This window comes from Hyla sarda, chromosome 1 (genome assembly GCF_029499605.1).
Source record: "Hyla sarda isolate aHylSar1 chromosome 1, aHylSar1.hap1, whole genome shotgun sequence".
Taxonomy (NCBI): domain Eukaryota; kingdom Metazoa; phylum Chordata; class Amphibia; order Anura; family Hylidae; genus Hyla; species Hyla sarda.
Window position 1 is genome coordinate 5158186 of NC_079189.1, and position 72089 is coordinate 5230274.

General features: G+C 47.3%; 1 protein-coding gene across 1 annotated transcript; it reads left to right on the plus strand.

Moving 5' to 3' along the window:
• The first annotated feature begins 21848 nt into the window (after positions 1 to 21848).
• On the plus strand, positions 21849 to 49766 carry LOC130309871 (peptidase inhibitor 16-like). The gene is made up of 7 exons (XM_056552354.1): positions 21849 to 21950; positions 32480 to 32701; positions 40836 to 40945; positions 43256 to 43347; positions 46734 to 47819; positions 49103 to 49407; positions 49631 to 49766. The coding sequence occupies exons 1-6, from the start codon at positions 21864 to 21866 to the stop codon at positions 49372 to 49374; spliced, it is 1869 nt and encodes a 622-aa protein (XP_056408329.1). The 5' UTR covers positions 21849 to 21863; the 3' UTR covers positions 49375 to 49407; positions 49631 to 49766.
• Positions 49767 to 72089: the final 22323 nt, after the last annotated feature.

Below are 72089 nucleotides of genomic sequence, written 5' to 3' on the forward strand. Positions count from 1 at the left end.
ATGCCGACCGGAGCGCTGCAGCCAGAGGAACGCCGTGAGCGCTCCGGGAAGGCAGCGGGACCCGGAGCGCTCGGCGTGACAACCACCTGATTAATAACCACTAGAGGAGCATCTAAACCTACCCATGAGGACACCACCTGATTAATAACCACTAGAGAAGCATCTAAACCTACCTATGAGGACGCCATCTGATTAATAACCACTAGAGGAACATCTAAACCTACCCATGAGGACGCCACCTGATTAATAACCACTAGAGGAGCATCTAAACCTTCCCATGAGGACACCACCTGATTAAACACTACTAGAGAAGCATCTAAACCTACCAATGAGGACACCACCTGATTAATAACCACTAGAGGAGCATCTAAACCTACCCATGAGGACACCACCTGATTAATAACCACTAGAGAAGTATCTAAACCTACCCATGAGGACACCACCTGATTAATAACCACTAGAGAAGTATCTAAACCTACCCATGAGGACACCACCTGATTAATAACCACTAGAGGAGCATCTAAACCTACCCATGAGGACACCACCTGATTAATAACCACTAGAGAGGCATCTTTACCTACCCATGAGGACACCACCTGATTAATAACCACTAGAGAAGCATCTAAACCTACCCATGAGGACACCACCTGATTAATAACCACTATAGAAGCATCTAAACCTACCCATGAGGACACCACCTGATTAATAACCACTAGAGGAGCATCTAAACCTACCCATGAGGACACCACCTGATTAATGACCACTAGAGAAGCATCTTAACCTACCCATGAGGACACCACCTGATTAATAACCACTAGAGAAGCATCTAAACCTACCCATGAGGACACAACCTGATTAATAACCACTAGAGGAGCATCTAAACCTACCCATGAGGACACCACCTGATTAACAACTACTAGAGAAGCATCTACACCTACCCATGAGGACACCACCTGATTAATAACCACTAGATGAACATCTAAACCTACCCATGAGGACACAATCTGATTAATAACTACTAGAGAAGCACCTAAACCTACCCATGAGGACACCACCTGATTAATAACCCCTAGAGAAGCATCTAAACCTAACCATGAGGACACCACCTGATTAATAACCCCTAGAGAAGTATCTAAACCTACCCATGAGGACACCACCTGATTCATAATCACTAGAGAAGCATCTAAACCTACCCATGAGGACACCACCTGATTAATAACCACTAGAGAAGTATCTAAACCTACCCATGAGGACACCACCTGATTAATAACCACTAGAGAAGTATCTAAACCTACCCATGAGGACACCACTGTCAGGGTCCGGACTAGCGGCTGGTGAAGACACTGGAGGTGGATCCCCTGTACCAGAGAGGCGATGACGCGGGCCGTACTGGGGAATTGGTTCTAAGCAGTTACCGGTGTTCACCAGAGCCCGCCGCAAAGCAAGATGGACTTGCTGCGGCAGTAACTAGCAGGTCGTGTTCCCCAGTAGCGACTCGACCTCTATGGCAGCTGAGACTGGCGCGGTACACAAGGACTAGACAGAGGCGAGGTCAGACGTAGCAGAAGGTCAGGGCAGGCAGCGAGGTTCGTAGTCAGGGGCAACAGCAGAAGGTCTAGGTACACAGGCTTGGGACACACTATAACGCTTACTCAGGGCACAAGGCAACAAGATCCGGCAAGGAGAGGAAGGGGAAGTGGGTTTTTATAGGTTAGGGAGTGATTGGGCCAGGCACCAATTAGTGGTGCACTGGCCCTTTAAATCTAAGCAAGTCGGAGTGCGCGCGCCCTAGCGAGGGGGGCCGCGCGCGCCGGGAGGAAGCAGACAGGGGCGAGAGGTGAGTGAGACGGGGCGCAACCCGAGGGCGAACACGAGCCGTGCCCCGGATCGCGTCCCCTCCGGGGACCAGAGAGCAGCACTCGCGGTCAGCAATGCCGACCGGAGCGCTGCAGCCAGAGGAACGCCGTGAGCGCTCCGGGAAGGCAGCGGGACCCGGAGCGCTCGGCGTGACAACCACCTGATTAATAACCACTAGAGGAGCATCTAAACCTACCCATGAGGACACCACCTGATTAATAACCACTAGAGAAGCATCTAAACCTACCTATGAGGACTCCATCTGATTAATAATCACTAGAGGAACATCTAAACCTACCCATGAGGACGCCACCTGATTAATAACCACTAGAGGAGCATCTAAACCTACCCATGAGGACACCACCTGATTAAACACTACTAGAGAAGCATCTAAACCTACCCATGAGGACACCACCTGATTAATAACCACTAGAGGAGCATCTAAACCTACCCATGAGGACACCACCTGATTAATAACCCCTAGAGAAGTATCTAAACCTAACCATGAGGACACCACCTGATTAATAACCACTAGAGAAGTATCTAAACCTACCCATGAGGACACCACCTGATTAATAACCACTAGAGGAGCATCTAAACCTACCCATGAGGAAACCACCTGATTAATAACCACTAGAGTAGCATCTTGACCTACCCATGAGGACACCACCTGATTAATAACCACTAGAGAAGCATCTAAACCTACCCATGAGGACACCACCTGATTAATAACCACTATAGAAGCATCTAAACCTACCCATGAGGACACCACCTGATTAATAACCACTAGAGGAGCATCTAAACCTACCCATGAGGACACCACCTGATTAACAACTACTAGAGAAGCATCTACACCTACCCATGAGGACAACCACCTGATTAACAACTACTAGAGAAGCATCTAAACCTACCTATCATGCCACCACCTGATGAATAACCACTAGAGAAGTATCTAAACCTACCCATGAGGACACCACCTGATGAATAACCACTATGGAAGCATCTAAACCTACCCATGAGGACACCACCTGATTAATAACCACTAGATGAGCATCTGAACCTACCCATGAGGACACAATCTGATTAATAACTACTAGAGAAGCACCTAAACCTACCCATGAGGACACCACCTGATTAATAACCCCTAGAGAAGCATCTAAACCTAACCATGAGGACACCACCTGATTAATAACCCCTAGAGAAGTATCTAAACCTACCCATGAGGACACCACCTGATTCATAATCACTAGAGAAGCATCTAAACCTACCCATGAGGACACCACCTGATTAATAACCATTAGAGAAGTATCTAAACCTACCCATGAGGACACCACCTGATTAATAACCACTAGAGAAGTATCTAAACCTACCCATGAGGACACCACCTGATTAATAACCACTAGAGAAGTACCTAAACCTACCCATGAGGACACCACTGTCAGGGTCCGGACTAGCGGCTGGTGAAGACACTGGAGGTGGATCCCCTGTACCAGAGAGGCGATGACGCGGGCCGTACTGGGGAATTGGTTCTAAGCAGTTACTGGTGTTCACCAGAGCCCGCCGCAAAGCAAGATGGACTTGCTGCGGCAGTAACTAGCAGGTCGTGTTCCCCAGTAGCGACTCGACCTCTATGGCAGCTGAGACTGGCACGGTACACAAGGACTAGACAGAGGCGAGGTCAGACGTAGCAGAAGGTCAGGGCAGGCAGCGAGGTTCGTAGTCAGGGGCAACAGCAGAAGGTCTAGGTACACAGGCTTGGGACACACTATAACGCTTTCTCAGGGCACAAGGCAACAAGATCCGGCAAGGAGAGGAAGGGGAAGTGGGTTTTTATAGGTTAGGGAGTGATTGGGCCAGGCACCAATTAGTGGTGCACTGGCCCTTTAAATCTAAGCAAGTCGGCGTGCGCGCGCCCTAGCGAGCGGGGCCGCGCGCGCCGGGAGGAAGCAGACAGGGGCGAGAGGTGAGTGAGACGGGGCGCAACCCGAGGGCGGACACGAGCCGTGCCCCGGATCGCGTCCCCTCCGGGGACCAGAGAGCAGCACTCGCGGTCAGCAATGCCGACCGGAGCGCTGCAGCCAGAGGAACGCCGTGAGCGCTCCTGGAAGGCAGCGGGACCCGGAGCGCTCGGCGTGACAACCACCTGATTAATAACCACTAGAGGAGCATCTAAACCTACCCATGAGGACACCACCTGATTAATAACCACTAGAGAAGCATCTAAACCTACCTATGAGGACTCCATCTGATTAATAACCACTAGAGGAACATCTAAACCTACCCATGAGGACACCACCTGATTAAACACTACTAGAGAAGCATCTAAACCTACCCATGAGGACACCACCTGATTAATAACCACTAGAGGAGCATCTAAACCTACCCATGAGGACACCACCTGATTAATAACCCCTAGAGAAGTATCTAAACCTACCCATGAGGACACCACCTGATTAATAACCACTAGAGAAGTATCTAAACCTACCCATGAGGACACCACCTGATTAATAACCACTAGAGGAGCATCTAAACCTACCCATGAGGACACCACCTGATTAATAACCACTAGAGAAGCATCTTGACCTACCCATGAGGACACCACCTGATTAATAACCACTAGAGAAGCATCTAAACCTACCCATGAGGACACCACCTGATTAATAACCACTATAGAAGCATCTAAACCTACCCATGAGGACACCACCTGATTAATAACCACTAGAGGAGCATCTAAACCTACCCATGAGGACACCACCTGATTAATGACCACTAGAGAAGCATCTTAACCTACCCATGAGGACACCACCTGATTAATAACCACTAGAGAAGCATATAAACCTACCCATGAGGACACAACCTGATTAATAACCACTAGAGGAGCATCTAAACCTACCCATGAGGACACCACCTGATTAACAACTACTAGAGAAGCATCTACACCTACCCATGAGGACACCACCTGATTAACAACTACTAGAGAAGCATCTAAACCTACCTATCATGCCACCACCTGATGAATAACCACTAGAGAAGTATCTAAACCTACCCATGAGGACACCACCTGATGAATAACCACTATGGAAGCATCTAAACTTACCCATGAGGACACCACCTGATTAATAACCACTAGATGAGCATCTAAACCTACCCATGAGGACACAATCTGATTAATAACTACTAGAGAAGCACCTAAACCTACCCATGAGGACACCACCTGATTAATAACCCCTAGAGAAGCATCTAAACCTAACCATGAGGACACCACCTGATTAATAACCCCTAGAGAAGTATCTAAACCTACCCATGAGGACACCACCTGATTCATAATCACTAGAGAAGCATCTAAACCTACCCATGAGGACACCACCTGATTAATAACCCCTAGAGAAGCATCTAAACCTAACCATGAGAACACCACCTGATTAATAACCCCTAGAGAAGTATCTAAACCTACCCATGAGGACACCACCTGATTCATAATCACTAGAGAAGCATCTAAACCTACCCATGAGGACACCTCCTGATTAATAACCATTAGAGAAGCATCTAAACCTACCCATGAGGACATCACCTGATTAATAACCACTAGAGGAGCATCTAAACCTACCCATGAGGACACCACCTGGTTAATAACCACCAGAGCATCTAAACCTACCCATGAGGCATCACCTGATTAATAACCACTAGAGAAGCACCTAAAGCTACCCATGAGGACACCACCTGATTATTAAACACTAGAGAAACATCTAAACCTACCCATGAGGACACCACCTTATTAATAACCACTAGAGAAGCATCTAAACCTACCCATGAGGACACCACCTTATTAATAACCACTAGAGAAGCATCTAAACCTACCCATGAGGACACCACCTTATTAATAACCACTAGAGAAGTATCTAAACCTACCCATGAGGACACCACCTGATTAATAACCACTAGAGAAGCATCTAAACCTACACATGAGGACACCACCTGAGTAATAACCACTAGAGAAGCCTCTAAACCTACCCATGAGGACACCAACTGATTAATAACCACTAGAGGAGCATCAAAACCTACCCATGAGGACACCACCCGATGAATGAAATAATAAGAGTATCTAACCTTACCCATGAGGCCATTACCTAGTAGATGACCCTGAAAGATCCATCAAACCCACCCCATGAGGCCACCACCTGATCAATGACCCAAGAGAAGCATCTTAACCATTCTATGAGGCTTCCAGTTGATGGCCCATTTCTGAGAGAAATGTAACCATGTCCATGTGGCTTCCCCCTACAGAATGAACCTAAAGGAGGTATCTAACCCTACCCATAAGGCTAGTACCACATTAATGAACATACGGAAGCATCTAACCCTACCAATGAAGCCACAACCTGAAGAATAACTGCAAGAAAAACATATAATGCAACCTATGAGGCTACCACCTAAGGGACGCATCTAACCCTGCCCATGAGGATACACCTGAAGAATAAATCAAAGAGAGACATCAAACCCTGCCCATGAGGATACCACCTGAAGAATAAATCAAAGAGAGACATCAAACCCTGTCCATGAGGATACACCTGAAGAATAAATCAAAGAGAGACATCAAACCCTGTCCATGAGGATACCACCTGAAGAATAAATCAAAGAGAGACATCATACCCTGCCCATGAGGATACCACCTGAAGAATGAATCAAAGAGAGACATCTAACCCTGCCCATATGAGGAAACCACCTGAAGAATGAATCAAAGAGAGACATCTAACCCTGCCCATGAGGATACACCTGAAGAATGAATCAAAGAGAGACATCTAACCCTGCCCATGAGGATACACCTGAAGAATAAATCAAAGAGAGACATCATACCCTGCCCATGAGGATACCACCTGAAGAATGAATCAAAGAGAGACATCTAACCCTGCCCATATGAGGAAACCACCTGAACAATAAATCAAAGAGAGACATCATACCCTGCCCATGAGGATACCACCTGAAGAATAAATCAAAGAGAGACATCATACCCTGCCCATGAGGATACCACCTGAAGAATAAATCAAAGAGAGACATCATACCCTGCCCATGAGGATACCACCTGAAGAATGAATCAAAGAGAGACATCTAACCCTGCCCATATGAGGAAACCACCTGAACAATAAATCAAAGAGAGACATCATACCCTGCCCATGAGGATACCACCTGAAGAATAAATCAAAGAGAGACATCATACCCTGCCCATATGAGGAAACCACCTGAAGAATAAATCAAAGAGAGACATCATACCCTGCCCATGAGGATACCACCTGAAGAATGAATCTAAGGGAGGCATCTAACCCTGCCCATGAGGATACAACCTGAAGAATGAATCAAAGAGAGACATCTAACCCTGCCCATATGAGGAAACCACCTGAAGAATAAATCTAAGGGAGGCATCTAACCCTGCCCATGAGGATACCACCTTAAGAATGAATTTAAGAGAGGCATCTAACCCTGCCCATGAGGATACCACCTGAAGAATTAATCTAAGGAAGGCATCTAACCCTGCCCATGAGGATACCACCTGAAGAATGAATCAAAGAGAGACATCTAACCCTGCCCATATGAGGAAACCACCTGAAGAATAAATCAAAGAGAGACATCATACCCTGCCCATGAGGATACCACCTGAAGAATGAATCTAAGGGAGGCATCTAACCCTACCCATGAGGATACCACCTGAAGAATGAATCTAAGGGAGGCATCCAACCTTGCCCTTGAGGATACCATCTGAAGCATGAATCTAAGAGAGGCATCTAACCCTGCCCATGAGGATACCACCTGAAGAATGAATCTAAGGGAGGCATCTAACCTTGCCCATATGAGGATACCACCTGAAGAATAAATCAAAGAGAGACATCATACCCTGCCCATGAGGATACCACCTGAAGAATGAATCTAAGGGAGGCATCCAACCCTGCCCTTGAGGATACCATCTGAAGCATGAATCTAAGAGAGGCATCTAACCCTGCCCATGAGGATACCACCTGAAGAATGAATCTAAGGGAGGCATCTAACCTTGCCCATGAGGATACCACCTGAAGAATGAATTTAAGAGAGGCATCTAACCCTGCCCATGAGGATACCACCTGAAGAATTAATCTAAGGAAGGCATCTAACCCTGCCCATGAGAATACCACCTGAGGAATGAATCAAAGAGAGACATCTAACCCTGCCCATATGAGGAAATCACCTGAAGAATAAATCAAAGAGAGACATCATACCCTGCCCATGAGGATACCACCTTAAGAATAAATCTAAGGGAGGCATCTAACCCTGCCCATGAGGATACCACCTGAAGAATGAATCTAAGGGAGGCATCCAACCCTGCCCTTGAGCATACCATCTGAAGCATGAATCTAAGAGAGGCATCTAACCCTGCCCATGAGGATACCACCTGAAGAATGAATCTAAGGGAGGCATCTAACCCTGCCCATATGAGGATACCACCTGAAGAATAAATCAAAGAGAGACATCATACCCTGCCCATGAGGATACCACCTGAAGAATCAATCTAAGGGAGGCATCTAACCCTGCCCATGAGGATACCACCTGAAGAATGAATCTAAGGGAGGCATCCAACCCTGCCCTTGAGGATACCATCTGAAGCATGAATCTAAGAGAGGCATCTAACCCTGCCCATGAGGATACCACCTGAAGAATGAATCTAAGGGAGGCATCTAACCTTCCCCATGAGGATACCACCTGAAGAATGAATTTAAGAGAGGCATCTAACCCTGCCTATGAGGATACCACCTGAAGAATTAATCTAAGGAAGGCATCTAACCCTGCCCATGAGAATACCACCTGAAGAATTAATCTAAGAGAGGCATCTAACCCTGCCCACGAGGATACCACATGAAGGGAGGCATCTAACCCTGCCCATGAGGATACCACCTGAAGAATGAATCTAAGGGAGGCATCTAACCCTGCCCATGAGGATACCACCTGAAGAATGAATCTAAGGGAGGCATCTAACCCTGGCCATATGAGGATACCACCTGAAGAATGAATCTAAGGAAGGCATTTAACCCTGCCCATGAGGATACCACCTGAAGAATGATACTGAAGAATGAATCTAAGGGAGGCATCTAACCCTGCCCATGAGGATACCACCTGAAGAATGAATCTAGGGGAGGCATCTAACCCTGCCCATATGAGGATACCCCCTGAAGAATGAATCTAAGGGAGGCATCTAACCCTGCCCATATGAGGATACCACCTGAAGAGTGAATCTAAGGGAGGCATCTAACCCTGCCCATGAGGATACCACCTGAAGAATTAATCTAAGGAAGGCATATAACCCTGCCCATGAGAATACCACCTGAAGAATTAATTTAAGAGAGGCATCTAACCCTGCCCACGAGGATACCACATGAAGAATGAATCTAAGGGAGGCATCTAACCCTGCCCACGAGGACACCACATGAAGAATGAATCTAAGGGAGGCATCTAACCCTGCCCATGAGGATACCACCTGAAGAATGAATCTAAGGGAGGCATCTAACCCTGCACATGAGGATACCACCTGAAGAATGAATCTGAGGGAGGCATCTAACCCTGCCCATATGAGGAAACCACCTGAAGAATAAATCAAAGAGAGACATCATACCCTGCCCATGAAGATACCACCTGAAGAATGAATCTAAGGAAGGCATCTAACCCTGCCCATATGAGGAAACCACCTGAAGAATGAATCTAAGGGAGGCATCATACCCTGCCCATATGAGGAAACCACCTGAAAAATGAATCTAAGGAAGGCATCTAACCCTGCCCATGAGGATACCACCTTAAGAAGGAATCTAAGGGAGGCATCTAACCCTGCCCATGAGGATACCACTTGAAGAATGTACCCAAGAGAAGCATATAGCTTAAATCACAAGTTCACCACCTGATGAATGTACCTATAGGTAGGTCTCGACCTTTCTAGGTTGTTATTAGTTCTGGGCCGGTCCTGGGCTTTTCTAGGTTCTAGGCTGTTCTTAGATGTTCTGGTGTGTTCAGGGCTCTTCTGAGTTGTAGGATTTAGGTTTTTTTCTGAGCTGTTCTGGGTCTGTTATAGGCTGTTCTGAGTTATTCTCTGCCCCAAGTTGTAGTGTGTTTGGGGGGTTATTGGGCCTGTATTGGGCTTTTCTGATGCTACCACCTTTTTTTCACTACCTTGCTCATACTTCTCCTTTGTTCCCCCCATATGGGACATTACTGTCACATGAGTGGAATTTGCATATAGCAGTCAGAATTTCTACTGATATCTGAAAAGAAGAAATCCTCGAACACATGATGGGTCCAGAGGGAGACCCTCCCAGCCACTTATCACTTGATGATGGGAACTGGCCGGCGGCTGGGTCTTGGCTTCTCGTTTTCTCTAACCCCAGAAGGATCATTCCTATATTCACTGTGAGGGTGTGGACACAATCTATAGTAATGAGTGAGATCACTGCTATGCCAGGGCCTGACACACATGTTTATGGGTCTAATGTACAGCAGATCCGAGCTCACAATTGGTGTAGATGTGAGTAAGCAGAGAGGTCATCGTCCATGGAGGACGTATTATCCGTACGGCCGGGTGTGACCACAACTCTATCACTGTAGAGATCAAAGATGTAACCTATTCATGATGTGTGAGTCAGGGTGATAAACTACAGCCATCAAACTCATGTGACCTGACTAAGTGGAGGGCGCACCAGTGAGTGTGATGAGCGCCATCTACAGGGGGTGTAGACAACTGCTGCTCACATCAAACCCTTTCTATTTCATCTCTATGGGGTTAGAAAAACACACGAAATAGGATCATAAGTTCATAGCAGTCTTATACCAATGCATTACCGATCAAGACAACACACTTGTCACAACAGTCAGTGTCCTTGTCATCTAGGGAATGGGACACCCATACAGTGACACTTTACATAGTCCTCCAAACAACCATACGTGGAAAGAAGCTACCACACTCCTCTGTCCGTTTCCAACCTCTCTGTCTTCCCTCTAGACCTCTCTGTCCCCTCCAGACCCCTCTGTTCTCTAAAACCCTTCTATTCTCTAAAACCCTCTGTCCTCCTCCAAACTCCTGTGCCCCCTCCAGACAGACCCCTCTGTCTCCTCCAAACCCCTCTGTCCCCTCTGTTCTCCTCCTTCAGACTCCTCTGTCCCCTTCAGAATTCTCTGTTCTCCTCCTTCAGACTCCTCTGTCCTCCCCCAGACTCCTCTGTCCTCTTGTAGACCCTCTGTCCTTCCTCAGACCTCTCTGTCCACCTCCAAACCCTTCTGTTCTCTAGAGCCCTGTCCTTCTCCAGACTCCTGTGCCCCATCCAGACAGACCCCTCTGTCCCCTCCAGACTCCTATGTTCTCCTTCTTCAGACCCCTCTGTCTTCCTCCAGACCTCAGTGTTCTCCTCCAGACCCCTCTGTCCTCCTCCACACCCCTCTGTCCCTCCCTCCAGACTCATCTCTCCTTCAGACCCCTCTTCTCCCTCAGACCCCTCTGTCCTCCTCCAGACCCCTCTGTTCTCCTCCAGACCCCTCTGTCCTCCTCCACATCCCTCTGTTCCCTCCAGACGCCTCTGTCCTCCTCCAGACTCCTCTGAACCCTCTGTTCTTCTCCAGACCTCTCTGTCCTCCTCCAGACTCCTCTGTCCCTCCAGACTCCTCTGTCCTCCTCCAGACCCCTCTTTCATCCTCCAGACCCCTCTGTCCTTCTTCAGACCCCCCTGTCCCTCCTTCCAGACTCCTCTGTCCTCCTCCAGACCCCTCTGTCCTCATCCAAACTATTCTGTCCTCCTTTAGACCCCTATGTTCTCCTCCTTCAGGCTCCTCTGTCCCACTCCAGACACCGCTGTCTTTCTCCAGACTCCTCTGTCCTCCTCTAGACCCCTCCATCCCTTTCTCCAGACTCTGCTGTCCTCCTCCAGACTCTGTCCTCCCCCTGACCCCTCTGTCCATTACTCCAGAATCTGCTGTCCTCCTCCAGACTTCTCTGTCCTTTAGACTCCTCTGTCCTCCTCCAGACTCTTTTGTCCATCTCTAGACTTCTCTGTCCTCCCCCAGACCCCTCTGTCCTCCTCGAGACCCATCTGTTCCCCTCCAGACCCATATGTTCTCCTCCAGACCCCTCTCTCCTCCACACCTCTCTGTCCCCTCCAGACCCCTCTGTCCTCCTCCAGACTCCTCTGTCCTCCTCCAGACTCCTCTGTCCTTCTTCAGACACCTTTGTCCTCTTCCAGACCCCTCTGTCCTCCTCCAGACCCCTCTGTCCTTTTTCAGACCCCTCTGTCCCTCCCTCCAGACTCCTCTGTCCTCCTCCAGACCCCTCTGTCCTCCTCCAGACCCCTCTATCCTTTTTTAGACCCCTCTGTCCTCATCCCAGACCCATCTGTGTTTCTCCAGATCCCTCTGCCTCCTCCAGACTACTCTGTCCTCATCCAGACACCTCTGTCCTTCTTCAGACCCCTCTGTCCTCCTCCAGACTACTCTGTCCTCCTCTAGATCCCTCTGTCCTTCTCTAGACCTTCGTCCTTCTTCAGAATCTCTGTTCCCTCCTCCTGACTCTTCTGACCTATCTATAGACTTATCTGTCCTCCTCCAGACCCCTCTGTTTTCATCCAGACCCCTCTGTCCCTCCCTCCAGACACTTCTGTCCTTCTTTAGACCCCTCTGTCCTCATCCAGACCCCTCTGTCCTTCTTCAGACTCCTCTGTCACCTCCTTCAGACTCCTCTGTCCTCCTCCAGACCCCTCTGTCCTCCTCCGGACTCCTCTGTCCTTCTCCAGACCCATCTGTCCTCCTTCAGACTCCTCTGTTCTACTCTAGACCCCTCTGTCCCCTCCTCCAGACTACTTTGTCCTTCTTCAGACCCCTCTGTCCCCTCCTTCAGACCCCTCTGTCCTCCTCCAGACTCCTCTGTCCTTCTTTGGACCCCTCTGTCGACTCCTTCAGACCCCCCTGTCCTCCTCCAGACCCCTCTGTCCTTCTTCAGACTCCTCTGTCCCCTCCTCCATACTCCTCTGGCATCTCAAGACTTCTTACCTCTCTTAAGATTCCTCTGACTACCCCTAGGCTGCTATTTCCCCTCTAGACTCCTCTGTTCTCCTCTAGACTCATCTGCACCCTTAGGTTATTTTCACATGGCGAAAATTCATTAATTTAAATGGAATTCCACAGTCCCAATTTATTGATTTAAACGGGATTCCCCAGTCCCATGCAGACAGCAGAATTTCCACAATGGAATTCTCACTTTCAGCATTCCTGCATAAATATCTTATATTTTGTAGAATATTGTTGGAGCTAGCTTTGCTGAACAGAATTTCTGCGGAAATGCTGAAATGCTGCCTTGTAGACCTACCCTTAGACTCCTCCCTTCTCCTCTAGACTCCCCTCAGCCCTTCTACAGGCTCCTCTTCCCCTCCACCTGGACTATCTGCAAACAATGTGTGGTAGCGGGGTGTGATGAGGGCAAATGTTGTTACCCTAGGGGCAGATGGCATTAACCCCTTGCATTCATGACGCCAGGGCGTGGTTTAGCCTAAAACCACCCGAAGGTATACCCCAGGATCCTGGGCTAGTCACGGGGGCAATAAAGACTCTGACGCCAAGTTACGGACAACGGTAGCTTTACTGAGGGTAGACAGATGGTAAAGTCTATACAGTTCAGCTAGGGCCCAAGGAGGTGACCAATGACTCAGAGACCTTAAGGGCTTGCTGGGACTTGTAGTAGGACTGGACAATTGAGTGCAGATCACACTGACTTGACAGATGACAGGGACTGACTTGAATTGACTCATAAAGCTGTGACTTTATCTTACTTGAATTGATGGTGGCTGCAGGACTGGACTTTCAGGTCTCCAACACTCTGGACACACACACTAGGCGACTGCACTGGACCTCAGTAGGAAGCAAGAGAGAGAAGCTCCACCCAGGGATTATATGGGGGAGACTAGCAGGGAGCCCATAGGTCACTCTTGGGATCATCTGGTCACTGGTACATCCTGGGTGTCACGATTCGGCTTCCAGGTAGTGGATCCTCTGTGTCAGCGAGGGATTGGCGTGGACCGTGCTAGTGGACCGGTTCTAAGAGGCTACTGGTATTCACCAGAGCCCGCCGCAAAGCGGGATGGTCTTGCTGCGGCAGTAGCAACCAGGTCGTATCCACTAGCAACGGCTCTACCTCGCTGACTGCTGAGAAGGCGTGGGACAGAAGGACTAGGCAGAGGCAAGGTCAGACGTAGCAGAAGGTCGGGGGCAGGCGGCAAGGTTCGTAGTCAGGATGGGTAGCAGAAGTTCAGGTACACAGGCTTTGGACACACTAAACGCTTTCACTGGCACAAGGCAACAAGATCCGGCAAGGGAGTGCAAGGAAGGAGACTAGATAAAGGCAGGGAGCAGGTGGGAGCCAATTAAGCTAATTGGGCCAGGCACCAATCATTGGTGCACTGGCCCTTTAAGTCTCAGAGAGCTGGCGCGCGCGCGCCCTAGAGAGCGGAGCCGCGCGCGCCAGCACATGACAGCAGGGGACCGGGACGGGTAAGTGACCTGGGATGCGACTCGCGAGCGGGCGCGTCCCGCTGTGCGAATCGCATCCCCAACGGCCAAAACAGTGCAGCGCTCCCGGTCAGCGGCACTGACCGGGGCGCTGCAGGGAGAAAGACGCCGTGAGCGCTCCGGGGAGGAGCGGGGACCCGGAGCGCTAGGCGTAACAGTACCCCCCCCCTTAGGTCTCCCCTTCTCTTTGTCCGGTAACTGCCTCCCCTGGGATGAGGACACCGGGAAAGAATGGAGGGTTTCCTCAACGGCAGGCAGTACAGCAGGAGTGGGGATGGGGAGGGAGGGCAGAGGGCGAGGCCTGGCACGGGGCAGTGTGACACCAGGACGGGGGCCATGGGGAGGCACAGAGGCTTGCCTGATGGGACTGGGAGGGGGGGAGAGGCACTTCCTGTGGCAGGCAGAGTCCCAGTTCCTGATCTCCCCGGTGGTCCAATCAATGGTGGGGGAATGAAGCCGGAGCCAAGGCAGACCGAGGAGGACCTCAGAGGTACAGTTGGGGAGAATGAAGAACTCAATCCTTTCGTGGTGGGGTCCGATAGACATCAGGAGGGGTTCTGTGCGGAAACGCACGGTGCAGTCCAATCTGGCTCCGTTGACCGCGGAAATGTAGAGCGGTTTGACGAGACGGGTCACCGGGATGCTGAATTTATTAACAAAGGACTCCAACATAAAATTCCCGGAGGCACCAGAGTCCAAGCAGGCCACGGCTGAGAGGGAGGAGTTGGTAGTAGGAGAAATCCGCACGGGCACCGTGAGACGTGGAGAAGAAGACTTAGAACCAAAAGATGCAACACCCACGTGAGCTGGGTGCGTGCGTGCGTTTCCCAGGCGTGGAGGACGGATAGGGCAATCCACCAAGAAATGTTCAGTACTGGCACAGTACAGACAGAGATTTTCTTCTCTACGGCGATTCCTCTCTTCCTGGGTCAGGCGAGACCGATCCACTTGCATGGCCTCCTCGGCGGGAGGCCCAGGCGAAAACTGCAAAGGATGCTGTGGGAGAGGTGCCCAGAGATCTAAGTCTTTTTCCTGGCGGAGCTCTTGGTGTCGTTCAGAAAAACGCATGTCAATGCGGGTAGCCAAATGGATGAGTTCTTGGAGGTTGGCAGGAATCTCTCGTGCGGCCAGCACATCCTTGATGCGACTGGATAGGCCTTTTTTAAAGGTCGCGCAGAGAGCCTCATTATTCCAGGATAGTTCAGAAGCAAAAGTACGGAATTGTATGGCGTACTCGCCAACGGAAGAATTACCCTCGACCAGGTTCAGCAAGGCAGTCTCAGCAGAAGAGGCTCGGGCAGGTTCCTCAAAGACACTTCGGACTTCAGCAAAGAAGGACTGGACTGTGGCTGTGGCAGGATCATTGCGGTCCCAGAGCGGTGTGGCCCAAGACAAGGCCTTTCCTGAAAGAAGGCTTACTACGAACGCCACCTTAGACCGTTCTGTAGGAAACAAGTCTGACAACATCTCCATATGCAGGGAACACTGAGACAAAAATCCACGGCAGAGTCTGGAGTCCCCATCAAATTTGTCCGGCAGGGACAAGCGGAGGTTAGGAGCGGCCACTCGCTGCGGAGGAGGTGCAGGAGCTGGCGGAGGAGATGGTTGCTGCTGTAGCAGAGGCAGAATTTGCTGTAACATGGCGGTCAACTGCGACAGCTGCTGTCCTTGTTGGGCAATCTGCTGCGATTGCTGAGCGACCACCGTGGGAAGATCAGCGAGACTTGGCAGCGGCACCTCAGCGGGATCCATGGCCGGATCTACTGTCACGATTCGGCTTCCAGGTAGTGGATCCTCTGTGTCAGCGAGGGATTGGCGTGGACCGTGCTAGTGGACCGGTTCTAAGAGGCTACTGGTATTCACCAGAGCCCGCCGCAAAGCGGGATGGTCTTGCTGCGGCAGTAGCAACCAGGTCGTATCCACTAGCAACGGCTCTACCTCGCTGACTGCTGAGAAGGCGTGGGACAGAAGGACTAGGCAGAGGCAAGGTCAGACGTAGCAGAAGGTCGGGGGCAGGCGGCAAGGTTCGTAGTCAGGATGGGTAGCAGAAGTTCAGGTACACAGGCTTTGGACACACTAAACGCTTTCACTGGCACAAGGCAACAAGATCCGGCAAGGGAGTGCAAGGAAGGAGACTAGATAAAGGCAGGGAGCAGGTGGGAGCCAATTAAGCTAATTGGGCCAGGCACCAATCATTGGTGCACTGGCCCTTTAAGTCTCAGAGAGCTGGCGCGCGCGCGCCCTAGAGAGCGGAGCCGCGCGCGCCAGCACATGACAGCAGGGGACCGGGACGGGTAAGTGACCTGGGATGCGACTCGCGAGCGGGCGCGTCCCGCTGTGTGAATCGCATCCCCAACGGCCAAAACAGTGCAGCGCTCCCGGTCAGCGGGACTGACCGGGGCGCTGCAGGGAGAAAGACGCCGTGAGCGCTCCGGGGAGGAGCGGGGACCCGGAGCGCTAGGCGTAACACTGGGTAACAATCACATAACATAATGCTTAAAGATACAACACATTTTATAATACAATACAATGCAGAACATATGTCCAGGGGGGAAACAGGTGCAGGGGGCCCTGTGGACACTGAAGGAGGCTGCCTGACAGGGCAGCAAGGGTACAGGGCAACATCTCCTGTACTGGGCCACCACAAACTCCCCCTCTAAAATACAGTTGTCCTCGACACCCAGTCCTGGAGGGCGGAGGGCTAAAGTGACCACTGGGACCTAGTGACAGTTCCTGGGGCAGACCTTCACAGGTCTGTTATAGAACAAGGTAGAAACGAGTTCATGTAGCACTGTAAATGTCCATACATGCTCTTTGGTTTGGTAAACATGTGGGATTAACAAGCTTTGTAACTGCTCTGGGAACACATTTTAGACCATAATACACACAAGTTTGCAGATTGGGCTGCCGGAGGCTATCTACCCATTGCTTTGGCTGCTGGGACCCCTTCAGTTCTTAACACTTCTCCCCAGAACTCAACAAGTAGTGTGATACTATATAACCATTTTACCTCTGCACAATGTACTCTGCATCTACACGTGTCTTACTTTTAGTTTCAGGGGAACCTTCTGGCCAGTAGAGTACCCCGTACACGAGGACAGAAAAATGTTAGACAGATATATATACATTGGACATTTGTGGACTGGGACTACAAGTAATGTTACAGTCCTAACTTAAGTGTTTACACATGAACTGACTATTTGTGGAACATAACGATATACACTATATTGTGAGCTAATCTTTGTACCTTGTGGGAAAGTTTGTGTGTTGAGGTAGTGGCTACGCTATACCTGACCGGGTCAGGATACCTCCTATATAAATTGCCATGAACAACAGACCTTGACATTTTGTACAAACACATTATATACATTTTATTACAATACACAATAACCATTATAGTACACCATCATAAGTATTTACTTGTGCAAAGAGAATGAGCTAAAACATATTACTCGTATAACAGTATATACATATTTTCATTGTACCGCTCCACAGTCCTGGTACTCTTTGGGAGTTCTTAGTAAGGAATCACGGCTAAAAGCCTGGCACATAAACTTACACAAATGGTTACAGATAAACTTCTTGACAAGTTCATCAGGCACTTCTTCTTAAACATTGCATAACCTGTGGAGAACAAAAGTACTTCACAAGGAAAGTTAGTGATATACTGTAGAATTATCACGGGTAGAATCCTTTAACTTGGGAACTTGCCATCCCACCCTCGCCAGTCAGACTGTGTCTGAGGCTGGGACATGTAGCGAGGTCCTCGGGACTGTGCCCCCTCTAATGGACTCACTCGGGTGTTACAGTTCACCCGGGACAATGGGGACTCTGTAATGGTGGGGCTGATGGTGACCACCATTTGCACTGCAGCAGCTTGCGCCACTGGTGGTACAGCAGTTGGTGCCTGTTGGGCCAGCCAAACCTTCTCTGCGGGAGTAGGCTGAGGCACTGCAGTTGGTGACCGCTGGTTTGGCCAAACTTCCCTGACCACAGGAGTAGGCCTGGGCTCAGTCACAGACGACTTTGGTAGGTACTTCAGTGCCGTAACAGGCACCTCTGGCATGTAAACCTCCTCCTCCTGGATGGTACCTCTGACTTTAGGCGGCAGCAACCCAAAGGAATCGGCGTCCAAGTCGTCCGCTGGGAAGTAGGCAAATGGAATCTGTGTTGGATTCTTCGAGCGGGTCACCGCAGCTGCCCACTCTCCTCTCATGCTCTGTACACGATCTTCCCACTCTCTAGAGCATGCAGTGGTGGGGGGAGATAGTCTCTCTGTACTGCCCGACAATTGACCAAGATGGTCTCACTATGACGACAGTCCATGAGGGTGCAAGACCTCCGCACCTTGTCGAACTTCACCACCATAGCGCGGCGGCATTCCAGGGGTGGCTCTCACTATCAGGGATGCTCCAACTTTCTGATGTACAGGGCCTCTAATGTTTTGGTGTCCTGTTGCTGCGCCTGTCGCACCTTGTATGGCAGCAGCTTTGGCCCATATCTCTCCATTCTCTGGGCCCTCAACCCTTCCACAATCTCGGCCACCTGAGCCTCTCTTCTGGCCCTCTCGGAATGGGCCGGAGGGACTGGGGAATGGGATTACCCAGGCAGGGGAAGAAGGTGCTCCCTCATGTATCGAATCAGTCCAGGCTCATCGCCAAACAACCACTTAGGTAATGGTGGTGACTGAGGGCGTACAGCAGACTTCTGGGCCTGGGGGGGGGGGGTTCTCTGGGCTACTGGTAGAAGGAGGGGTAGAGTAAGCGGCCTCAGCCGGGGTACTTACTTCTGACTCCTCGGTGTGAATTTCGGCCCAGGACCCCCAGGTCTGGTGGTGAGGGGACAGCCTCACCGGTGATGATGTACCAGAAGATGCTTGTGTTCCCTCCTCTGGGGTTGGTGGCCAGTCTCCATCGTCCTCGGGCCGAGGGACTTGGTAGCAGGCCTCTTTGGCCCCGAGGGAGATGCGCTGTAAACAATCTGCCAGCTCCTGAAACATTTGCACCGTGGCAACTTTTTGGGCCTCTGGCGCCATCTTGGGACTCTCTGCACGTGTGCTTGCCTGTTCTGCCATGTTGCCCCTCTGACTGACTTCCGGCAAACTCTCCGGCAGCGCTGCTCCTTTTATGCAGGGCTTCGGGAAAATGGCCACCGGCCGCAATTGCGTCAGTGGTGCAGCGCTGACATCTGCTCCCCCTGCAACAAGGGGCAGATCTTCACAGTTCCACTTCGGTATGGATACAGTAACATCGTTTCCATGCCAAGGGGCGGGACACTGACCGGCCCAGGACATTTTTGCGGGTTTCTTCGGCACATCTTTAACCTTTGCAGGTGAAGGCAATACTTGGAAACGTAACACAGGTTCAGACCTAATCTTGCACATGGTTGACACAGTACTTTTCTTCACCCCCCCCCCCCCTCTATTTCACAAGCGCCACGAGTAAACCACTTTTCATTTGTAAAGTCCCAAACACTTTTTGGCGCAGACTTAAATCGCATCGGCATGCGGTTTTTGCAGACAATATTGGACACAGTTCAGACTCGGGGAGGACTTGTGGCATAAGGCGCACACCCGTATCCTGTTCGTAGGATGCCAAAAGTTGTGGTGTTGGGGTGTGATGAGGGCAGATGTTGTTACCCTAGGGGCAGATGGCATTAACCCCTTGTCGTCGTGATGCCAGGGCGCGGTTTAGCCTATAACCACCTGAAGGTATACCGCTGGATCCTGGGCTAGGCACGGGGGCAATAAAGACTCCGACACCAAGTTACGGACAACGGTAGCTTTACTGAGGGTAGACAGATGGTAAAGTCTATACAGTTCAGCCAGGGCCCAAGGAGGTGACCAGTGAGGCAGAGACCTTAAGTGCTTGCTGGGACTTGTAGTAGGACTGGACAATTGAATGCAGACCACGCTGACTTGACAGATGACAGGGACTGACTTGACTTGACTCATAAAGCTGTGACTTTATCTTACTTGAATTGATGGCGGCTGCAGGACTGGACTTTGAGGTCTCCAACACTCTGGACACACACACTAGACAAGACTGCACTGGACCTGGACCAGGACTTATATGGGGGAGACTAGCAGGGAGCCCCTGAGATCACCTGGTCACTGGTACCTCCTGGGTAACAATCACATGACATAACTCTTAAAGATACAACACATTTTATAATACAATACACTGCAGAACATATGTACAGGGGGGAAACAGGTGCCAAGGGTCCTGCGGACACTGAAGGAGGCTGCCTGACAGGACAGCAAGGGTACGGGGTAACATCTCCCGTACTGGGCCACCACACATACCTGACAGGACAGCAAGGGTACGGGGTAACATCTCCCGTACTGGGCCACCACACATACCTGACAGGACAGCAAGGGTACGGGGTAACATCTCCTGTACTGGGCCACCACACATACCTGACAGGACAGCAAGGGTACGGGGTAACATCTCCCGTACTGGGCCACCACACATACCTGACAGGACAGCAAGGGTACGGGGTAACATCTACCGTACTGGGCCACCACACATACCTGACAGGACAGCAAGGGTACGGGGCAACATCTCCTGTACTGGGCCACCACAAATATGCTAGAGACTGAGAACCAAAACGTTTGAAACCAGTGTGCAAGAGACTTGAGAGCCTGGACTGTCTAAAACCAGTGTGCAAGAGACTGGTAACTTTTTATTGTCTGTAACCAGTGTGCACAAGACTGAGAAAATAGACTGTCTGTGATCAGTGTACAAGAGACTGCAACAATGGACTGTCTGTAACCAGTGTGCACAACCATACTTTTATGTGTTCTACTAGGTAAGCCGCTGCCAGACATCTTCTGTTGTCTTTCCATGACCTGGACAGGAGAATGGTCTTCATCTCTTCTGCAGCTGTGCCCGCTGCTGACCCTGCCACCTCCTGACATCATCACTAACATCAGCCAACATGGAGTAAATCAAGAGGCCAATTACTAGTAACACTCCATCTGCGCTGAGGATTAACACCTGAGGGTCATGGAGGCTCTGATCTCCTGAGGGTTAACTGCTCAGACCAGGTGATGGAGGAGGTCACGAGGGGTTAATGTGAAGGCTCATATGGAAGCTTGTGCAGCCTCCTGCATTATATAGAAGAACATAAACATTTACAGCAGTGTTATTAATCCCTGGCTGGACGTTGCGCGCGCTCTCCAGCTCTGCCCAGTCCCTGGTCCCTAAAACACAATATTTCTGCTTCCAGCATAATACATCAGCGGGTGGAGTGATGACGCACGTCCCACCCTGCCACAAACTTTATAGTCTCTGACTCCTTTGTATAGTAGCTTAGTGTCAGGCCATACAACCACTCACACGACCTGGGCCTCCTTAGATACTACATGACATCCCAGAGCGTGGCCCCCTGGATCCAGGATGCGAGGGCCCCACTACGTTCTGCTCTGCTTGGTTCACCTGACCACAGCACTGATGGATGAAGAGAAGAAGACCATTTTGGAGAAGCACAATTACTATCGCTCCCGGGCAGATCCACCGGCTGCAGACATGAAGTCTCTGGTAAGATGAGGACATCTTCTGAAATGATGACCCCACCACTATCTACGGGACCAGACGAGGGGTGATCAGGACGGGACGGGGGACCATGCATGTTGGGGGACAGCTATGGTGGATTCAAAATATATACAGTGATCCCTCAACTTACAATGGCCTCAACATACAATGGTCTTTTCTGGACCATTCGAAGTTGAAACCAGACTCAACATACAATGTTACAGACAGTCCAGATCTGTGAAACGTGTCAATGAACTGACCAATCAGAATGGGCATTCACTGGTAAAACCCCTGTATTACTGAAGTGTATGCACTGACTGGTGTCTGGTAGTGACCCCTACAGTACAGGGAGGTATTACATGTTCTGTACACTATACCTGTATTACTGAAGTGTATGCACTGACTGGTGTCTGGTAGCACCCCCTACAGTACAGGGAGGTATTACATGTTCTGTACTCTTTACCTGTATTACTGAAGTGTATGCACTGACTGGTGTCTGGTAGCACCCCCTACAGGACAGGGAGGTATTACATGTTCTGTACTCTTTATCTGTATTACTGAAGTGTATGCACTGACTGGTGTCTGGTAGCACCCTCTACAGTACAGGGAGGTATTACATGTTCTGTACTCTTTATCTGTATTACTGAAGTGTATACACTGACTGGTGTCTGGTAGTGCCCCCTATAGTACAGGGAGGTATTACATGTTCTGTACTCTTTACCTGTATTACTGAAGTGTATGCACTGACTGGTGTCTGCTAGTGCCCCCTACAGTACAGGGAGGTATTACATGTTCTGTACTCTTTACCTGTATTACTGAAGTGTATGCACTGACTGGTGTCTGGTAGCGCCCCCTACAGTACAGGGAGGTATTACATGTTCTGTACTCTTTACCTGTATTACTGAAGTGTATGCACTGACTGGTGTCTGGTAGCGCCCCCTACAGTACAGGGAGGTATTACATGTTCTCTACTCTTTACCTGTGCCAGGGTTAGCTGCTCCTTTGGACACCAGGTGAGGGCGGCTCCATGTTACTTTTTTAGGACATTGTGTACTGTACAGGACCCTGAAGAAGCTCCTGTCCTCTACATAGACCTGTGCTTCCCAAGCAGGGTGCCCCCAGCTGTTGCAAAACTACAACTTCCAGCATGACCGGACAGCCTTTGGCTGTCCGGGCATGCTGGGAGTTGTAGTTTTGCAACAGCTGGAGGCTCCCTGCTTGGGAAACACTGATATAGACAGTGATTTACAGCTCCCAGCAGATCTTTCTTATTTTTATATGTAAGGACTTGCTCTACTTATTTTTCTTTAATTCTCACTTTTTCCTATTTTTGGGTGACATTTTTGGTGCCTTTTGAACCAATTACCAGGTTTCCATAGAGTTCTTTTCTCAACATACAATGGTTTCAACATACAATGGTCGTCCCAGAACCAATTAATATTGTAACTTGAGGGACCACTGTATATCTTAGTGGTATGCGCTGCTGGAGAGGGGGTGTGGTTAATACAGAGAGAGAAAAGAGTAAAGCATACCTGTTTCCGTACTGACACTTTACTAGGAGACAGGTGTGCAGAGTAGTGCTGGAGGTCAGACTGAAGGCTTGATTGAGCTGAATTAACCTCTTCAGGACATAGGGCGTATGGATACGCCCTGCATTCCGAGTCCTTAAGGACGCAGGGCGTATCCATTCGCCCGTGGGAATTCCGGTCCCCACCGCTAGCCGGTTGGGGACCGGAGCCGGATGCCTGCTGAAATCGTTCAGCATGCTTCCCGGCATATCGCCCAGGGGGGTCATTATGTCCCCCCATGTCAGCGATGGCCGCAGATCGCTGGACAATTCAGTCCAGCGATCTGCGGCGATTCCGGGTCAATCGGGTATCCGGTGACCCGGAATTACTGGCTGATCGGGGCCCCGAACAGCCATAGCCAGCAGGAGTGAGGTGGCACTGGTGCCACCTCATGATCGCCCTGATTCGTCGGCCGGATTACCGGCCGACCAATCAGGGTGCCTGCTGCGGGTGTCACTCCCGCAACCTGCTTCGCCCCTCTTCCGGAGGACGTGAGCAGGTGCAGGAAGAAGACCCCCTGTGGGGTATAAATGTTCACTTAACCCCTTGTTACGTTCACCGAGGGGTCTAGTTTCCAAAATGGTATGCCATGTGTTTTTTTTTTTGCTGTCCTGGCACCATAGGGGCTTCCTAAATGCGACATGCCCCCCGAGCAAAATTTGGTCTCAAAAAGCCAAATATGACTCCTTCTCTTCTGAGCATTGTAGTTCGCCCGTAGTGCACTTTAGGCCAACTTATGGGGTACCTCCATACTCAGAAGAGATGGGGTTACAAATTTTGGGGGGTATTTTCTGCTATTAACCCTTGCAAAAATTTGGGGGGAAACACATTTTTGTGAAATGTTTTTATTTATTTTTTTACGTATGCAATTGTCGTGAAACACCTGTGGGGTATTAAGGCTCACTTTATTCCTTGTTACGTTCCTCAAGGGGTCTAGTTTCCAAAATGGTATGCCATGTGTTTTGTTTTTTTTGCTGTTCTGGCACCATAGGGGCTTCCTAAATGCAACATGCCCCCCAAAAACCATTTCAGAAAAACGTACTCTCCAAAATCCCCTTGTCGCTCCTTCCCTTCTGAGCCCTCTACTGTGCCCGCCGAAAACACTTTACATAGACATATGAGGTATGTCCCTACTCGAGAGAAATTGGGCTACAAATATAAGTATACATTTTCTCCTTTTACCCCTTGTAAAAATTCAAAAATTGGGTCTACAAGAACATGCGAGTGTAAAAAATTAAGATTGTGAATTTTCTCCTTCACTTTGCAGCTATTCCTGTGAAACATCTAAAGGGTTAAAACGCTGACTGAATGTCATTTTGAATACTTTGGGGGGTGTAGTTTTTATAATGGGGTAATTTGTGGGGTATTTCTAATATGAAGACCCTTCAAATCCACTTCAAACCTGAACTGGTCCCTGAAAAAAAGCGAGTTTCAAAATTTTGTGAAAAATTGGAAAATTGCTGCTGAACTTTGAAGCCTCTGATGTCTTCCAAAAGTAAAAACTCATAAATTTTATGATGCAAACAAAGTAGACATATTGTAAATTTGAATTAAAAAAAAAAACATATTTGAAATATCCATTTTCCTTACAAGCAGAGAGCTTCAAAGTTAGAAAAATGCAAAATTTTTCATCAAATTTTGGGATTTTTCACCAAGAAAGGATGCAAGATACCACAAAATGTTACCACTATGTTAAAGTAGAATATGTCACGAAAAAAACAATCTCGGAATCAGAATGATAACTAAAAGCATCAGAGTTATTAATGTTTAAAGTGACAGTGGTCAGAATTGCAAAAAACTTCCGAGTCCTTAAGGGGTTAAAGGTGAATTCCAGGCAAAAACTTTTTTTTATACATCAACTGGCTCTGGCAAGTTAAACAGATTTGTAAATTACTTCAAAAAAAAAAATCTTAATCCTTCCAATAGTTATTGGCTTCTGAAGTTTTCTGTCTGACTGCTCAATGATGATGTCACGTCCCGGGAGCTGTGCATGATGGGAGAATATCCCCATAGGAGCTGTACAGCTCCTGGGACGTGAGTCATCAGAGAGCAGTTAGACAGAAAACAGCAACTCAACTTCAGAAGCTAATAACTATTGGAAGGATTAAGATTTTTTTAATAGAAGTAATTTACAAATCTGAATTCGGGTAGAAAAGCAGACATGGTGCACATCTACAATCTTGTATAATGATCTGATTGCTTCTCAGCATAACATCAAAAACTAACAGGTTGTTAGAATACATTTTTGATCAAAAAGTACAAGCCCACTCGCCACGTCAAGGCCACCTATCCAGAGTGGGTCCCTAACGTCCCTAGCATAAAATGGCGCAGCACCGGGCGGCGACCACCACCGCCGCGACGCCAATGCCCACAGGGGGGAACGACCCACCGGCAGAGCGGCCCCAATGCCCCTCAAACCAGTCTATGAGCCGCACCCCCCCGCAGACACGGCGCCACGGCAGCAACGGACACCGCACAGCACCACACCAGTGTGAACAGGGATGTAATAGCTCACTTACCATGCTCTCCCAGTCAGACTGGGAGGCAGCTAGGAAAGAAATGGCCCATGTGCAGCTAACTACTGCTTATATAGGGTTGGGCTGAGGGGGTGGGGAAGAGTGCAGCACATGTTAAAACAAAGAAAAAGGAGGGGATAGAATCACAGTGTGAATTCGGGTAGAAAAGCAGACATGGTGCACATCTACAATCTTGTATAATGATCTGATTGCTTCTCAGCATAATATCAAAAACTAACAGGTTGTTAGAATACATTTTTGATCAAAAAGTACAAGCCCACTCGCCACGTCAAGGCCACCTATCCAGAGTGGGTCCCTAACGTCCCTAGCATAAAATGGCGCAGCACCGGGCGGCGACCACCACCGCCGCGACGCCAATGCCCACAGGGGGGAACGACCCACCGGCAGAGCGGCCCCAATGCCCCTCAAACCAGTCTATGAGCCGCACTGGTGTGGTGCGGGGCGGCGTCCGTTGCTGCCGTGGTGCTGTGTCTGCGGGCGGGTGCGGCCTATAGACTGGTTTGAGAGGCATTGGGGCCGCTCTGCCAGTGGGTCGCTCCCCCCCCCGTGGGCACCTGTGTCGCGGCGGTGGTGGTCGCCGCCTGGTGCTGCGCCATTTTATGCTAGGGACGTTAGGGACCCACTCTGAATAGGTGGCCTTGACGTGGCGAGTGGGCTTGTACTTTTTGATCAAAAATGTATAATAACAACCTGTTAGTTTTTGATATTATGCTGAGAAGCAATCAGATCATTATACAAGATTGTAGATGTGCGCTATGTCTGTATTCTACTCGAATTAATTTACAAATCTGTTTAACTTTCCAGAGCCAGTTGATATATGAAAAAAAAAGTTTTTGCCTGGAATACCCCTTTAAACGTACAAGAAAGTGGATGGTTGTTAATGGATGGTCTATAATTCCTACTGTATATACTTATAGATGTACTGCTGGTGTGTTGGTCCGTACCTTACGCAGCTCAGCAGCAATTGTGTGTGTTGACGCCGTCCGTGTGGCTGGTTGCTATGGGTGATGCCCGTTCAGATAAATAGATCATTGCCTACTGCGCGTGTTTCTAAAAAAAAAAAACAGCAAAGTTAGAGAGCTATAAGCAACAAAGTTGGAGGACCATAAGTGTTTTTTACAAGTGCGCTTAGCGATCTGTCAGCGATCCTGCACTGACAGTTAGTGGAGCTTTTGTGTCTCAAGAAGAGAAATGATACCAGAGTTCATGCGTAGGGTAAATAATCCATAGTTGTAGCATTGATTACCGGTTACTGATGGTATGGAAGCTCCTCAAACTCTGGCGCAGTGGTTCCGTCTCGGTGTCCGGGGAGTTTCCTCCTGTGATGCGGCGGGAGATCGCCCCGGCAGGTGGCGTCTCCACCAAGCTGCTGTGCTGTATGAAAGCAAAGTGAGGAGTAGTGACGTCACTACAAATGCTCCTATAGTCCACAATACCCTCGACTAGTTTCGGAAACTTGGGGCGGTTTCCTTCATCCCTCCACCTGCCGGGGCGATCTCCCGCCGCATCACAGGAGGAAACTCCCCGGACACCGAGACGGAACCACCACGCCAGAGTTTGAGGAGCCTCCATACCATCAGTAACCGGTAATCAATGCTACAACTATGGATTATTTAGGCTACGCATGAACTCTGGTATCATTTCTCTACTTGAGACACAAAAGCTCCACTAACTGTCAGTGCAGGATCGCTGACAGATCGCTAAGCGCACTTGTAAAAAACACTTATGGTCCTCCAACTTTGTTGCTTATAGCTCTCTAACTTTGCTGTTTTTTTTTTTTTTAGAAACACGCGCAGTAGGCAATGATCTATTTATCTGAACGGGCATCACCCATAGCAACCAGCCACACGGACGGCGTCAACACACACAATTGCTGCTGAGCTGCGTAAGGTACGGACCAACACACCAGCAGTACATCTATAAGTATATACAGTAGGAATTATAGACCATCCATTAACAACCATCCACTTTCTTGTACGTTTAAAGGGGTACTCCGGTGAAAACCTTTTTTTCTTTTAAATCAACTGGTGGCAGAAAGTTAAACATATTTGTAAATGACTTCTATTAAAAAATCTTAATCCTTCCAGTACTTATTAGCTGCTGAATGCTACAGAGGAAATTCCTTTCTTTTTGGAACACTGATGACATCACGAGCACAGTGCTCTCTGCTGACATCTCTGTCCATTTTAGCAACCATGCAGAGCAGATGTGTGCTAAGGGCAGCATGGTGGCTCAGTGGTTAGCACTGCTGCCTCGCAGTGCTGGGGACTTGGGTTCATATCCCACTAAGAACAACAATAAATAAAGTGTTATTATTTATTATTATTATAATGTCAGCAGAGAGAACTGTGGTCGTGATGTCATCAGAGAGCATTCCAAAAAGAAAAGAATTTCCTCTGTAGTATTCATCAGCTAATAAGTACAGGAAGGATTAAGATTTTTTAATAGAAGTAATGTACAAATATGTTTAACTTTCTACCACCAGTTGATTTAAAAGAAAAAAGGTTTTCACCGGAGTACCCCTTTAATTAAGCTCAATCAAGCCTTCAGTCTGACCTCCAGCACTACTCTGCACACCTGTATCCTAGTAAAGTGTCAGTACGGAAACAGGTATGCTTTACTCTTTTCTCTCTCTGTATTAACCACACCCCCTCTCCAGCAGCGCATACCACTAAGATATATATATATATATATATATATATATATATATATATATATATATATATATATTGTATCTTCACTTATTGCACAACATACGGGGACATGTGCTGATTTGGTTTTGCTGCAGCTAGAGATATATACTCCATTCAATCCAGCTAGAGATATATACTCCATTCAATCCAGCTAGAGATATATACTCCATTCAATCCAGCTAGAGATATATACTCCATTCAATCCAGCTAGAGATATATACTCCATTCAATCCAGCTAGAGATATATACTCCATTCAATCCAGCTAGAGATATATACTCCATTCAATCCAGCTAGAGATATATACTCCATTCAATCCAGCTAGAGATATATACTCCATTCAATCCAGCTAGAGATATATACTCCATTCAATCCAGCTAGAGATATATACTTCATTCAATCCAGCTAGAGATATATACTCCATTCAATCCATTCCAGCGCTGGTGATATCCAGATATAATTTAGCTATGGTGGATTGTCCAGCCGTATGGACTGTCTAGGACTGACCCTCTGTCTACTGATATGGACCATCTAGGACTGACCCTCTGTCTACTGATATGGACCATCTAGGACTGACCCTCTGTCTACTGATATGGACCATTTAGGACTGACCTTCTGTCTACTGATATGGACTATCTAGGACTGACTTACTGTCTGGTCAAATGGACCATCTAGGATTGACCCTCTGTCTACTGATATGGACTATCTAGGACTGACCCTCTGTCTACTGATATGGGACCATCTAGGACTGACCCTCTGTCTACTGATATGGACCATCTAGGACTGACCTTCTGTCTACTGATATGGACCATCTAGGACTGACCCTCTGCCTACTGATATGGACCATCTAGGACTGACCCTCTGCCTACTGATATGGACCATCTAGGATTGACCCTCTGTCTACTGATATGGACCATCTAGGACTGACCTTCTGTCTACTGATATGGACCATCTAGGACTGACCTTCTGTCTACTGATATGGATCATCTAGGACTGACCTTCTGTCTGGTCAAATGGACCATCTAGGACTGACCCTCTGTCTACTGATATGGACTATCTAGGACTGACCCTCTGTCTACTGATATGGGACCATCTAGGACTGACCTTCTGTCTACTGATATGGACCATCTAGGACTGACTTACTGTCTGGTCAAATGGACCATCTAGGACTGACCCTCTGTCTACTGATATGGACCATCTAGGACTGACCTTCTGTCTACTGATATGGACCATCTAGGACTGACCCTCTGCCTACTGATATGGACCATCTAGGACTGACCCTCTGCCTACTGATATGGACCATCTAGGATTGACCCTCTGTCTACTGATATGGACCATCTAGGACTGACCTTCTGTCTACTGATATGGATCATCTAGGACTGACCTTCTGTCTGGTCAAATGGACCATCTAGGACTGACCCTCTGTCTACTGATATGGACCATCTAGGACTGACTTACTGTCTGGTCAAATGGACCATCTAGGATTGACCCTCTGTCTAATGATATGGACCATCTAGGACTGACCTTCTGTCTACTGATATGGACCATCTAGGACTGACCCTCTGCCTACTGATATGGACCATCTAGGACTGACCCTCTGTCTACTGATACGGATTGTCTAGGACTGACCCTCTGTATACTGATATGGACCATTTAGGACTGACCCTCTGCCTACTGATATGGACCATCTAGGACTGACCCTCTGCCTACTGATATGGACCATTTAGGACTGACCCTCTGCCTACTGATATGGACCATCTAGGACTGACTTACTGTCTGGTCAAATGGACCATCTAGGCCTGACCCATTTCCCAACCATATGGACCTTCTGTCTGGTCGTGTGGATATTTTAGACCTGATCCCCTGTATAGTGATATGGACCCCTACACTTTATTGTTCTTAGGTGGTCCGTAGTATATAGGATACCTTATGACTAGATGACTGGTGGACAGTGGAACATTATAGAGGAGATTTATCAAAACCTGTGCAGAGGAAAACTTGCCCAGTTGCCCATAGCAACCAATCAGATCTCTACTTTCATTTTTCACAGGCCTTCATAAAAATGAAAGCAGCAAGCTGATTGGTTGCTATGGGCAACTGGGCAAGTTTTCCTCTGCACAGGTTTTGATAAATCTCCCCCTATGTGACTAGATATGGGGTCTGTTTTATGACTAGATGCTCGGCAGTGATACATGCAGTAATAACCAGAAACCAGATGGTCAGGGGTAGACTCCATGACTAGGTCCCTGGGGGGTTAGTGGTACATTCTGTGACTAGAGCCTTTGTGAACTGTGCATTTTTCTATGGCAGACTGTGTTAGGCTGGGTTCACACCACGTTTTGTTCCCATATACGGCTGGGAGGAGGGGGGCGTGGCTTAATCGCGGCGCCCGCACTCAGCCGTATTCGGGAACCGTATTTAATGCATGTCTATGAGCCGACCGGAGTGAACCGCAGCCTCCGGGCGGCTTCGTTTTCGGCCGTATGCGGTTTCCCGACCGCAGGCAAAAACGTGGTCGACCGTGTTTTCGCATACGGTCGGGAAACCGCATACAAGCACACAGAACAACAATGATGCATGGTGGTGACGCGTTTCGGCCGAAACGCGTCACCACCATGCATCATTGTTGTTCTGCGTGCTTGATTAAATAAACTGCACGATCTGCTTTGATTATAACGTGCTGGACTTCCATTCTTTTGTCATTATAATCTCTTGGTGGACCTTGGCCTTACTTATACCATATGAGCAGGGCCGGGTGCCACCGGCAGAAACGCGTCACCACCTTGCATCATTGTTGTTCTGCGTGCTTGATGAAATAAACTGCACGATCTGCTTTGATTATACCACGCTGGACTTCCATTCTTTTGTCATCATAATCTCTCAGTGGCACCGTGCTTTACTTATAGGATATGAGCAAGGCCGGGTGCCATCGGCCGAAATGCGTCACCACCGTTCATCATTGTTGTTCTGCGTGCATGATGAAATAAATTGCACGATCGGATTTGATTATATCGCACTGGACTTCCATTGTTTTGTCATTATAATCTATCGGTGGCACCCGTCTTTACCTATATCATATGAGCAAGGCCGGGTGCCACCGGCCGAAACGCATCACCACCATGCATCATTGTTGTTCTGCGTGCTTGATTAAATAAATTGCACGATCTGCTTTGATTATACTGTGCTGACTTCCATTATTTTGTCATTATAATCTCTTGGTGGACCCCGGCCTTACTTATACCATATAAGCAAGGCCGGGTGCCACCGGACGAAACGCGTCACCACCATGCATCTTTGTTGTTCTCTGTGCTTGATGAAATAAACTGCATGATCTGCTTTGATTATACCGCGCTGGACTTCCATTCTTTTGTCATCATAATCTCTCGGTGGCACCCGGCTTTACTTATAGCATATGAGCAAGGCCGGGTGCCATCGGCCGAAACGCGTCACCACCATGCATCATTGTTGTTCTGCGTGCTTGATGAAATAAACTGCACGATCTGATTTGATTGTACCGCGCTGGACTTCCATTGTTTTGTCATTATAATCTCTCGGTGGCACCCGTCTTTACTTGTACCATATGAGCAAGGCCGGGTGCCACCTGCCGAAACGCGTCACCACCATGCATCATTGTTGTTCTGCGTGCTTGATGAAATAAACTGCACGATCTGATTTGATTATACCGCGCTGGACTTTTATACTTTTCTCATTCTAATCTCTCCCTCTTCTACTATGGCAGCACTGGGACAAGACACTGGAGGATCTGGCAACGTCTTATGCTGCGAAATGTATCTGGGAGCACAATGAGGAGCGCGGCTTCAGGGGAGAGAACCTGTTCCTGATGTCCGGCTCCAGTCTGGATGTGGACCTGGGTATGGATGACTGGCACAAAGAGCGGGACTACTACAACTTCACTACAGACGCCTGCCAGGAGGGGAAGATGTGTGGACACTACACCCAGGTACAACACACACCCCAACATCAACCGGCAATAGGGCCTTCAACATGGGGAAACACCCAAACAGGCCAAGACACAGTAATCAGCCAATGAACAAGCAGACCCTTCTTCATGGGCTGACTACTGGGACTGACTACTTTAGTCCCCAAAAATCATTGTTGGTCATCTGCACAACTCCCTGGGTCAACAGCGATGCAAGTGAAGGGCCTCCTAAGTGTTTGTAGATAGGACTACTATGTGTGGATAGAACTTCATAGGGAAGCTAATCATGGCCACTTAGCTTGTCTACGATCTGGACAGTAGCACAAAATGGGGGGGGGGATGGAATTTTACAAAATTTGTGCCGATCGAAGAACCCATCAGGATCCTCTGGTAAGGCGCCACCTGCAGGGAGTGGCACTTTATTAGGGGGGCGGTGGGGACAGTTGCCTCTCCCCTTTCCAAACACACTCTAAGCACATCATTTCCAGTTTAAGATAAGGCAAAGTAGTGGCCACTGTCACTTTTAGACCTGTGGTTGCTGGTAATGGTGGAGGGAAGAAGATGCCCCTTGATGTTCCATGAGAAGCGGTGACATCCGACTCTTTCCCGCTGGAAGATGATGGATCCAAATTCCTCCAGGTGGCCAGTGACTGTTCCAGCCAGTTCATGCAGCCGACCCCAGTTGGTCTGTGGTGGTGGGGTGTGTGGTGCAGGGCAGATGTTATTGCATTAACCGCTTGTATTCGTGATGCCAGGGCGCGGTTTATACCACCCAAAGGTATACCGCTGGATCCTGGGCTAGGCACGGGGGTAATGAAGACTCCGACACCAAGATACGGACAACGGTAGCTTTACTGAGGATAGACAGTTGGTAAAGTCTATACAGTTCAGCCAGGGCCCAAGGAGGTGACCAGTGACGCAGACCTTAAAGGGCTCCTCCACCCCTAGACATCTTATCCCCTATCCAAAGGATAGGGGATAAGATGTCTGATCGCGGAGGTCCCGCCGCATTGAGGGGATGGGGCGTGACGTCACACGGGGGCAGAGTCGTGACATCATGGACTTTCGTTCCGGTGGTCGGAACCAGACACTCCAGCGCTTCCGGAGCAGAAATAGGTGGGTGCCGCATACTAGATTGCGGGGGTCCCCAGCGGCAGGACCCCCACGATCAGACATCTTATCCCCTATCCTTTGGATAGGGGATAAGATGTATAGGGGTGGAGTACCCTTTAACCCCTTAAGGACCAAGCACGTACAGGTACATCCTTGGTCCTGCTCCCGTGATATAACGCGGGATTACACAGTAACCCTGCATCATATCATGGCGGGCCTGGCGTCATAGTGAAGCCGGGACCCGCTGCTAATAGCGCGCAGTGCCGATCGCGGCGCCGCGCACTATTAACTCTTTAGCCGCGCGCTCAGAGCTGAGCCGCGCGGCAAAAAGTGAAAGTAAAAGCTGCCAGTTAACTCAGTGGGCTGTTCGGGATAGCCGCGGCGAAATTGCGGCATCCCAAACAGCTTACAGGACAGCGGGAGGGCCCCTACCTGCCTCCTCGCTGTCCGATCGCTGAATGACTGCTCAGTGACTGAGATCCAGGCCTGAGCAGTCATGCGGCAGAATCATCGACCACTGGTTTCCTATGAGAAACCAGTGATCAATGATAAAGATCAGTGTGTGCAGTGTTATCGGTCCTTATGGGATAACAATGATCTGTGTATGAGATCAGTGTGTGCAGTGTTATAGGTCCCTATGGGATAACAATGATCAGTATAAGAGATCAGTGTGTGCAGTGTTATAGGTCCCTATGGGATAGCAATGATCAGTGTGTGCAGTGTTATAGGTCCCTATGGGATAATGATCAGTGTGTGCAGTGTTATAGGTCCCTATGGGATAACAATGATCAATGATAAAGATCAGTGTGTGCAGTGTTATAGGTCCCAATGGGATAATAATGATCAGTATAAGAGATCAGTGTGTGCAGTGTTATAGGTCCCTATGGGATAATAATGATCAGTATAAGAGATCAGTGTGTGCAGTGTTATAGGTCCCTATGGGATAATAATGATCAGTATAAGAGATCAGTGTGTGCAGTGTTATAGGTCCCTATGGGACCTATAACACTGCAAAAAAAAAGTGAAAAAAAAGTGAATAAAGATCATTTAACCCCTCCCCTATTAAAAGTTTGAATCACCCCCCTTTTCCCATAAAAAAAAAAAAAACAGTGTAAATAAAAATAAAAATGAACATATATGGTATCACCGCGTACGGAAATGTCCGAATTATAAAAATATATCGTTAATTAAACCGCTCAGTCAATGGCGTACGCGCAAAAAAATTCCAAAGTCCAAAATAGTGCATTTTTGGTCACTTTTTATATCATTTAAAAATGAATAAAAAGCGATCAATAAGTCCTATCAATGCAAAAATGGTACCGTTAAAAACTCGCGCACGGCGCAAAAAATGAGCCCTCATACCGCCCCATACACGGAAAAATAAAAAAGTTATAGGGGTCAGAAGATGACAATTTTAAACGTATACATTTTCCTGCATGTAGTTATGATTTTTTCCAGAAGTGCGACAAAATCAAACCTATATAAGTAGAGGATCATTTTAATCTTATGGACCTACAGAATAATAAGGTGTCATTTTTACCGAAAAATGTACTACGTAGAAACGGAAGCCCCCAAAAGTTACAAAACAGCGTTGTTTTTTTCAATTTTGTCGCACAATGATTTTTTTTTTCCGTTTCACCGTAGATTTTTGGGTAAAATGATTGATGTCACTGCAAAGTAGAATTGGTGGCGCAAAAAATAAGCATCATATGGATTTTTAGGTGCAAAATTGAAAGAGTTATGATTTTTTTAAAGGCAAGGAGCAAAAAACGAAAATACAAAAACGGAAAAACCCACGGTCCTTAAGGGGTTAAGGACTTGTAGTAGGACTGGACAATTGAATGCAGACCACGCTGACCTGACAGATGACAGGGACTGACTTGACTCATAAAGCTGTGGCTTTATCTTACTTGACTTGATGGTGGCTGCAGGACTGGACTTTGAGGTCTCCAACACTCTGGACACACACACTAGGCGACTGCACTGGACCTCAGCCGAGAGAGAGAGAAGCTCCACCCAGGGCTTATATGGGGGAGACCAGCAGGGAGCCCATAGGTCACTCCTGGGTAACAATCACATGACATATCACATGGTATAACTCTTAAAGCAACATTACATTTTATAACACTTTACATGGTAAAACATATTTACAATGGGGAAACAAGTGCAGGGGGCCTTGGGGACACTGAAGGAGGCTGCCTGACAGGACAGCAGGAGCACGGGGTAACACCTCCTGTACTGGGCCACCACAGGTCCATCAACAGAGAGAACTAGGAGTGGGCACAGGAGAAGGCAGAGGGGATCAGGGCCATTCAATGCCAAGAAGCCTACTGACATGACCCAGAGGCAGCAGCAGAAGGTGAGCCCCTGGTGTAGTAGTGGTGGACACCCACCTGCATACTGTTTCATCATGGTGGGAAGGTAAGTGCATTTAGATATCACTATGGCAGGGGGCACTGTGTGTTCTGCTTCCTGTCAGCATCTCTCCGGTAATGCCAGGTACACTGGGCACCTTACATGCAGTGATCTCCTGACAGCAGGACATTGTCCCTGAGCTATGCCGTATGTTATTCTTACATGAATATACTGTGGGGGCATGTGGTGCCATATAGCAGTGTTTCCCAAACAGGGAGCCTCCAGCTGTTTCTAAACTGCAACTCCCAGCATTCCCACACAGCCAAAGGCTAGTGATGTGGAAACAATTGTACAGTGGTCCCTCAAGTTTCAATATTAATTGGTTACAGGACGACCATTGTATGTTGAAACCATTGTATGTTGAGACCAGAACTCTATGGAAACCTGGTAATTGGTTCTGAAGCCTCCAAAATGTCATCCAAAAACAGGAAAAAGTGAGGATTAAAGAAAAATAAGTAGATAACTAATACAGATAAAGCAAATCCTTAAATAAAAAAGTAAGAAAGGTCTATGTCAGTGTTTCCCAACCAGGGTGCCTCCAGCTGTTGCACAACTACAACTCCCTCTTTGGGAAGCTTCTTCAGGGTCCTGTACAGTACACACAATGTCCTAAAAAAGGAAAATGGAGCCGCCCTGACCTGATGTACAAAGGAGCAGCTAACCCTGGTACAGGTAAAGAGTAATGTAATACCTCCCTGTACTGTAGGGGGTGCTACCAGACACCAGTCAGTGCATACACTTCAGTAATACAGGTAAAGAGTAAAGAACATGTAATACCTCCCTGTACTGTAGGGGGCGCTACCAGACACCAGTCAGTGCATACACTTCAGTAATACAGGTAAAGAGTAAAGAACATGTAATACCTCCCTGTACTGTAGGGGGCGCTACCAGACACCAGTCACTGCATACACTTCCGTAATACAGGTAAAGAGTACAGAACATGTAATACCTCTCTGTACTGGATGACATTTTTGGTGCCTTTAGAACCAATTACCAGGTATCCATAGAGTTATGGTCTCAACATACAATGGTTTCAACATACAATGGCCGTCCTGGAACCAGTTAATATTGTAACTTGAGGGACCGCTGTATGTGTCAAGGCTGTTCCCCTACCATTTGCTCTGTTAATTATGCAAAATCCTAATGGCCCCTTCACGACGGGCATTGTGGCAGCGGTGGGATCAACTGATCGGATAGATGGACAGAGAGCTCCCCACCATGTCTATCCTATCATCTTGGAATTCATTCCTTCACTAGTGTTCCTGTGTTTGTTCTGTTTGCTGCCTGGACAGGACTTTTTGCTGTGACTTCTGACCAATACTTCTGATTCGGCTCTGTTGCGCTCTCCTGGTTTGATTCGTTGGCTAGATGTTGGTATCTGCCCTTGGTTCTGCCTCTGTCCTTCTGGTACTGACTCTCTAGCCTGTTTCCTTACTACTCATGCCTCTAATGTGCCTTTCTGGTTCTGACACATTCTGCCTGACTTTTCTATATAGTTCAGGCCCCATGCACTTAATAAGTGTAGGGACCATCACCCAGTTGGGGGTCGCTCTTTAAGGTAGATGTTCCAAATATGAGTGAACGCAGGACCACACTGTTCCTTATCTTACGTGACACAGTGATAATTTCCGACTAATAGTAGATCTTTCCTATAGATAAAACTCCTCAGGGACACTTTAATAGATTGGTAATGTGAAACGCCTCTCCAGTATGTAACTATGTGGGTGTCAGAATTCTCCTTTTATGACCCCCGGACACTGTTCCCACTTTAGGGGTGGATAAGAAACGCTGGCGTGGTGCCTCTTTTGTGCTGCCCACATCTGCTAATATTTTCAGAAGGTTCAAAGCAAATGAAGGGAGGATCCTGATCTCCTATTATCTCTGGGTCTGACCTGGACAGAACATTCCAGTGTTTTCAATTATGGTGTAAAGCGTCAATGACCATGGGTAATTTGTATTAACATGAGGAGTTCAAGCCTTTTCTTCTACTTTCCCTCATATCTAGATGACTCCATCTGTTCCCGTCTAACAAGTCAATCAGAATATCCACGATCTCTGTATTTTTTGTAATTTCTGATAATCTCACCTCTGGGTCACTCAGATCAGTAACAATTCTATGTATCTCTGTCACAGGGACCATAGTAGTTTTTTTTGTTTTTTTTTTAGATAGTTTTAACATACAGATTGGTGTATGACTGTCCTCCTTCCTAGTCTTGTCTATCCAGTGCGTCTTTAGATAACTTAGCACTCACTCTCCCTCACTACTGCTCTTTTGGACCAGTGTTATGTCCTTATTCCCAGGCTTGCTCCTCCAGTACTTCTTCTTCCACTTTAGTGCTCACTGACCTTCCAGTGTTGTTCTTATCTATGTCGGGAGACTCTGCTCCAGGAGTTAATAGCCCCTTTAACACCAACATTATCATACAAATTAGGATGCAAGATGTCAGTAGGGCTGGGTCCTTAAAGGAGTAGTCCAGTGGTGAACAACTTATTTCCTATCCTAAGGATAGGGGATAAGTTGTAGATCACAGGGGGTCTGACTGCTGGGGCCCCCAGCGATCTCCTGTATGGGGCCCCAACAGCCCGCTCGAAGGGTGCGTGTCAACCACGGCATGAAGCAGAGCCGGCTCTGCCATAGCGATGTATTGAGGGGGCATGTCGGCCGCCGCTTTGTGCGGTGGTCGACACCCGCTATCTGGCCGGAGAGCCTGGCCCCCGTACAGAGAGATTGCGGGGGGCCCCAGCGGTCGGACCCCCCCCCCGCAATCTCAAACTTATTTTTTTCACCACTGGACTACCCCTTTAAACTTCTTGGCAGTGTTGAGGTAAAGTACTAACATCAATACTCACCAGTGGGACTGTTACTTTCCATTTGGACTCCTCATGACACCCTGGGGCTTTTTCTTGAGGACTGTATTCATTAAAGAGACTATGGGGGTGCTATTTGAGGGCAGTATAAATCTGGTGACAGGAATTAGTTTTCCATTTAGGTGCTGTAAATCTGATAAAATCACTTGGCAAGCTCCCTCGGTAGTTTGTAATATTCAGAAGCCGCCACTGGCCAGTCCCTGACAGCGTTCTGACGATCCTGATCATAGTGTTCCCCATTGCAGTCCCATTCCAGAGTCACATGTGCAGTTAAGGCCAGAGATTCTCGCTTTGCATGTCATAGAGTTCAGGCCCAACATTCATCATCCACTGTGGCTTCTGATCCAAGAGTCTCCACTACTGCTTAGATCTCACAAGGACTTGTCCATTTTTTGCCATCGTTAGAACTAGACCTCAAGCCCATCACCCATCCTTTTTTGTAGCCTCTGCCCCAAGCAAGATCATAATCTTCTGGTCCAGTATAGCCACTTTACTGTACTGAACTGTAGACTTCCTGGTCCACTGTCTTTTGTCCATCTTTCTGTGCTCTGTTGCTTCCACAGCTGCCACCATTTGTAAGGGGTTATTTAGGATTTTAAGTGAACAGACTGAGTGATCAGGGAGTGACATTGACATAAGGGAGACCAGCCCCACAGGAAGAAAAAAAACCAAAGTCAGTCCATGGAATATAGGAAGGTGCACAGCCAAGGGGATATACTCCACAGGGAAATTCGACTCACTGGCCACAAGGGGTGACAAAGCTCTGAGTCCTTCTTCTGATAGGTGTCCCTTAAGGTGTGTTGGCCATAGCAGCATTTCCATTATGCCAAGAAGGTGCTGGCTGTAGCTTGTCCCCTCCACCAAAGTACTCTCTGAGCAATCGAATTAATATTATTATGATTTTTATTAAGTTGTACAGCATCCTTGGTTCTAGAGCACTTTACATTTGATAAGGGTTAAAATACAAACGCAAGTACAGTGAACATGACACAGAGTAAATTGTAGTCTGATATAAAGGGAGAGAGGGCCCTGCCCATAATGGATTACATTCTACAAGGATAGGGGAGGAAAACGGTGAGGGGAGCAGCTGCTCATCTATGAGAAGTTAGAGAAGCCAAAGTACACATCACTTTTGACTACAAATTCTTAGATTAGCAGGGCTGACATGTTTCAAATGCTTAACATGTTCTTACTCATGGTCCACCATGGAACACCTGTCTACACCATCCTGCCAACTCTACTATGCTTAGTCCTCTATCCACGCTTTCCAAGCCTCTCCATACTGCTCAGTCTTGTCCATTCTGTCTAGTCCTATCCCCTTTGCCTAGTCTTCTCCATTCTCCCCAATTCTCTACTCTTTGCAGTTTTCTTCACACTGTCCAATCCTATCTTGTCCACACTACTCTACTCTTAGTGATCTCCATGATGCCCAATGTCCTCTATATTGCTAAGTTCTTCTTACTTTGACCTTTCCTAACCACTCTGATCCTATCCGATCTACATGACATAGTGTCAACAACAGAGCCCAGTTCTCCTTTCTCCATTGCGCAGCCCCATTTATATGACCCAGCCATCTCCACAATTTCCAGACCTCTACTCACTGCCCAGTCCTCTCCATGGTACCCAGTTTTCTCCCATGTGCCCAATAATCTTCATATAGTCGTATCCTCCTGCTTTCATTTCGACAGTATGAGAAGAACACAATAGACCAGATGCTTACAAATATTACTAACCCCAAGTTTGTTCCTTTACATCTTAGATGGTTTGGGCGGATACAGAGCGTGTCGGGTGTGGAGAGAAATTCTGTGAAAAAGTTGAAGGATTTGAAGAGCCAAATATGTATCTCCTGGTCTGTAACTATGAACCTCCGTAAGTGGCATCAATGTAACATTTAGTAAAGTTCAATATTAAAAGATCAAAATGCGGAATTTAAAAGAAGAGAGGGAAACATGTAAAAGGATTTTCCAGGGGTATCAGATCCCCTCTCCCCAAATCAGGACTGTCTGGGAGCAGCCTGGATATATGTGTCTTTAGATTGACCCCATCCCACCGCCACCACCAAGTGGTGTCCATAATATATGTCAAAACAGCTGGAGAGTCATAGCTAACCCAAATCCTAAAAGAAACATAAATAAAACTCTAACCCTAATCTGAACTCTAATGTTAACCTAAAGTCTAATAATACCCAGAACTAAGCCCTAACCTAAACTCTATCTAAAACCAGATATCTAATTCTAATATGAACCCCAGTCATAACATTAACTGTAATAGAGTATAAGTAGAAAAAGCTACTCAGCTCTCTCCCCACAGGGACCAGATGTAGAAAGACTTGCTCTGGCTAAAGGTGCTGGAGCTGGGAAAAAGCGGGCCGTCTGCCTGTAGTACATGGATACAATGGAGGATGGATCCGGCTTCACAGCAAATACTGTTAAAATCCAATCTTTATTTGTTCATTAAAACATGGAAATTCAAGGAAGATAAAAGACACTCCGGCGCATTTCGGGCTGGATGCTAGTCCTTAATCATGGCCTTGATTAAGGGCTAGCATCCAGCCTGAAACGTGTCGGCGTGTCTTTTATCTTCCTTGAATTTCCTGGTTTTAATGAACAGATAAAGATTGGATTTTAACAGTATTTGCTGTGAAGCCGGATCCATCCTCCATTGTATCCATTAACTCTAATACCTTTCATTCTAAACATACTCTGAGCACTAAGCATAACCAGACCTTTAATCCTAAAGATAAAACTCAAACCCAAACCTGAACTCCAATCCTAGACATAATTCTAGCCCTAATTCTAATCCCAAAGTGAACTCTAACCCTAACCTGAACTGTAATCCTAGACATAATTCTAGCCCTTATTCTAATCCCAAAGTGAGCTCTAACCCTAACCTGAACTCTAGTCATAACATGAACTCTAATCCAAACCAGAACTCAAAGTAACCTAAACTTTATTCCTAAATGGAACTCTAATCATAACCAAGAGTCTATCCTAACCAAAACTCTAACTGTAAACCTAACTCAGAACCCTAACCATACTCTTAACTCTAATCTTACTCTGAATTCCAATCCTAAACTGAATTTGAATCCTACTCTAAATAGTATCCGTAACCAGAACTCCTAATGCTAACATGGATTCTAACCCTTTCCCAAATGTTAATCCCATCCTAAACTAAACCTAATTTCAACTTCAATCATAACCTGAACTCTAACCCTATTCCTAAATCTATTCATAACCAGAACTCTAATCCTAACTTGTAGTCTAACCCTAATCTGAAACAAAATCCTAACCTGAATTTTAACCCTAACATGAATTCTAAACTTTATCCAAACTCTAATCCTGACCTGAACTCCAATTTAAATGGTAATCCTAATCTGAACTCTCTTTTTAAATCTAATCATAACCAGAACAGTATTTCTAAACTGGATCTTTACCTTAACTCTATCAATTACCTGAACTTTTAGGATTAGAGTTCTGGACACTAATTCTTACTCTATTAATAATCTGAAATAACCTGTAATTCTAGCCTAAACTTTCAACCAAACCTAAACTTTAATCATACCCAAAGCTCTATTAAAAATCTGAACCGTAATTCTGACCTGAACTTTAACCCTAATCTGACCTCTAATCTTAAACCGAACCCTGACCCTAACATAAATTCTAACTCTAAATAGAACTGTAATCCTAACTTAGTTTTAACCATAGCTCTAACCTGAACTCTAATCCCAACATGACCTTTGAGCCTTAACTGAACTCTAATTCTAACATGACCTCTAAGCCTAATTAGAACTCTTACTCTAACCAGAACTCTAGTCCTAACATGACCTTTAAATCTAACTGGAACTCTAATCCTAACATGATCTTTAACCAGGGCTCAAGTCCTGCAGGAACGTGTGGGAACTGAGTTCCTGCACTTTTTTCAGAGCTGAAACACCATTTCCATTAGCAGGAGTTCTGCAGGACCAGCCCTTGAGTTGAAATCTTGGGTGAGTTCCTGCACTTTTTTCCCAGGACTTGACCCCTACATTTAACCCTAACCAGAACTCTTACCCGAACTCTAATGCTAACCCAAGATTTAAAAATAACCAACAATCTACATTAACCTGAACACTAATCCTATTCAGAACTCTAATACCACACTACTACCATAACTTTCTATCTCTTCATTTTCATTCCACAGGGGCAACTTTCAAGGAGAGCAACCCTATACACCTGGAGAGCCCTGTTCTTCCTGCCCTTCCTCTCACATCTGTAAAGATTCATTATGTGTTGGTAGGTCCGGAACTCATTACCTATGCATGTCCAACAAATAGGTGTCTTAAAAAGTGATGGATTACAACCTGTACAAGGGATGAGAAGGCTTTTTACGTGTCAAGCTGTTTAAGAATCATTGACTAGAACACGGTAAAACCTATAGTGAGCTGATCCCATAACATGTCATTTGAGACCGAGATGCAAAGGGGTGGTTCCTCAGTGACGAGAAACATATCATGACTTTCCCCATGGTCTTCTATTTGGCTATTTGCCTTTGTACACGTGGATGCTGAAGGTTCTCCTTGTTATTGAAGTATTCATGGGGACTTGGATTGAGGATTTATGGGTCTTTTCTATTTCTGTAGTGTTTCATAAATAATAAATCTCCTTCTCAGTCCTAGGTCTCTTGTTGGATAATAAATCTTCTCCTCCATCCCAGTTCTCTTGCTGGATAATAAATCTCATTCTCGGTCCCAGTACTCATTCTGGATAATAAATCTTCTCAGTCCCAGTTCTCATTCTGGATAATAAATCTTTTCTTCAGTCCTAATTCTCATTCTGGATAATGAATCTTCTGTGTCATCCAATTTGGCCTTCTGGACAGTAAATCTTCTTTTCAGTTCCAGGTCTTTTTGTGGATAATTAATCTTTTCTTCTGTCCTAGTTCTCTTTTATAAATCTTCTTCTCAGTCCTAGGTGTCTTGTCAGATAATATATATATATATTCTCCTCCATCCCAGATCTCTTGCTGGACAGTAAATCTTCTCCCCAGTTCCAGGTCACATATATATATATATATATATATATCATCTGACATTTCTCCTCCATCCCAGTTCTCTTGCTGGATAATAAATCTCCTCAGTCCTAGGTCTCTCACTTGATAATAAATCTCCTCCTCAGTCCCCGTTTGTTTATTGAGGCATTCTAGAACTTTTTATGGGGCACTCGGATATATTGTTATAAAGGCATTCTGGAATGGTTTATGGCCATTATGACACCATTCATGAAAAAATTCTGGTAGTGTTTATAGGGCACTCTGAAAGCATGAGTGCCTCATGACTAAGCATTCCTGATGTCACTTTTTCTTTCCTACTGCCCCATGTGATTCTCTGCTTAGGTCTTTTCCCCTTCCTTCATCTGTCCTTCTTGCTCCCAATGATGTCTCTGGTTCCTCTTCTGGAAAAATCAAGATCCCACCAGGCCCATACAAAGTGGTTCCATCTACAGCTGACAGCAAAAAATCCTATCTACAATCAAACATGAAGAAAACAGTCACTGTCATGGTCAGTGAGAAAGAATGCCCCTCCTATGGTGATTCAAAAATGACACCGGAGCTTGTGGATCACCAAATGGGCCACCCATCAAAAATGGCCATCCCTCCTTACTGTGAAATGAATGGTTAGGGTTAGTAGTGGTCACTTACATACAATTCATGGTGAAGAACATGCAAATACAAGTATACACCAATCAGCCGTAACATTGAAAACATTAAGTGGTAAAGAGAATAACCCCACTGGCACCTGTTGGGGAGGGGACTTCAGGCAGCATGTTCTTGATGTTATTGTAATGGAAGCAGGAAAAATTGGCACCTGTAAAGATCTGGGTGACACTAACAAGGGCCAAATTGTAATGTCTTGACAACTGGGTCTGAGCATCTCCAGATTGCCTGATCTTGTGGGGTGTTCCCAGTAGTGGTTAGTACCTACAAAAAGTGCTCCAAGGAAGGACCACCAGTGACCGGAAAGAAAGCCTGTCTGGTCCATTCCCACAAGAGAACTACTGCAGGGCAAAATGGTGAAACAAAGTCTCATTACTATAACAGAGAAGTGTTAGATCCCACAGGCCATTGCAGCTCACTGTTTATGGGGCAACATAACCACAGACTGGTCAGATTGCCCATGCTGACCCTTGTCCACTGCCTATGATGTATACAATGAGCATGTGAGGATAGAACTGGAGCATGGAGAAATGGAAGAAGGTGGCCTGGTCTGATGGATCACGTTTTACATGACGTTGTGCATCACTTACCTGTAGTAGAGATGGCACCAGGATGCACTACAAGAAAGCAAACTTGTGAAGGCACAAGTGGGCAATGTTCTCCTGGAAACCATGGCTCCTCTCTTTGCGGAGGTGTTACTGTGACACCCACCTAAACACTGTACAGACCAAGTCATTGCAACGAGACCCCCTACTGGCAGTGGCCTATATTAGCAGGATAATGCCCTGGCCACACTGCAGACATAATACAGGAATGAGGAACACGACAAAGAGCTTAGTCATAAAGAAAGAAATAATAGCATCCATAAGCGGTGATGATGTATCAATCTATTTTTACTCCCCCATGGCACTGTGCAATGTTTCAACCCAAATTTGAGTCTTTGTCAAGGTTATGACTTGGCCTTAAAATTTCCAAAATTTCAATCCAATCAAGAATCTATGGAATGTGCTTAAAGCATACCTGTCTGATCCCCACCTCCCCCCCAAAAAAATATATATATATATATGTTGCTCAGTGCCTCATTCTGATTATGTACATCTAATTTTTATGTGTCTTCAACCTATATTTCTCTCAGAATTACCTTTATTTACTTGCCATCATTTGCTCAGTGAGGTTTCTTTCCATGCAAAGGCATGGGGCATGTCCCTCTCTTCTCCTCATTGTGATGACTCCTCCCCCTCCTTTACTTTGGTATGACTCACAGAGAGCCCGGAGCAAGCATAGCAGCTCTGGAACTGCCTGCAGCCTTGTCAATCACTCATGGTGTCCATGACATGTTGATGACCACTGGACACTGCAGGACTAGTATGTGTCCCAAGAGGCAGGGAGACCAGTAGGGGCCAGTTTTTAAACTGGCTTTTTCAGTATGAAATACTGCAAATTTTCTGATGAAAGCAACTTCAAAACATATTGTTTTTGCATGCTTTATAACATATCAAAAGTTATTGTATCTGACAGTGCCCATTTAAGGCCACTCCTCAGAACTTACAGGATCACCTGCTAACTCTTTGGAGCAGATACCCCAGAACACATTTAGAAGTCCAGGCCTCGAACGGGCAAAGCAAAGTGAGAGACCAACACGATATTGGACTGGAAGTTTTAATGTCATGACTGATTGGTGTATGTATATCTGCTATAAAATTCATCAGCACAGAAATGTAGGAGCAGAGACACAATACAAACATCTTCACCTAAAGGACAAGAAAAACTCAGCCCCAGGACTCCATGTAATACACAAATACTTTCAGGTCCAGTGAAGGGAGATAAAGTTGAGGCTCCTCAAATCCTAAATGGGTAATATTCTTCTTTACTGTTATGGAAGTTTTGACCAAACATTACTAGACACAGTATAAGATTTCAGCCATCTCCAGCATTAACAGGAATCTTTCTTTTTATGTATGATTAGATGAAACCTTAAAGCAGGAGGAATCAAGCACGGCTCAACCAGGCACAACTTCATTCATATCAGGTGTAACACGTCCATGGCAGGACCCAGAACTTACACAGTCAGAGTTGGTTCCAAAATCACCACAACCAGAGTTGCTGAGTCCAGAACCATCACAATCAGAGCTCACTCCGGAACCAACACAGCCAGAGCTGACTCCAGAACCAACACAGCCAGAGCTGACTCCAGAACAATCACAGCTGACTCCAGAAACAACACAAACAGAGCTGACTCCAGAAACAACTCAATCAGAGCTGACTCCAGAAACAACTCAATCAGAGCTGACTCCAGAAACAACTCAATCAGAGCTGACTCCAGAAACAACTCAATCAGAGCTGACTCCAGAAACAACTCAATCAGAGCTGACTCCAGAAACAACTCAATCAGAGCTGACTCCAGAAACAACTCAATCAGAGCTGACTCCGGAAACAACTCAATCAGAGCTGACCCCAGAACCAACACATTCAGAGATAATCCCATCTTCAACAAAATCAACACAATCAGAGATGATTCCCAAAGGGACATGGACAGAGCTGGATCCACAAGTAACATCATTGAAGGTGGATTCAAAACCAACACCAGCAGAACTTTTAGAAGTAAGCACAGAACCTTTAGAAGTAAGCACTACAATACAACCCACCAGTCAAGTTGCTGCTATTCCAAGTCAAGAACACCTTTCTGTTTCTGTGAAACCCCCCCTTCCTATGGACACTACACCTCACAATGACAAGAACGACATTGAAAAAGCTTTTTCTAATGATCAACCAGATGCACTAACAGAAAAAGAAGAACTGATCCCAGTAACAGTGACCATGATCCCTACAAAGCCTTCGAGAACTCAAGAAATTTCTGTATTAGTCAGCAAACCCACAAAGAAAGCAATCGACACAGTGATTAGCCAAGATAAGGGGAGAAGTAAAGACACTGTCCAGAAGCCAGCAAAGACTTTACAAGACAAGAAGGAGAAAAACATTAACTTATCATCATCAAAATGGAAAAAACCATTGTCCTCTTCTATGAGGTGGGATTATAAATCAGGCTTCTCGGGTAAGAGGACTCTTATCATCTCTGAAACCGGTACACCGCTACCCATCATTGCTCACCATTCAACCGTCTCTATTCCTGATCATCCACATGCCATCCATCCATCATCTCTGATATTCAAAACATCCATCATAACTGAATATTTATCCATCATCTCTAAACATCCATTCAATAATCCTCTTTACCATCCACCTGGCCAACCAACTACCATGTTTGATCATCCAAACATACACCGACTCTGATCTTCCAACAGTTTTTTCATTTACCCGTCCATTCATCGCGGGCCATCCATATGACAAGTCATCCATTAATGCTAACAGAGCAATCCATCCATCATCTCTGATCATCTATGCATCATCTCTGATAATTTACATAAGAAACAATGAGGCTACAAATGTATCTGCCTGCATTCATCTATCCAAGTTGTTGACATCCTCATTCGTATGTCTATAGATGAAGTTTTTTATTACTTTTATATCTTCTGTCAGCCATCATGTTATTGTTGTTGACTTTTTCTTCATTTCTTTTTATTTTATGTTTCCACCTTCATTGTTTCTTATTTGAGTCTTCCTCCATTGATTCTTATCTATACATTGGTTCTTCCAACTTATCTAATTTTCTTCTACATTCTATCTTCTTCCTTTCCTGCTTTTGATTCTTTTTTCTGCATTGACTCATGCTTCTTCTCCTGCATCAACTTCTCCTCCTTTAATTCTTTCTTCTTCTTCATTGATTTTTTTCTTGTTTTTACCTTGTTTTTCACTTATTTTTCCTTGTCCATTGATCTTCCTTCTACGTTGATCTTTATTCTGCATTGATTCTTCCTCCTTCGATTCTCTCATCTTCTTTCATTCTTTTTCCTTCATTCTTCCTTGAATTTTTCTTCTGTATCAAGTCTTTTTCTTTCTGCCATCTCCTTCAATTCTTTCTCCTCCATCGATTCTGCCTCCTTTTTGGCATGTTTACTTTCACTTCCATGGTTTAGATTCTTCCTAAGCTGTATAATAGGTAGTTTTTGCTATTTGATCATCTGAGACATCTTTCCTATCCTGCAAGTCAGACTGCATTCTTCCACTAACTCATTATACCACAGATATATATATATATATATATATATATATATATACATATATATATATATATATATATATATATATATATATATATATATATACTGTCACTAAACTATATATAATGATGTGTAAGATATATAGAGCAAACAACGTTCTTCATAGATTAAATACAGATTCTTTCTTTTCATCTTTTACTCTTTGACGGACCTCCAGAACGGACATACTTTGGCCGCCCTGTCCATGCCCCACACTTTGTACAAGCTCCTAAGCCTTGTAAATATCCATGTCTCAGGTCACAGTCGACATCTTCAATGGTGTTTCCTCTTTATCGCACAAATCACATTTCATCTTCGAGAGGATATGACGAGCAAAGCAAATGGATCAGCAAACCTCAAACAAAGTCCAGCTATAAGCAGCTCTGCAAACTGTTAGGGTACAAGAAAGGGGTTTACAGTCTATACCTCCCTAAAGCTCAACAACATTAAGTATCAACTATGGACAAAGTGTCCACAATACAGGTAAAAATCGGGTCTTCTGAGCTGAGTAAACTGCATGTAATTCATGTCATGCCTACAAGCTGAATTTACCACTTTTGTCTGTGCTTCCACTAAACCATGGCATAACTAACTCTGTATGTCCAGTAACATTTATAGCTAGTAGTCTCCAGAGATAGAGCTCAAGTTGTGACCATATTAACCAGTGCTAACAAGACTAACAGTTCTATGTATGTTGCATATTTAGTAGACAAAGAGAATCCCAGGCATCAGACAACTCGACCACCAGCAGCCACAAAAGAGGCACCAACTAGACACCCAGATGTTATCACAGTAATACCCTTCTTGGCTCCGAAAGATCTCCTGTCCAACCTTGCTTCATTCTTCCGGTTCAGGTGGTTTTAGTAAGTGCTGCATGAGCTTCTTCATATGCTGAACAAATGGTTAGGTACCAACCATTAGCAGCAGGTTCTACTAGACCAGTGATACCCATCTTATATAGTAGTATACAAAAAGAAACAGTGGGCACAGTTACTAGCAAGGGTACTTATGTGAGCTAAAAATGCATCAGTTCCCAATAATGTCCAGTGGCCGTAGCTACCAAGTTGCAATACTGGCGAGGAGAAAAGTTATGAAAAAAGTAGCGTAATAGCCCGATAGGTAAAAGAAGATGAACTTGCACTCACTGTCCATGTAGTCAATGAAATCACGGGTCCGGCAGGGAGACATATGATGAGAGCGCTCAGAGGCTAACAGCCGTTTTCGTACACAGCCGTGTGCTTCTTCCGGCCTGTGAGGCCGGAAGAAGCACACGGCTCTGTGCGAAAACAACTGTTAGCCTCTGTGCACTCTCATCATATGTCTCCCTGCTGCACGGAGGACCCGTGATTTCATTGACTACATGGATGGTGAGTGCAAGTTCATCCTCTTTTACCTATGATACACTTCTTATAACTCTCTGGCTGCGGCAAAACTACAACTTCCATCATGCCCTGACAGCTATAGGTTGTCACTTCATGATGGAAGTTGTAGTTCTGCAACTTAGGTTGAGGAACTCTGTATTAGATAGCTCTAATTTGGCTGGGCCCACCTCATTGCAGGTCACTGCTCTGCTGTACAGTAATACATCCTCTTCAGGTGGAAAAGAAACATAAGATAGATGTTCACACCAACCAGCATATCACCTTATCCAGGACAAAAGTTCTATATTTGGTCCCCCCAGCTTTAGTCAGGACATATCAGACAAACATTTCCTCAAAACTAGAAAGGATTCGAGAGTGTAGTAGTAAATTAGAAGACCAAAGAATTATGGATTTGATTATACTTTTTGCATAGCCCTTGCATAGCCCTTTATGGTAGTATTCAGGTGGATATAGGCATGAAGTTTACCGGCCACACTATAGAAACAGAAAAGCACCTATTGTCTCTCTTTTTCGTCACAGGTTTTGAGTGTCTTTGGTTACTTCTTCGATGGATTATTCAACATTCATCAAGATGTCTCCAGCCTCCATTCATGACTGGAATAGAAGGTCATCAGGGCCCGTGTAGTCCTGGAGGCCTGTGGATGATGCCACTGATGTTCTTCTGCAGATGCTGGAAGTTACCTGCTCTGTCTGTGAATTCCCAGAAGGTCTTCTATGGAATCTCATGTTCTAGGGGGTCTGCTCACCTCTCCACAGTATGCCTCTATATGAAAAGTGCAGGGCATACATGACACCACTGGCTGAGGTCCAGGTGGATCACCAGATCTCCACTACATGTGCTTTTATGTATGCTTTAATTATTTAGTCAACACATATTTTTGTTCTGTAATTTATTAGTAAAAGTGATATTGGGTTCCCATGTCTGTCCATCAGTAGCTCAGCCATTACAGATAATGGCAGCATTTGGAGATGGCCTGTCTATTCCCAACTGATACATATCCAGTCTCCTCAGAGAAGAAATATTGTGAAAAGGCAAGCACCTATAGATATCCCCTACCGATGAAAGACTGTAAGCCTTATAGGGACCCACTGAGCCATGGTGACAGCCCAGGATGTGTACAGTCTAGTGGGCATCTCTGGGTATCTTCCTCGGACATTGACAATGTTATTGTGGGATGAGTCGTATACGTAAATGTCCTGTGATAGGATGTGGGTGAACGTATGCCTCCTTGTGACCCCATCACTCTGGTACGGACAGGATTTCTGTACCATTATTTATATTGTTAGTTGGTATAAATCTTGTCCGCCTCATTTTATAAACTTTTATCACATAATAAATGCCTAATTGTACATAGGGTCGCAGTGTCTGTGTCCTCAATACTCGAAATCTTCAGCGATCATCCATGTTGTTACTGAATTTGACAAGAAGATTTTGGTGGGCAATGACAAAGAATCTGATGCCCTGTAACCATAACGGTGCTGGCAGACACTCCAGAGGAGTTGCAGGAAGAATTTGATCCATCTTGGAAGAAAGGAACTCGGTGAAATGTGGCAATGGAGAAGAAGACGGGAGACAAGTCGGGGAAGCTAGGAGAACTATCTTGTGACTAGATATATTGATTTTTTCAAGTGACAGGGTTGTGTTCTATTCAGAATAGTTGAGGACTATTGTAGAAGAACATGTCTTACTAAAAGGAGAAACGGGATTGAGATGGAATCTACTAATACAGGAGCTGTTTACACATTTTACTTTATGGGAAATTTGGGATATTGTGGGATAAAAACTGCACTGTACTATAATGGTCTATAGAATTAGAATATACTTTTACATCTATACATATTCGATTCTAAATATAATGCTAAAGGTTAGTAGTACTATTGTCATAGGGGGTGCCTCGACACATGAATTCTCATCCATATGTGACTTGTTACATTGATGACCTAGCTCATCATCATAGAAAATTAGAAGTCCTCCTATGCCTGTTGCTGGAACAGGTGATGAGAACAGAAAATGATGAGGTCATCCATTCTCTCTTTATGGGACAATAGGTACTGCATTCTTCTCAGGATTATCACATGCATTTTAGTTCCATGACTTGTGATTGTTTCAAACATAGTAAACACAATGTTACAGACAGATTGAAGTCTCCTGAGATATGAATCCTCCTGAGGTGCTTACACTTAAGTTCCTTTGCTTCCTCCGCTCGCCCTAGAGATCTAACTAATCAGAGATTTCACTAATTTGCCAAGGTGATCAGAGACTGACGGGACTGATAAATAACCTCCAGGTAACGTTCTATTCATTATCCCTGGACTGCACATCATTACCGTCATTCCTCACACGTTAACTGTAGAACATCATTATGTGAGCCACCTGCATCCAGCACTCCTCCAGTAAGTCATAACCTGGGCCTCCTGCCTCCTCTACTGCACAATTTTTATTATAGAAGATTCGGATAGAGAAAATGATGGTTACGGTTAGGGAAGTATGGTTTTAATCATCGGGTAAGGGAAGTATAGTGTTATGGTTAGGGAAGGTTAGGGTTATGGTTGGGGAAAGTTAGTGGTATGGTTAGGGAAGATTACTGTAATGGTTAGGGAAGATTACTGTAATGGTTAGGGAAGGTTAACAGAGCAAGTGATCAGTGAACAGCACCAATGTTGTTCGTGGAATTATATACCAGACAGAAACAAAGAACAAAGCTACAGTCCATAGAGTATGGGTAGAGTCCAGTATGGGAAGATAGGCAGCATAGAAAATATAGTTTGCCGGCATACTTCACTTATTGGCCACAAGGAGCATTAAAGCTCTTGGTCCTCCTCTCAATGACTTTAGCAGCATCTCCCCCACTCTAATGTAGCAATAGTGTTTACAATATCCTGAGAAGGTCCTATTATCAGCCCCTCTCTTCAATGAGATCTACATGTAAGTCTCTCCACGTGGTTAGTCCAGGTCCTTAAATCTTGGAGAAGGGGGGGGGGGGGCTTCTTGGTCAGTTTCTAGACACACTCCCCAAATTCGACTGTACACAATGATTAGGGCATGGCATGGGGTTTTTACTGCATCCAGATGGTCAAGTATGAAGTGTCCCCATTGCCCAGTCTTAGCAGGTCTCATCAGGAGGAGAAGACATCCCTGAAAGGTTTCACTTCAATTATTGTATGTAAGTGGCGGAGCCAAACGCTGATCGGCAGGGTTAATGGGTATCTCTTAGATCTATCATTAAACACCGGCATTTTTCCTTCATCATTGAAACCTGCAAATATCACACTCATCTCATAAAACCATCTCTTGGCCCATCCTCTTTATCTAGCTAACGCCCCATTTTGCCTCTCCCCTTTCCATCCAAACTCCTTGAACACCATGTCTACCTTGAACTGTCCTTCCATCTCTCATCCAACTCACTTTTCAACCATCTACAATCTGGCTTCCATCTCCACCACTATACTGAAACCACCCTAACCAAGGTGGCCAATCTGTTGACCACCAAAACCTCCCACCAATATTCTGTGCTCCTTCTCCTTGACCTCTCCTCTGCCTTTGACACAGTCGACCACATCCTCCTGCTACATACTTTCTCATCCCTAGGCGTCACATATTTAGCCCTCTTCTGGATTTCCTTATACTTCACCAAGTGCACAGTTAATTCCCCCCTAGTCACACACCACCTCATCACCACGCTCTCTCACTGTTGCTTTGCCCTGGGGCTCCTACTCTTCTTTATCTACACCTTCAGCCTGGGACAGATTATAGTATCCCATGGCTTCAAGCAGTGGCATTGCCTGGTGCAGTAGAAAATGGTGTCACCCCATACCTATCACACGCCCAGGGCTTTTAGACGGTTCACACGCTTATAGTATCATACTGTTTCATACGTTTGTGGCATTATGGTCCTCACGCTCATGGCATTTATACTGTCCTTTTGCTCATGGTATTCATACTGTCATATGTTCATAGCTTTCACACTGTCATTCGCTCTTGGCATTTATACTGTGCATTCGTTATTGACATTATACCATTCTCGCGCTCATAGCATGTACACTGTTCACACGTTCTTGGCATTTATATGGCTCATACGCTCTTTGTTCACACGTTTGATAGTATTTATGCGCCACATGCATCCTTGGCGGTTTGGTGCTGCGCATGCGCTCCTGGCTTTGTGTTTACATGCCCATGGCATTGGTGCTGCATGTGCGATTGTGGCGTCCTGTGTTCGTGCACCTGTGGCGTTGGCGCTGTTCGGATGCTCATACACGCTCATAGTAGTACTATGCACAGTGATGGCATCTATGCTCTGTATACATTCACATAATTTATAATGTACATATGCTCATTGAATACGGCTCATACGCTCATAGTCACACCATGCACACGCTACAGCATTTACACTGTACATACGGTCATAGCTTATATGGTACTTTCACGCATCTCAGTACACATGTCCAAAGCGTTACACGGTACATACACTAATGCATTTATGCTGTGTTATAGGTTTATAGTAATCATGTTACATAACTGCACAGCATTCTCTCCGGGCATACATCTTTTAGATTTATAATGCTATACTGTAAGTTTCGATAGCAATTTACTTTGTTTTACACTGTGCAGTCACACGCAGCATTTACTGTACGTAGGTTATTAGCTTGCATATCAGTCATACGTTCATGGCCACGTACGATGCATAGTTAGGTCACACACAGACATCGATGCTAGAATTTACAGGCATACTCCTGACGGTTCCTTTACATCAATACATTCAATAGTACACTCGCACTACTATAGCCATCACCCCGCGCATGTGTTAGATGTTTTGTAACCACGCATGTGTTTCCAGTCGTACTACATGTCTGTTAGTTCAGCGGAAGTTCCGGATAGTAATCACTTTTCTAATTGCATCATGTACGCTACCAAGTCAGTCTCACTCATTGCTAGTGTTACGCCGAGCGCTCCGGGTCCCCGCTCCTCCCCGGAGCGCTCGCAACATCCTCGCTACTGCAGCGCCCCGGTCAGATCTACTGACCGGGTGCGCTGCGATACCGCCCCCAGCCGGGATGCGATTCGCGATGCGGGTGGCGCCTGCTCGCGATGCGCACCCCGGCTCCCGTACCTGACTCGCTCTCCGTCGGTCCTGTCCCGGCGCGCGCGGCCCCGCTCCCTAGGGCGCGCGCGCGCCGGGTCTCTGTGATTTAAAGGGCCACTGCGCCACTGATTGGCGCAGTTGGTCTAATTAGTGTGTTCACCTGTGCACTCCCTATGTATACCTCACTTCCCCTGCACTCCCTCGCCGGATCTTGTTGCCATTGTGCCAGTGAAAGCGTTTCCTTGTGTGTTCCTAGCCTGTGTTCCAGACCTCCTGCCGTTGCCCCTGACTACGATCCTTGCTGCCTGCCCCGACCTTCTGCTACGTCCGACCTTGCTCTTGTCTACTCCCTTGTACCGCGCCTATCTTCAGCAGTCAGAGAGGTTGAGCCGTTGCTAGTGGATACGACCTGGTTACTACCGCCGCTGCAAGACCATCCCGCTTTGCGGCGGGCTCTGGTGAATACCAGTAGTAACTTAGAACCGGTCCACTAGCACGGTCCACGCCAATCCCTCTCTGGCACAGAGGATCCACCTCCTGCCAGCCGAATCGTGACAGTAGATCCGGCCATGGATCCCGCTGAAGTTCCACTGCCAGTTGTCGCCGACCTCACCACGGTGGTCGCCCAGCAGTCGCAACAGATAGCGCAACAAGGCCACCAGCTGTCTCAACTGACCGTGATGCTACAGCAGCTACTACCACAGCTTCAGCAATCATCTCCTCCGCCAGCTCCTGCACCTCCTCCGCAGCGAGTGGCCGCTTCCGGCCTACGACTATCCTTGCCGGATAAATTTGATGGGGACTCTAAGTTTTGCCGTGGCTTTCTTTCACAATGTTCCCTGCACTTGGAGATGATGTCGGACCAGTTTCCTACTGAAAGGTCTAAGGTGGCTTTCGTAGTCAGCCTTCTGTCTGGGAAAGCTCTGTCATGGGCCACACCGCTCTGGGACCGCAATGACCCCGTCACTGCCTCTGTACACTCCTTCTTCTCGGAAATTCGAAGTGTCTTTGAGGAACCTGCCCGAGCCTCTTCTGCTGAGACTGCCCTGCTGAACCTGGTCCAGGGTAATTCTTCCGTTGGCGAGTACGCCATCCAATTCCGTACTCTTGCTTCCGAATTATCCTGGAATAATGAGGCCCTCTGCGCGACCTTTAAAAAAGGCCTATCCAGCAACATTAAAGATGTTCTGGCCGCACGAGAAATTCCTGCTAACCTGCATGAACTCATTCATCTAGCCACTCGCATTGACATGCGTTTTTCCGAAAGGCGTCAGGAGCTCCGCCAGGATATGGACTTTGTTCGCACGAGGCGTTTTTTCTCCCCGGCTCCTCTCTCCTCTGGTCCTCTGCAATCCGTTCCTGTGCCTCCCGCCGTGGAGGCTATGCAAGTTGACCGGTCTCGCTTGACACCTCAAGAGAGGACACGACGCCGCATGGAGAATCTTTGCCTGTACTGTGCCGGTACCGAACACTTCCTGAAGGATTGTCCTATCCGTCCTCCCCGCCTGGAAAGACGTACGCTGACTCCGCACAAAGGTGAGACAGTTCTTGATGTCAACTCTGCTTCTCCACGTGCGGATATCTGCCTCTACCTTCTCCTTCTCTACTATGGCCTTCTTGGATTCCGGATCTGCAGGAAATTTTATTTTGGCCTCTCTCATCAACAGGTTCAACATCCCGGTGACCAGTCTCGCCAGACCCCTCTACATCAATTGTGTTAACAATGAAAGATTGGACTGTACCGTGCGTTACCGCACGGAGCCCCTCCTAATGTGCATCGGACCTCATCACGAAAAAATTGAGTTTTTGGTCCTCTCCAATTGCACTTCCGAAATTCTCCTTGGACTACCGTGGCTTCAACGCCATTCCCCAACCCTTGATTGGTCCACAGGAGAGATCAAGAGCTGGGGTACTTCTTGTTTCAAGGACTGTCTTAAACCGGTTCCCAGTACTCCCTGCCGTGACCCTGTGGTTCCCCCTGTAACCGGTCTCCCTAAGGCTTATATGGACTATGCTGACGTATTTTGCAAAAAGCAAGCTGAGACTTTACCTCCTCACAGGCCTTATGACTGTCCTATTGACCTCCTCCCGGGCACTACTCCACCCCGGGGCAGAATTTATCCTCTGTCCGCCCCAGAGACTCTTGCTATGTCTGAATACATCCAGGAAAATTTAAAAAAGGGGTTTATCCGCAAATCCTCCTCTCCTGCCGGAGCTGGATTTTTCTTTGTGTCCAAAAAAGATGGCTCCCTACGTCCTTGCATTGATTACCGCGGACTTAATAAAATCACGGTAAAGAACCGCTACCCCCTACCTCTTATCTCAGAACTCTTTGATCGCCTTCAAGGTGCCCACATCTTTACCAAACTGGACTTAAGAGGTGCTTATAATCTCATCCGCATCAGGGAGGGGGACGAATGGAAAACTGCATTTAACACCAGAGATGGACACTTTGAGTATCTGGTCATGCCCTTTGGCCTGTGCAACGCCCCTGCCGTCTTCCAAGACTTTGTTAATGAAATTTTTCGTGATCTCTTATATTCCTGTGTTGTTGTGTATCTGGACGATATTCTGATTTTTTCTGCCAACTTAGAAGAACATCGCCAGCATGTCCGCATGGTTCTTCAGAGACTTCGAGACAATCAACTTTATGCCAAAATGGAGAAATGTCTGTTTGAATGTCAATCTCTTCCTTTCCTAGGATACTTGGTCTCTGGCCAGGGACTACAAATGGACCCAGATAAACTCTCTGCCGTCTTAGATTGGCCACGCCCCTCCGGACTCCGTGCTATCCAACGTTTTTTGGGGTTCGCCAATTATTACAGACAATTTATTCCACATTTTTCCACTATTGTGGCTCCTATCGTGGCTTTAACCAAGAAGAATGCCAATCCTAAGTCCTGGTCTCCCCAAGCAGAAGACGCATTTAAACGGCTCAAGTCTGCCTTTTCTTCTGCTCCCGTGCTCTCCAGACCTGACCCATCTAAACCCTTCCTATTGGAGGTTGATGCCTCCTCAGTGGGAGCTGGAGCGGTCCTTCTACAAAAAAATTCTTCCAGGCATGCTGTTACTTGTGGGTTTTTTTCTAGGACCTTCTCTCCGGCGGAGAGGAACTACTCCATCGGGGATCGAGAACTACTGGCCATTAAATTGGCACTTGAGGAATGGAGGCATCTGCTGGAGGGATCAAAATTTCCAGTTATCATTTACACCGATCACAAGAATCTCTCCTATCTCCAGTCTGCCCAACGGCTGAATCCTCGCCAGGCCAGGTGGTCGTTGTTCTTTGCCCGTTTTAACTTTGAAATTCATTTTCGCCCTGCCGACAAGAACATTAGGGCCGATGCTCTCTCTCGTTCCTCGGATGCCTCGGAAGTAGAGGTCTCTCCGCAACATATCATTCCTCCTGACTGTCTGATCTCCACTTCTCCAGCCTCCATCAGGCAAACTCCTCCAGGGAAGACCTTCGTTTCTCCACGCCAACGTCTCGGGATTCTCAAATGGGGTCACTCCTCCCACCTCGCAGGCCATGCGGGCATCAAAAAGTCCTTGCAACTCATCTCTCGTTTCTATTGGTGGCCGACTCTGGAGACGGATGTTGTTGATTTTGTGCGGGCCTGTACTGTCTGTGCCCGGGATAAGACTCCTCGCCAGAAGCCTGCTGGTCTCCTTCATCCTCTGCCTGTCCCCGAACAGCCTTGGTCTCTGATTGGTATGGACTTTATTACAGACCTACCCCCATCCCGTGGCAACTGTCACGATGCCGGCTGGCAGGAGGTGGATCCTCTGTGCCAGAAAGGGATTGGCGTTGACCGTGCTAGTGGACCGGTTCTAAGTCACTACTGGTTTTCACCAGAGCCCGCTGCAAAGCGGGATGGTCTTGCTGCGGCGGTAGTGACCAGGTCGTATCCACTAGCAACGGCTCAACCTCTCTGGCTGCTGAAGATAGGCGCGGTACAAGGGAGTAGACAGAAGCAAGGTCGGACGTAGCAGAAGGTCGGGGCAGGCAGCAAGGTTCGTAGTCAGGGTGGATAGCAGAAGTTCTGGTACACAGGCTTTGGACACACAAAAACGCTTTCACTAGGCACAAGGGCAACAAGATCCGGCCAGGGAGTGCATGGGAGGAGGTCAGATATAGTCAGGGACCAGGTGGAAGCCAATTAAGCTAATTGGGCCAGGCACCAATCATTGGTGCACTGGCCCTTTAAGTCTCAGGGAGCTGGCGCGCGCGCGCCCTAGAGAGCGGAGCCGCGCGCGCCAGCACATGACAGCAGGGAACGGGTAAGTGACCTGGGATGCGACTCGCGAGCGGGCGCGTCCCGCTGTGCGAATCGCATCCCCGACGGCCATGACAGTGCAGCGCTCCCGGTCAGCGGGGCCGACCGGGGCGCTGCGGAGAGAGAGGCGCCGTACGCGCTCCGGGGAGGAGCGGGGACCCGGAGCGCTAGGCGTAACAGTACCCCCCCCTTAGGTCTCCCCTTCTCTTTGTCCGGTAACTGCCCCCCCTGGGATGAGGACACCGGGAAAGGATGGAGGGATTCCTCAACGGCAGGCAGTACAGCAGGAGTGGGAATGGGGAGGGAGGGCAGAGGGCGAGGCCTGGCACGGGGCAGTGTGACACCAGGACGAGGGCCATGAGGAGGCACCGAGGCTTGCCTGAGTGGACTGGGAGGGGGGGAGAGGCACTTCTTAAGGCGGGCAGAGTCCATAACGACCTTAGGGAGACCGGATACAGGAGGAACCACAGGGTCACGGCAGGGAGTACTGGGAACCGATTTAAGGCAGTCCTTGAAGCAAGAGGTACCCCAGCTCTTGATCTCCCCTGTGGACCAATCCAGGGTTGGGGAATGGTGTTGAAGCCAGGGTAGTCCAAGGAGAATTTCAGAAGTGCAATTGGAGAGGACCAAAAACTCAATTTTCTCATGATGAGGTCCGATGCACATTAGGAGGGGCTTCGTGCGGAAACGCACGGTGCAATCCAACCTGGCTCCGTTGACCGCGGAAATGTGGAGTGGCTTGACAAGACGGGTCACCGGGATGCGGAATTTATTCACCAAGGACTCCCGAATAAAATTCCCAGAGGCACCAGAGTCCAGGCAGGCCACGGCTGAGAGGGAAGAGCTGGCTGAAGGCGAAATCCGTACAGGCACCGTGAGACGTGGAGAAGCCGACTTAGCATCAAGAGACGCCACACCCACGAGAGCTGGGTGCGAGCGTGCGTTTCCCAGACGTGGAGGACGGATGGGGCAATCCACCAAAAAATGTTCGGTACTGGCACAGTACAGACAAAGATTCTCTTCCTTACGGCGATTCCTCTCTTCCAGGGTCAGGCGAGACCGGTCCACTTGCATGGCCTCCTCGGCGGGAGGCCTAGGCGCAGATTGCAATGGAGACTGTGGGAGAGGTGTCCAGAGATCTAAGTCTTTTTCCTGGCGGAGCTCTTGATGCCTCTCAGAAAAACGCATGTCAATGCGAGTGGCTAGATGAATGAGTTCATGCAGGTTAGCAGGAGTATCTCGTGCGGCCAGAACATCTTTAATGTTGCTGGATAGGCCTTTTTTAAAGGTCGCGCAGAGGGCCTCATTATTCCAGGAAAGTTCAGAAGCAAGAGTACGGAATTGTATGGCGTACTCGCCAACGGAAGAATTACCCTGGACCAGGTTCAGCAGGGCAGTCTCAGCAGAAGAGGCTCGGGCAGGTTCCTCAAAGACACTTCGAATTTCCGAGAAGAAGGAGTGTACAGAGGCAGTGACGGGGTCATCGCGGTCCCAGAGCGGTGTGGCCCATGACAGGGCTTTTCCAGACAGAAGGCTGACTACGAAAGCCACCTTAGACCTTTCAGTAGGAAACTGATCCGACATCATCTCCAAGTGCAGGGAACATTGCGAAAGAAAGCCACGGCAAAACTTAGAGTCCCCATTAAATTTGTCCGGCAAGGACAAGCGGAGGCTAGGAGTGGCCACTCGCTGCGGAAGAGGTGCAGGAGCTGGCGGAGGAGATGGTTGCTGCTGCTGTAGCTGAGACTGAATCTGCTGTAGCTGCGACTGGAGTTGCTGAGTCATGGTGGTCAAGTACGACAGCTGGTGGTCTTGTTGGGCAATCTGTTGGGCTTGCTGGGCGATCTGTCGGGCTTGCTGGGCGACCAGTGTGGGAAGGTCGGCGACAACTGGCAGAGGAACTTCAGCGGAATCCATGGCCGGATCTACTGTCACGATGCCGGCTGGCAGGAGGTGGATCCTCTGTGCCAGAGAGGGATTGGCGTGGACCGTGCTAGTGGACCGGTTCTAAGTCACTACTGGTTTTCACCAGAGCCCGCCGCAAAGCGGGATGGTCTTGCTGCGGCGGTAGTGACCAGGTCGTATCCACTAGCAACGGCTCAACCTCTCTGGCTGCTGAAGATAGGCGCGGTACAAGGGAGTAGACAGAAGCAAGGTCGGACGTAGCAGAAGGTCGGGGCAGGCAGCAAGGTTCGTAGTCAGGGTGGATAGCAGAAGTTCTGGTACACAGGCTTTGGACACACAAAAACGCTTTCACTAGGCACAAGGGCAACAAGATCCGGCCAGGGAGTGCATGGGAGGAGGTCAGATATAGTCAGGGACCAGGTGGAAGCCAATTAAGCTAATTGGGCCAGGCACCAATCATTGGTGCACTGGCCCTTTAAGTCTCAGGGAGCTGGCGCGCGCGCGCCCTAGAGAGCGGAGCCGCGCGCGCCAGCACATGACAGCAGGGGACGGGAACGGGTAAGTGACCTGGGATGCGACTCGCGAGCGGGCGCGTCCCGCTGTGCGAATCGCATCCCCGACGGCCATGACAGTGCAGCGCTCCCGGTCAGCGGGGCCGACCGGGGCGCTGCGGAGAGAGAGGCGCCGTACACGCTCCGGGGAGGAGCAGGGACCCGGAGCGCTAGGCGTAACAGCAACACTGTTGTTTGGGTGGTCGTTGATCGATTTTCCAAGATGGCACATTTTATTCCTCTTCCTGGTCTTCCTTCAGCGCCTCAGTTGGCAAAACAATTTTTTGTACACATTTTTCGTCTTCACGGTTTGCCCACGCAGATCGTCTCGGATAGAGGCGTCCAATTCGTGTCAAAATTCTGGAGGGCTCTCTGTAAACAACTCAAGATTAAATTAAACTTCTCTTCTGCTTATCATCCTCAATCCAATGGGCACGTAGAAAGAATTAACCAGGTCCTGGGTGACTATTTACGACATTTTGTTTCCTCCCGCCAGGATGACTGGGCAGATCTTCTACCTTGGGCCGAATTCTCGTACAACTTCAGAGTCTCTGAATCTTCTGCTAAATCCCCATTTTTCGTGGTGTACGGCCGTCACCCTCTTCCCCCCCTCCCTATTCCCTTGCCCTCTGGTTTGCCCGCTGTGGATGAAGTGACTCGTGATCTTTCCACCATATGGAAAGAGACCCAAAATTCTCTTTTACAGGCTTCATCTCGCATGAAAAAGTTTGCCGATAAGAAAAGAAGAGCTCCCCCCATTTTTGCTCCCGGAGACAAGGTATGGCTCTCCGCTAAATATGTCCGCTTTCGTGTCCCCAGTTACAAACTGGGACCACGCTATCTTGGTCCTTTCAAAGTCTTGTGCCAAATTAATCCTGTCTCTTACAAACTTCTTCTTCCTCCTTCTCTTCGTATTCCCAATGCCTTTCATGTCTCTCTCCTTAAACCACTCATCATCAACCGTTTCTCTCCCAAACTTGTTTCTCCCACTCCTGTTTCCGGTTCTTCTGACATCTTCTCCGTGAAGGAGATACTGGCCTCCAAGACGGTCAGAGGGAAAAAAAAATTTTTGGTTGATTGGGAGGGCTGTGGTCCTGAAGAGAGATCCTGGGAACCTGAGGACAACATCCTAGACAAAAGTCTGGTCCTCAGGTTCTCAGGCTCCAAGAAGAGGGGGAGACCCAAGGGGGGGGGTACTGTTACGCCGAGCGCTCCGGGTCCCCGCTCCTCCCCGGAGCGCTCGCAACATCCTCGCTACTGCAGCGCCCCGGTCAGATCTACTGACCGGGTGCGCTGCGATACCGCCCCCAGCCGGGATGCGATTCGCGATGCGGGTGGCGCCCGCTCGCGATGCGCACCCCGGCTCCCGTACCTGACTCGCTCTCCGTCGGTCCTGTCCCGGCGCGCGCCGGGTCTCTGCGATTTAAAGGGCCACTGCGCCACTGATTGGCGCAGTTGGTCTAATTAGTGTGTTCACCTGTGCACTCCCTATGTATACCTCACTTCCCCTGCACTCCCTCGCCGGATCTTGTTGCCATTGTGCCAGTGAAAGCGTTTCCTTGTGTGTTCCTAGCCTGTGTTCCAGACCTCCTGCCGTTGCCCCTGACTACGATCCTTGCTGCCTGCCCCGACCTTCTGCTACGTCCGACCTTGCTCTTGTCTACTCCCTTGTACCGCGCCTATCTTCAGCAGTCAGAGAGGTTGAGCCGTTGCTAGTGGATACGACCTGGTTACTACCGCCGCTGCAAGACCATCCTGCTTTGCGGCGGGCTCTGGTGAATACCAGTAGTAACTTAGAACCGGTCCACTAGCACGGTCCACGCCAATCCCTCTCTGGCACAGAGGATCCACCTCCTGCCAGCCGAATCGTGACAGCTAGGTCCTGATCAGCTCACTGGTGCATGCACACCACATTTTTGCAATACAATTCCTGTATCAGGTTTTCGATGAAAAACGGATTCCTCAAAACCTGACTAAACTGTATAAAAAAGTGTGTACAAATTTTAACTCATATAAGTTTGAAAAATGATGTCCGGTTGCATCCGTTTTTTTAAGAAAAAACTTTAACTTTTCACTCCATTTTGAATAAAGTTTCACTTGTTTGATTGAAATTCCAAGAAAAAAAACTGTGCAAAGTCAAAAACCGTATGGTGAAAACCTGATGGAACCGTAGGCACATACAGTTCTGTACGGTTCCCATTGACTCCCATGTTAAAAAAAAAAAACGGATACGGTTTAATACAGTTTTTCACCCGGACCAAAAAACGTCGTAGACTACAGTTTTGGGTACGGGTAAAAAACTGGACAAAACCGTATGAGATGCAAAATGGACTAAACCGGATTATGCGTTTGGCATACGGTTTACAATGTTAAGTCAATGCATAGAGTTTTCTATACAGTTCCGTACGGTTTTTAATTTGAAACCGTATACAGGAACTGTATAACAAAAACGTGGTGTGCAGGAACCCTAAGCAAACGTTAGTGTCCTCACATGGTACAGTTCATATCACGGGCAAACGCCACCACGCGGTTATACTGGCAATTTTTCCCGCAGCTGATGCACCATGGTAGTCACCAAGTCAGTATCACGATCACATATTAGTACTGCACGTTCGTCAGCCTATACCTTTTAATCCTTTTAATTACACGTCTATAGCAAATAACATCATGACTCATAAGCGGTTTCCCAACATACCTGCCACATCTGCAGGGGGCTTGCATTGCGCAGCTGTTACTGACAATTTTTCAGAGCAACAACACCATGACAAATAGGCAGTTGTATACCCTTCACACCTGCCTTGCCTGCAGGGGGATACACTGAGTAGTTGTTGTTACTGACACGTTTCTTCTGAGCAACACATCACTATACATAGGTGGGGGTACACCCTGTTCACTGCCACGTCTGCAGAGGGATGCACTGCATAGTTGTTGTTACGGACACACCTTCAGAGCAACAACATCTCGATAGACAGATGGTTGTTAACCCATTATGCCTGCCACGTCTGCAGGGGTAGGTACCACGCAGTTAATTGCTACTGACACATCTTCAGAGCAATAGCTATACGACACATAGGTGGTTGTTTACCCGTTATGCCTGCCATGTCTGCAGGGGGAGGCATCACACAAGTTATTGTTACTGACACGTCTTCAGAGCAATAATATTTCAACACATAGGTGGTTGTTTACCCGTTATGCCTGCCACGTCTGCAGGGGGAGGCACCAAGTAGGATATTGTTACTGACACGTCTTCAGAGCAATAATATCACGACACACAGGTGGTTGTTTACCTTTTATGCCTGCCATGTCTGCAGGGGAAGGCACCACACAGGTTATTGTTACTGACACATTTTTTCAGAACAACAACATTTCAACTCACAGGTGGTTGTTTACCCATTATGCCTGCCACGTCTGCAGGGGGAGGCACCACACAGGTTATTGTTACTGACACGTCTTCAGAGCAATAACATTTCGACACAGAGGTGGTTGTTTCACCCGTTACACCTGCCACTTCTGCAGGGGGAAGCACCACGCAGGTTATTGTTATTGACACGTCTTCAGAGCAATAACTTTGTGACACATAGGGGTAGGGATTGACCGATATCCATTTTTTAGGGCCGATAACGATAATCTGTGGACTTCAAGGCCGATAGCCGATAACTTATACCGATATTCCGGTATAAGTTATAAGCTATTTCAGCATCCCCCCCCCCCAGCTCCGCTGCAGATCGATGATTTAAAGCGGGCACTTTAAATCAATGAACTGCATCGGCTTTTGCGGGGCCAGAGACCACCGCCGCTGCCTGCTTCTCTCCTCCTGCCGGTCCTTAGTCCAACCACCGCCACTGCCCCATTGCCTCCCCCATCCCCGGTTTTATAATTACCTGTTCCCGAGGCCCGGGGTCCGAGCTACTTCTGGCTCCGGTGGGGTCCTGAGCTGTCACTGTGCGCAGTGACGTCGTGTTGAGGACGTCACTCGTCATTGCGCAGCGCACAGCGTAACGCAGGAGCCAGAAGTAGCGCGGACCCCGGGAACAGGTTATTATAAAACCGGGGATTGGGGGAGGCAATAGGGCAGCGGCGGCGTCGGTCTCGGCCGGGGCGGTGTGGTGGTGCATTATTGGATTATCAGCAAGGTAATTGCCGATACCGTCCAAAATTGTGAATAACGGCCGATAATATCGGCCAAACCGATAATTGGTCGATCCCTACATAGGGGGTTGTTTACCTGTTATGCCTGCCACGTCTGCAGGGGGAGGCACTTCACAGCTAATTGTTACTGACACGTCTTCAGAGCAATAACATTACGACACATAGGTGGTCCTTTACCCGTTATGCCTGCCACGTCTGCAGGGGGAGGTACCACATAGGTTATTGTTACTGACACGTCTTCAGAGCAATAACGTTACGACACATAGGTGGTTCTTTACCCGTTATGCTTGCCACGTCTGCAGGGGGAGGTGCCACGCAGGTTATTGTTACTGACACGTTTTTCAGAGCAATGACATTTTGTCATAGGTGGTTGTTTTCCTGTTATACCTGCCACGCCTGCACCACACGTCTTCAGAGTAATAACATTTCGACATAGGTGATGTTACCCTTAATGCCTGCCACATCTGCAGGGTAAGGCTCACGCAGGTCTACATTACTGACACAGTCTCAAACAAGGACCACGGCATAGGAGGTCGGATATTCCGGATGCTAACCATATTGGCAAGAGGAGGCCGCACAGGTTCTGGCCACTGACACTTTTCAGAGCAAGAGCAACTCGTCACATACAGGGGGTCACATCAATCTATCAATCACAGTCAACAGCTCCCCTTGCTTCCCAGTCCCACAAGTCCACTAACTCAGGGTCACTTTTAACTCAGCGCTGACTTTCAAGCTGCACATCCAGACTCTCACCACCTCATGTCGCCTCGACCTCAAAAACATCTTTCGAATGAGCTTATTGCTCAATTTTGACTCAACTTAACTATTGCTACTTGCCCTCATCATCTCTGGCTTGGGCTACTGCAACATCTTCCTCTGTGGCCTTTCCTTAAACACTCTTGCTCCCCTCCAATGCATGCTTAACCCTGATGCTCGACTAATCCACCTCTCACCTCGCTTCTCCTCTGCCCCTACCCTGTACCAATCCCTTTACTGACTACCCATTGGCCAATGAATTCCATATAAACTGTTCACCACAACATACAAGGCCATCCACAACCTGTCCCCCGCCATACATCTCTGACTTGATCTTCTCGTATAGCCCCTCACGCAACCTCCCATCTTGTCAAGACCTCCGCCTGTGCTCTCCTCTCGTCGCCACCTCACACAACCGTCTCCAAGACTTCTCCCAAGCTTACCCCATATACTTGAACTCACTACCCGGACCTACGACCTTCAATAATCCTGCTTCCACTGCACAACTACTTCCCCACTTGCTCATAGATGACCAGCTGTCCCCCTCAGCTACTGTTTCCTTCCCCTCTCCTCGCAGATTGTAAGCTCTTCTAGGCAGGGCCCTCTCCCCCTCTATATCAGTCCACAATTTACTGTGTCATGTTTAATGTCCCTGTGTTTGTATTATGTTTTTTAACCCTTGTCAAATGTAAGGCGTCCTGGAACCAAGGATGCTATATAAATAAATAAACAACAATAATATCGGCACCTATCCCGTGTATAGACCATTAAAGGGGTTATCCAGGAAAAAAACTTTTTTTCCTGAAGTTAAGGTTGTTCATTCTGTCTATGTGCTCTCTGATGACACGTGTCTCGGGAACCACCCAGTTTAGAAGAGGTTTGCTATGGGGATTTGCTTCTAAACTGGGCAGAGAGCACTAAGACAGAAAAGAACAACCTTAACTTCAGAAGCTCATAAGTACTGAAAGGATTAAGATTTTTTAATAGAAGTAATTTACAAATCTGTTTAACTTTCTGGAGCCAGTTGATATATATATATATATATATATATATATATATATAAAGCTTTTTCCTGGAATACCCCTTTAGCAAAAAGCCATGAAAAATCCTGTTAGGATCTAATACAGTATCCTGCTGTATTAAGCCATTTAGTTTATGTTAAACTCTACAGCATTATATCTGCTTAAATCCTGTGCATTAAATATGCGCAGGATACTGTAAGAGTGAATGTACCCTTAAGGAATTGAAGTGTAAGGGCAGGGCTATGGAAGGTTAGTGTAAAGGTAGGACAGGGCTATGGTCCTGGGTCAGCTGACTTCCTGTGAACTACAAGATGACATTATCAGCTATCAGATGCCTCCTACTAACTCCAAGGCCCCTCCCCTCCCACTCTATCTGTATACTGCTGCTATCTCTATGGGATGAGGATTTATAGTAATTATACTCCATATATCTGTATATTAGAGTAAAATATGGATAGCTCCCAGTAAGAAACCAAATGACCCAGACCGAGCTAAACCAGATAATCCCCCTTATACCCCAGGTGCAGTAAAGGGAAAATATAAGAATAATAGAAATCTGGAGGTCCGAAAATATATGGACACTGATATAGTAATAAACTAATTCAATAAATCAAAATAGGTCAAATAATATAGCACATAAATATATGCAGTTCACCCACAGGGCCCTTGTGGGTGACTGGATTAACACAATGGCCCTCATTTACTATTGCAAACCCAACATGTTTTGTCAGGTTGTGCGCCAGAAATTATGTCTGTGCCAGATTTTGCGCCAGAATTTGCGCCAGAATTGAAAAAACCCGACTAACTGTCCCTTTTGCTAAGAAAACCCCCTGAAGGGGGCGTGGCCTCTGGAAAAGGGGAGTGGTCTCCACAAAGGGGCGTGTCCCCGGCATTTTCACACAAAAAACTACATATTTACTAAGGTTTCCATATAAAATGTGGTGGATTGGAGCTGAGGAAAACCCTACAGATCAGAGCAGGTGTAAAAAAAAAAAAAAAGGAAAATGTAGGGAAAGTGGAAAATGTAGGGAAACCTTAGTAAATACCGTGGAAAATAAATTGTAGGGAATTAAAACCCACAAAGAAACCTACACAACACTCTTAGTAAATAAGGGCCAATATATGTATAAAAGAAAAGTGCATGCAGTAAATGATTGAATACTTGTCATTCATAGCGCTGCGGCGGCATATGTACATAGAAGCACTGTGGGGGCCAGATAATGCTATATAGATATGGCCCCCACAGCGCTTCTATAATCATATGCCTCCGCAGCGCTATGAATGACAAGTATTCTAACAGCAGCGCATCTGGCGGGGAAGCTTGCCGGCGCGATGTGCTGCTGAAAGAATACCTGTCATTCATAGCATCTGTATATAGATGCGCTGGGGGGGGGTCAGACATATATCCATATGTCTGGCCCCCACAGCGCTTTATTAGTCATATGCCTTCGCAGCGCTATGAATGAAAAGTATTCTATCAGCAGCACATCGGGCTGGCCAGATGCGCTGCTGATAGAATACTTTTCATTCATAGCGCTGCGAAGGTATATGATTATAGAAGCGCTGTGGGGGCCAGACATATAGATATATGTCTGACCCCCACAGCGCATCTATATACGGGGAGGGGGGGGGAAATCATACATATACACATGGGGGGAATAAGGGGACGCACTGAAGTGTGAAAACCCCACCGGGAGCCCTGAATGGCTCCTCCGTACTGGCCAATCAGGGCTCCCGGCGGGGAATTTAAAAATGAAAGTAAAATACATTATACATCGCTAGGGAGCGCAGCTTGCCACCCACTCCCCTGTTTAATAACTTCCAATCGCATCGGGTCTCAGAAGTGAGACCAGGTGCGATCAGTCCCTCAGCCCCTGTACTACAACCCTCATCATGGAACAGAGTCTGTTCCATGATGGGGGTAGTAGTACAAATGTACGGCCGTTTTAGCACCTCTGCCTACAGACACCCACAGCCGGGGAACTACTACTCTCATCATGGAAACAAGTATGTTCCATGATGGGAGTAGTAGTAGTCCCGGCTGTGGGAGTCTGTAGGCAGAGGTGCTAAAACGGCCGTACATGAGGGATGTTATAACGGGTCTAAACAGATGAATATGTCCGTTATTTACATAGAAAACAGATGTTTAATAACGGACGATTACTCATAGGCCCTTTTTTACTAAGAGTGTTGTGTAGGTTTCTTTGTGGGTTTTAATTCCCTACAATTTATTTTCCACGTTATTTACTAAGGTTTCCCTACATTTTCCACTTTCCCAAAATTTTTTTGCACGTGCTCTGATCTGTCGGGTTTTCCTCAGCTCAAATCCACCATATTTTCTGTGGAAACCTTAGTAAATATGTTGGTGTTTTGTGAAAATGTCAGGAACGTGGCCCTTTTTTTTGTTACCACGACCCCTTTCCCTGGAGGCCACGCCCCTTTTTCGGGTTTTCTTAGCAAAATGGAGAGTTAGTCGGGGCTTTTTCAATTCTGGCGCAAATTTTGGCACAGACAGAATTTCTGGTGCACAACCCGACAAAACATGTCGGGTCTGCAATAGTAAGTGAGGGCCATAGTGTGAAGCATCCACAAGGTTCAGTGTCCATTATCCCTGGATAAGACAAAATAGTTCTCACTCTGTCAGTATAGAGGTGCGCATGGCTCGCAGTTTGAGTAGCTCTTAAAGGGGTACTCCGCTGCTCAGCGCTTGGATCAAACTGTTCCGAATGCTGGAGCCGGCACCGGGAGCTCATGATGTCAGAGCCCTGCCCCCTCTTGACGTCACACCCTGTCCCCTCAATGCAAGTCTATGGGAGGGGCCCATAGACTTGCATTGAGGGGGCGGGGCGAAACTTCATGAGGGGGCAGGGCTGTGCCGTAACGAGCTCCCGGTGCCGGTCCAGCGTTCAGAACAGTTTGTTCCAAACACTGAGTAGCGGAGTACCCCTTTAAGTATTTCTCTGAGCTCCGCAATGACCTTGGCACAGTCCTGCAAATGAAGAAAGTGTAGTACACAGTACTGCTCACCCCAAGATACCCACACGGGTCCTCCCTGGTTCTTGCACCGAGAGCGGCTACTAGCGAGCCCTCTCAGTGTGCAGACCTCGATGTATTTAAACGGGGGTTACCTCGCTGCGTCTATGAAGATGTTATCAGCGGTGAATCACTGACGTTCACCAAACCAGCATGTGTAGACATTCCTCGGCGGTCACATTCAGTATTTTCATCCCCTAATATTGGATCCTGGACTCTGTGTCCGTACTTTCATCAAATCCTGGGACTTGGCATGCATACTTTCCACAAAGCAGACGTCGGCTCTCCGAGGAACATCTACACGCTGCTCCACATTTTGATTTGCCGAACATCAGTGATACACCGCTTCACCGCTGATAACATCTACACAGATGAAGCGAGGTAACCCCCGTTTGGATACATCGAGGTCTATCTTGTAGCTTCTGGGTCCCGATGCTAAATCTGCAACAGGGCCCCACAAGCCAATTATAATACTGGTCTCTTATGGGGCAGATGTGTTTTGGGGCCTCCTTAGGCACCAGAGCCCCGATACGACTGCTACCTCTATAACTGCGCCCCTGCCGCTAGTAGCCGATCTCGGCGCAAGAACCAGAGAAGACCCATGTGGATATCTTAGGGTGAGCAGTACTGTGTACCACACCTTCTTCATTTGCAGGACTGTGCAAAGTTCAATGTGGAGCTCATAGGAATACTTAAAGGGTACCCGTCAGATCCGCCAAAAAAATTTTTTTTTAATATATCACTCAGTACCTAATCCTGACCATGTACATTTAATTTTTATGTGTCTTTATTTATTTTTTTATTACACTTTTAATTTAGCTCACTAGTCTGAATTCCTCTCAAAGGGAGGGGGCGTGGCCTCACTGTGCAGGTCTCCGCCCCCCCTCAGTATGCTGTCTGCTCACATCTCCCCTAGCATTAGCAAAACTACAACTCCCAGCTTGTCCTCTCTGACAGTAGCGGGACACAAGATGACAGTGGGAGGATTTTTCCTTCGCTCACAGCTGTC

Coding starts and splice junctions, on each gene's coding strand:
- LOC130309871 (XM_056552354.1), top strand. CDS start 21,864: ATGGATGAAGAGAAGAAGACCATTTTGGAGAAGCACAATTACTATCGC. Junction 32,702..40,835: donor TGTGTGGACACTACACCCAG/GTACAACACACA, acceptor TTTACATCTTAG/ATGGTTTGGGCGGATACAGA. Junction 47,820..49,102: donor TTATAAATCAGGCTTCTCGG/GTAAGAGGACTC, acceptor ACGGACCTCCAG/AACGGACATACTTTGGCCGC.